The sequence below is a fragment of the Syngnathus scovelli genome, chromosome 20 (genome assembly GCF_024217435.2).
Source record: "Syngnathus scovelli strain Florida chromosome 20, RoL_Ssco_1.2, whole genome shotgun sequence".
In the NCBI taxonomy this organism is placed as follows: Eukaryota; Metazoa; Chordata; class Actinopteri; order Syngnathiformes; family Syngnathidae; genus Syngnathus; species Syngnathus scovelli.
In genome coordinates, this window is record NC_090866.1 from 8064804 (window position 1) to 8136892 (window position 72089).

At 37.2% G+C, this 72089-nt stretch overlaps 3 protein-coding genes and 1 long non-coding RNA gene across 13 annotated transcripts in view; 2 read left to right on the forward strand and 2 right to left on the reverse strand.

The window, feature by feature from the left end:
* The window catches only part of LOC125990151 (NF-kappa-B inhibitor alpha), a 2082-nt gene extending 2059 nt beyond the window's left edge, over positions 1–23 (forward strand). Inside the window, exon 6 of the mRNA XM_049756943.2 lies at positions 1–23. This exon is cut by the window's left edge and continues 376 nt beyond it. The gene's annotated coding sequence lies outside the window, so the exon portion shown is untranslated.
* A 1276-nt stretch (positions 24–1299) lies between these two features.
* Positions 1300–4079, reverse strand: LOC125990156 (proteasome subunit alpha type-6). The gene is made up of 7 exons (XM_049756951.2): positions 3903–4079; positions 3133–3227; positions 2968–3049; positions 2741–2896; positions 2043–2221; positions 1864–1958; positions 1300–1508 (listed from the first exon to the last, which is right to left on the reverse strand). Exons 1-7 carry the CDS (start codon positions 3976–3978, stop codon positions 1451–1453), a joined length of 741 nt encoding a protein of 246 aa, XP_049612908.1. The 5' UTR covers positions 3979–4079; the 3' UTR covers positions 1300–1450.
* A 7162-nt stretch (positions 4080–11241) lies between these two features.
* LOC125990157 (protein FAM177A1) lies at positions 11242–48624 on the reverse strand. Of its 8 annotated transcripts, XM_049756952.1 has the most exons (6): positions 48561–48621; positions 47252–47325; positions 13040–13240; positions 12200–12266; positions 12021–12118; positions 11242–11948 (listed from the first exon to the last, which is right to left on the reverse strand). In XM_049756952.1, the coding sequence occupies exons 1-6, from the start codon at positions 48604–48606 to the stop codon at positions 11823–11825; spliced, it is 612 nt and encodes a 203-aa protein (XP_049612909.1). In that variant the 5' UTR covers positions 48607–48621; the 3' UTR covers positions 11242–11822. The 8 variants fall into 8 exon arrangements, with proteins under 8 accessions (XP_049612909.1, XP_068505347.1, XP_068505346.1 ...); XM_068649246.1 differs by having other exon boundaries at positions 11242–12118; positions 13040–13231; positions 48561–48624; XM_068649245.1 differs by having other exon boundaries at positions 11242–12118; positions 48561–48623.
* LOC125990171 (uncharacterized) lies at positions 12273–48166 on the forward strand. Of its 3 annotated transcripts, none has more exons than XR_007488837.1 (3): positions 12273–12897; positions 29633–29721; positions 47276–48166. It is a non-coding gene; the product is annotated as an uncharacterized lncRNA (long non-coding RNA). The 3 variants fall into 3 exon arrangements; XR_007488840.1 differs by lacking the exon at positions 12273–12897 and adding an exon at positions 13378–13497; XR_007488839.2 differs by lacking the exons at positions 12273–12897; positions 47276–48166 and adding exons at positions 13378–13497; positions 36406–40523.
* Positions 48625–72089: the final 23465 nt, after the last annotated feature.

The window sequence follows — 72089 nt, forward strand, 5'->3', positions numbered from 1 at the left end:
AAAGAACCTTATGAAGAAATGAATTACAGATCCCTTCTGTGTGAGGCATTTTTTTTTTTTTTTTTTTTTACTGGAACACGACCACACTTAGTCACGACACATAAACTGACAGGGTTGAGAATTATGAGCCACACTTTGAAATTCAGACACACACGGACTAAAAATGATCCCAACCGACCCGGTGAAACAAGTCTGGGATTTTCTTGAATGGGGCGAGGTCACAGTGTGTGAGTCACACTTAAAAAAAAAAAAAAACTCCCATGGCGGCACACTTAGAACATAATGTGCTGAATATTCCAGTGAATCGATAGCGCAACACAAGGAACTGAAGGTACTTTTTTTTTTTTTAAGTGTTGCTTAGTCACAGTGAGCAGGAAGCTTTTCTGGAAAGTACAGTCCATCCCAATCCTAGTCATCAGATTTTTTTTTTTTTTTTAGAATGACCTTGATCAACCGGTACAACTACGAAAACCGCCGTTACCCAAGATCCCCGAACGATTAGCATGTAATTGTCCCCTGGGCTGTAAACATTTAGGACGCCATATAAAGACGCCCGGGGACTTGACGGGTTTTTCCAGGGACTCATCTGCTTCCTTTTAAAAGCACATTTCATTCCACATGACAGGGGAGCTCCGAAAAATGATTCCTTGATTTAGGAAAACATGACATCTGAGAGGGGATTTATAGTTTTGATTTGTGATTCACAGATAGGAGGGGCAGATGATAAATTATTTGATGACTGATAGAAACTGGACTGACTGAATGTGATGTCATTTTTGAGAGTGAATGATGACAGCTCACATGGTTGTTGTTCCCAAAATACATGATTGCACACAATGTAGCAAATTTCCACAAGCTAAAAAAAAATCTGCTGAAATAGCTTTTTTTTTTTTTTTTTTTTTTAAATAATCAATTTAGTGGTAGTTCTGAGCCCTTTTTTTTCTAGCAAAAATAATCAGTGATCACTAATGAACCATTTTTAAAATCTCTCTGGCTTATACAAATTAAAGCACATTGACAAAATAAGGTCAAATCTGCTCATGTAACCAAAAAAAAAAAAAAAAAAACCCACCCAAAAACGATTCTCGAGTACTTGAGTCATGTGATCTGGTGCTTTTCAAGTTCTACAACAGGAAGTGAAGTTGTGCGCCGCCTATTTTCCCCATATACAGCCGTCTACCGCTTCTAAATTTGACACATAAAAGCAGTTCTGATGAAACCGGATGCAGTCACATGAGCGTCTCTTTAGAAAACTTAGCATTTAAACAGCTTGCATGAAGTTAAAAACAAATGCAAAAGTTTTGTTTTTTTACTCCAAAACGTTTTTTTTTTATTGTTGAATGTATCAGAAGGGGGGAAATGTACAGCAAACCAATAGAACGGCAGTCTTTATGTAAGAACTGTATCATGCTCTAATTAAATTCTAACAGGGGTTAATTTGTTTTCTCGCTCAGTCTCGCTCGGCCAGGGCCATCAGGTGAATATCCACTTCGCCCTCTGTCAAAATCCTGGAAAGAACAAAATAGACTATTTTTTTGTTCCTGTCTTTTTTGCAGAAATTACTTTGGAGTTTTTGATCAAATGGCCTTAAATTCATTATGCCATGGCATTTGAGTTTCACCTTGAGGAAATAGTTTTCTTCTATGACGTCACCCCCTTATAAATTCACCCATGTAAATTCCACACATGCCGAAGGGATTAAATCACAAACAATGACCTTTCTTTATTACGCAATCTCACTACCTGTTTCAAGATCCACCCTCACCATCTACAAAAAAAATCTCCTTAACAAGGAATGATGCCCTTCAAAAATGTCTTTCCTTTTTTGGTTATTATTTGAGAAACATATTGAGCCACCTTTACCTGAATTTGTGATCTTGTGTTGTGACCACGCCCACCTCAAGCTCAGAGGGCTTGAAGTCAATGGAGAGCACAGTTGACAGACAGGAAATAGCCGTCTAGAAAAAAGGTATGAAGGGGATTTCTTTATTAATTTCCAATCACTTATAGGATAAGTGGTGGAAAGATTTTGCATTCTTTACCTCGATAGTTTGCTCAAAGGTCCAATCCAATTTCTTTTTCACCTTCTTCTCCAGGAAGCTGGTGGCTTCCGTTTGCTTCACCCCAGCCGCAGTGGCTTTGAAGCCACAATAGTAGCCAGCTGGGTCACATTTGTAGACCTGGGGACCGCATTCCGCGTCTACACCGATCACAATCATACCTGCGGGTACGACAACGCTCTTGAATTTGAAGTATCTAGCAACGAGTTCCAGGAAGAGAGCCCAAGGGGATCTTCTGCAATAAACTGGATCAATTACAAGCCCGATCTTTGTTGTGCTGGGTCGGGCTTTGTGCACTTAAGCCTTCTGCTGTGTAAAGCTGAACCTCTTTATTGAAAAGTGATCTTAAACAGCCTTTTTAAAAACAAAACAAAAAAATTGTAAACATTGCATCAAAAGTAACTAAAGCCATTAAGTAATTATAATAATTGTGATTATTTAATTACATAATTAACTTCTGTTATTTCCCAGTTACTGAGGAAGTTGCTCCATAGAAGTGCAACCTTTGACGATTTACCTCATCGGTTTGTTGTTCACGGATAACGTCAAGTTTCTCTTTTGTTTAATTTATTGGCAAGTTATCGCTGGCAAGTTGGTTAAGTGGAAGACACACCCAGTGGTTGTTTAAAGGCATAGCGTCAAACTATTTGAATTTCTGACTGATTTTTATATGTACTTACAGCAGCCCAGTGGTCGCATCTCAGCATTCTGAGTGTAGACTTGAGAGATGTCTGCAATTCTTTTACAAAGCATGTCCACTGGGATCTCATAGCCATACTTGTACTGCCAGTTGGCTGCCTCGTAGCGGGCGCGCTGGACTTGGGACTTGCTGTCAGCTATTTAGGAGGGAGGGGTGGGGGTAAATAAGGTGAAATGTGTTGTTGATCCTTTTGGTGTCATTGTTTACCTGTCATTCCGGACATTACACATCCAATGTTATCTGTTATTCTGAAAAGGTGGGTCACTGTGGCCGAATCCAGAAGCTTGTCCTGTTAATGGAAAAAATGTTTGTTATTGATGATCTTTAGAACTTTAACATCCAAGCTAGGCAAATGAACTGATACACACTCACCGGTACTTTTTTCTGTGTGACAACAACGGCACAGTCCTTCCCACGGACGGCGACAGATGTGAGTCCACCTTGATTGATAGCCTTGAATGCATATTCTGCAATTGGGAAACAGGTTGATGGTAATATTATGCTTGAGAGACAGTTGTTTTGAAAGGGTTTGTGTAACTAGCAGGGCAAAAGTCGACTGTGACAAATTTTTTAATTACACAAAGGGAGTACTGTATTCCTTCTTCCTTTAAGGATTATCTTTGTGATATGCATCAGCAACGATGAATAAGCTTTGGGCAGGGCTTTAGTATACTACATAACTTCTTATGGCTTCTTAGGAAAAAAAAAATACATTACATGCATGCAAAATTGTTACACTTTCACTTTCGAATTTCTTCAGTTTAGAAAAGCTTTGCCATTCACCCCAAATCTACACTAATCAATACAAATGTAGTTAATTTAATGATGATAGCAAAAATATGTAATAGTAGCCCTCTGTTACAGCAAAAGTACAACAACAATGAATTAGTCAGTGCACGCTAATGTTAGCTCATTGCTAAACTGCTGGTTCACGCTGATCCATTTAAAAATATTTAAGTTGCCAAAACATATCTCCGGCAACATAAACGAGTTACATGTGGACTAATATAATACATTTAGATTTTTTTCGCTGCAGTAATGCCTTATTTGCGAGCTATTAGAGGAGCTAACCAAACCATGACAGCGCATTTAGCAGACTGGCTAACACGCCGGCTATCGTTTAAAATAATACACATACTGACCGACTTGATAAAGCCTTCCTTCAGGAGAGAAGATGGTAATGTGGCGATCAAACCCTGCACTTGAGCCTCGGGACATTTTCCAAGGTAAACTTGGCCGAGGTGTTCGTCCTAAAAAAATATGCAAGCGGCTACGGTGTTTCAACCCGGAAGTTGTGCGGCTCGACTAAAAGTACATCCGGTGTGAAAGGTTACTGCCGTTTCCATGGAAACCTTGAGCTCTTTGCGTGTATAGATAATACTATAAGTATACTGATGTATTAAAATAAAAAGTATTTTTATGATAACTAAGTATAACAGAGAAAAAACACATTATCCAATATAAAAAATAATTCTGACATTCAAACATAACCCAAGTTTGTAATGAAGTTTAATTGGCCCAAATTGTGGGGTTCTTAAGAAACTTCATTTACAGATAACAAAATAAAATAGATAATAAATGACCATCGACATATTCCAGCGACATGTTTTACTTGATTAACAATTATTTATTATCTTTTACATAACTTTTGATCAGGGATGTATGGCATAAACACAAAACTATTAACAGTTTATGATTACAGTGAAAAGAGAGGTTTTTTTTTCTATTCCATCATTCAACCATGCATATAAAGACTGATTTTCAAGAATGTATTTTATTTCTACTCATGAATGGAATTTCATGACCTAAACAGTGAACCCCCTCCACCCATGCTTCTGCCACTATGTTGACTCTTTATTTTCCACACATGGTATCTCTTTGGCCTCCTTTACTTCTGACCTTACTCTCCGAAAGCATCTCTCATTCATGTTTATAAAGTGTTTCCACTTTGTGTGTGAAAGACCCCCCACCCCCGAGTCATCTTGTGTGGCCCTCAGTTTCGCTGTCACAGGTGCAATCCAGGCACAAAACCTCAAATGTTACAGCATATTTTGTTCCATTTACTGTATTTCCATACTATAAGTGCATTCACTGTTAAAAGCTTGAAATAATTCTTATGCAAATGAATACCAGAAAGTTTTTCAGAGCCACGCAAACTACACAGTAAGAAAGACTGCAAAAAAAAAAATAGCAGACATGCTGGAAAATATTCTATACTTGCTTCCTTTACCCTTGACACAAATAAGCTTCTTTTTTTTTTTTTTAACTCAGCTCGTGGTCTGTCATGTTGCAAGCACACATATGGCTGCAATGTCACTTCATGGTGTGTTGCAATGACTTGTTGTTCTCCTCCTGACATAAACAGGCTAGTGAAGATACTATATAAAATTGATAATAGATAAGATAAAATCAAATCTTTTACACGCTGTAGTAGAAATATGACAATTATGCAGTACTTACTGTTTTTTCCATGTAGTTGTATCCATTTGCGGCCATAATATTATGACTTTACTACTGTGACCTATATATTCGGATTGTGACCCCTGTGTACTTTTTTTTTTTTTTAAACTATTATGCAAAATTTACATAAGCCAAACATGAGAGACATTATTGAAATTAGGCATTTAGAATCTACCAAAGTTTAAATATCATCCAGAAAATGCATATTGTTTTCCTTGTTTTGTAATTGTGTGTGTGTGTGTGGAGGGGTGTGTGAACAATATCCATCCTTTATGTGACGTTAAAGCTTCAAATTAAAACCTTCATCAAGACTCTTCAAATGTATGTGAGCAAATCCTTTTGTTTTGTTTCCAACCGAAATGCTCCATTTGGCAATACTTGAGTCAAAATCCACGTAACTGTGCCTTTTTGCCTTTGCAAAAGACATAAATCACAACATTTCATTCAAAGGAATTTCCTTCATAAAATGGAGCATTTAAACTTTGGCGGTGTGACATAAACTGGGGAGTCAAACACATGCACTCGACACAAACAGCAGTCATGATGACTGAAGTTTCACAAAATGCCACACGTGCATTTAAAAGTGTTTGAGTCGTCCGGTTGTTTTGATTTCCCAGAATTAGAATCAGTCAAAGACTGAAATGTCAACTTTATTTCACTTTCATTTCATTTCAAAATAAAGGAAAAAATGATTGTCAGCAAAGGGCAACACTATCTATCATTGTCTTTTCAAACTTCAAATCTATTTAACATAAATTAAACTGGTGAGCTTAGTAAGCATGACCTCATTCTCTTTTCTCATTGTGGTACATGAGATGACCAAAACATGTGGTAGACTAATGCGAATCTTTTAGTCTTCGAATCATTGACATAGTGCAATCAAATTATTTTCACCAAGAAGTTTCTTAATCCCCCAAAAAAATGCTGTCTGGGAATTTTCCCCCTTGCATCGATGGGGATTTTCAACGAAAAAGCCCTTTTAATTAAAAGGCGTGAAATAAACTTGCCTTGATTTAATCATCTATCCTTGCTTCTCCAAGATCTAACCAGCAGACCACTCCAGTTCCCCGAAAGGGAACTTCGAGGCTTCAAAAACTTTATCCCAGCTCATAATTATAGGAGTCAGTATTTCCTGGTGTAACCAAATCGCAAAGTCTGTAATCCAATGGCTTTAAAAGAGAAGAAATATTGTCGCCATGCCAACTGTGACAAATCAACTGTACTTGTAATAAATAATCAAAGTGATGCATCAAACCAACATGATATAGTGTATCCCAAAAAGCACAATGATTCCACTGTATGACTAAATACAAGGCAAGCATGAATGGTGACTGCAATGAGACGTGCTTGTGGTACATAATGGCGACCGAAACAGAATGACTCATGTTTGACACACTACTGTACGCCTATAAAAATCCCCCCCCCCTTTTTCGTCAAACACTTTTTGCATTCATTAATCGCATGTTCGCACTGTCCCCGGATGGAAAAAATGTTCTCATGGATCGTGTTTGTTATGTCAATGTCAAAAAAAGGATAATAAATAAAGACTGACTTTGAGTGGTGATGTCATCGCAGAGAATGTTGGGGGAATTTGGAGTGACAAAACGTCTCAAGAATTCAACAGCTGATAAAGTTTTCTGGAAGGACTTCAATTTGATTTAAGGATTTAAAAGCAGTTAATGGGTGGGATTTTATTTTGTGTTAACACCTAAATTCCCTCGTTATTTCTACTTGTTCCTTCATGCTTACCATGTTTCCAAAGTGCTGTCAGGAAATTTAATCTTATTTTCAATATCCGCAAGGCAGGGGAGATTTATTGCTAGCTTGAGGGTACTTAAGACTTTGAAAAAGGCTTCATGGCAGTATATGTGACTTTCATTTCAGCAACGAGACGTTCTGAAAAACACAGGAATGTCCTCATGCTGCTCGGGCGGAATTTTTGTTGGGAATTTCCCGCTATTGTGTGTGTGTGCACGTTTGTGCACTTCTCGCCTGTGTGCAGCGCCTGAACGACTGCAAACAAGTCTGACCGATTTGCATGGGTGACTTATTATGGAAAGGTGAACAACAAGCAATCCAGGTGACACCCAGTAACACCCATGCTAATCTTGTTTTTGTCCTTGATAATATTTGGCTCGGTGTATTTTGCAAGTCAGATTTATAGTGTATGATAAGAAGAAACATACAAAAAAAGGGAAATTCTGACTTGATGCATTGCAATGAAAAGTACATTTGAACAAAAAAGTGCATTTGTGCATTATCATAAAGTATAGATAAATTAAAAAATAGCTTATTTTGAAGAGGCCTTTAGAAAAAGAACAGAATACAGTTCAGACCTTGGCCGAAATGTATTCACTGGAAACTAACCTCAGATTTATTTATTCATTCATTTATTTATTTATTTATTTATTTATGCATGGATTTGACATGAGATAAAGAAAAAAGTATAAAATAGGATATGCAAATTCAAATTTCTGCAAAAAATACTGCATTAGAAATAAAATGTACTTTAAATAAAATCAACTAAAATAAATCAGCTCCAATTAAAGACTACTATGCATAATGTATAGATTAGAATTGATACTGCTACTGATTATATTGAACAGCTATTGGCCCATGGAAGTCATTTCTTACAATATGCATTAAATTTGTTTACTTCTTTGAAACAGCAAAACTCTAACGGGAACATCAGAGAAAAACAAACCAAAAAATTGCATGGTCAAAAAGTCTCTCGACAGCAATAAAAAAAAAAAATAAAAAAAAAAAAAATAAAGTGTTTTATGGCGTGACCCAGCTGCACCACGGCCGTACAGTCACTCGGCCTTCAAACCAAGTGACATAATTTTTCGGCATACCCTAATCACTCAATTCAATCACATCTTCCTTTGTGCTTTGCACTTGTTGGAAGTAAAGTTGGAAACCAACTTCAAGAATATAGCCTGCAAAATAGCAGGATTTGTAGGCTCCATTCTGCAAGAGTAGTGGACTACCGCTGACCTCCAGTAGCACAGCTACTTGGAAGCTGTGAGTAAAAATCCCCCAAACTTTCCCTCAGCACAAATCTCTCCCTACTGCTGCCAAGATAATGGTCTTTTCAGGCTTCCTATTATTCTGCTGCGGATCCACTGCAGCTGACTGACGGGTCGGACCGCCTGACTGGCTTGTGCACAGTGGCCTGGAATTGCTTTTCCAGGGTAGAGCAGAGGGCAGTGTGACATAGAGAAGGCACGGTGGAGAGACGGCCATGGAAAGGTGGTGGTGGTGGTGGTGGGGGGGGGGGGGTTCCTCGGGATGCTTTCGCCAGATGTGCACAGTAGCGGTTGGCCAGGCGAACATCTGCAAACGTTTGAACATAGGGGAATTCCTCTCTCACTGTTTCTCTTTGTTAGACTAGATCCTCAGCGGCGCGGGACAATGAGCTGCTCGGCTGCCTCCCTCTACTCGTCCTTTCAAATTTCCCCCTTTGTGTCACGAGCTGTTTCCCCACACGGACAAACAGGCTGGTCGAGTTAGCAAGCTTGAGCAGCGTCTGATTTTGTTTTGAAGGAAATCAAAGGAAAGATAAAACCATCGCCCTGTTCTTAATCACTACGCCGAACCGGTTGGTCACAGTCAATCAGGGGATTTAATGAGGATTTATTTTTTCGTGGAAATGTCCCATGCAAAACACTTTTGAGTGGTGGTGGTCAAGAAGCTTTAAAAAAAAAAAAACAGCAATGCATTTTAAAAGACACTTAGTGAGTTAAATTGAGTGAAACGGCGAAAAATATCGATTGTTTTGCTTCTCTGTGGGGAGGGCAAGGAAGAACAAAAGCAGGGGGTTTCCTCTCCTGCAGGAAGTTGGGAGATTTCCTCATTGTAAAATTCCAAGATTTGGGAGAATGGGCCACTTTTACAACATATGGTTTGAAAAATAGTACTTCAATTTGTTCTTCTAAATTGTTAATTGTAGTCCTCTGCGAATTGTTAGGAGGAAATAATAAAATTAGGATATTCAATAACTGTAATTATTGTGATAATTATAAAGACATAATTCTCGTTTGGATTAAGAATATCGGTTGCTTTGACGTGTTAGACAACATAAAAAAAAACAAAAACATTTCAGGGTACTCACAAAAAATAATTATGAAATCTTTGTGGTGATGTCACAGCCTGGCTAAAATCGGTTTGCATAAACTGTCGTGTATTTTTCAGATTATAAAATGTTGGAAATATGTTAGGTAGATGGAAATTTCCCTTTTCATTGTGCGGCTTGTAGTCCAAAAAATACGGTCAATATATTTTCAGAAAATTTTCTAAATTTTACATTCAATGGCTGAAAATACACTACAGGGACCAGATTGGTGGCATAAAAGGTAAATTCACAATAAAATCTCCCCTTTTAAATCATTTATCGCAATGAGTCAGGAGTGGGAATTGTGTTTTTTTTGTAACCAACAGCCAACAATAAGCTGCTTTGACCCTTGGGTGGGATATGACACATTTCCTTTTTCCTTGTTCACACCTCTTGCTTTTCATGTCAGAGGCGGGCAGCTATTTATGGAGGAAAGTACCCAAAGTATCCGGACCTCAATATGAATTATCATACAAGATTGTGAAGGGGATGTTTTGACCGGCTGTTACATAAATTAATCTGAAAAAAAAAAAAAAAGGAAGCAGGCCTGCATTCACCCCTACAAATCACAACAGCTATTTTTGTTGTTGTGGGCAGCTCATTGTGTGTGGGAAGCCATCTTGCATGTTTACTTAAATGCTTGCTGGTACTGCAACGTCCAATCAAATTCTCCAAAACGTGCATGTTAGGATTATTAATTATTCATGTGTGAAGTGTGAATGTTTTAGTGCATAGGGACTCTGGTGTTTTTAGCGCCCACAGAGGATGCAAAGACTGAGGGGGTGATACAGGAGATCAGGCAGAGTTGGAAATCCCCTTCGCACAGCAGGTCTGCCTCATGTTGGGCCCCACAGAGGCCCACATCAAACGAACTTCTGCTGTCCGTATGTATTCTCTTCTTTTAGACATTTTTTTATGGCTCATTTTCCTTTTGTCTACCACTCCCCCAACCCGTGTTGCTATTTTCATTCAGGTATGTGCCACATGTACCGCAAAGGACGGAGGGAGGGTGATCGGGTACTGTACAATGTGGTGGAATCTTTTTTGTTTGTTTTACGTTGAGAGCAAAAATTAGCCAGCTTCAGATACGGACGTGACTGCTCGAGTTAATTGTTGGGGGAATTTAGCTCATGGAACAACTTTTTTTTTTTTTTTTTTTGTGTTAAGATAATTTGGAAAGCAAAAAGTCTTTTTGAGGTAGTCCTGTCTGTATCTATCTTAGAATTTATCTTAAATATTGTCTGGGAGATTAATAATGTAGCCTGATCTTCTGTGGAAGTTCCAAAATTCAGAACATTTAATGCTGGCATGCAGTTTTGGAAAAAAAAAAAAAAATCCCTGCAAGTTTAAATACGGATCAAGAGCACTGTGGCAGATTGCCAGATTGAAGGAATGTGCAGATAGAAAAGGTAGTAGGATATGCAAATTCTGGTAAGTTGGGTGTCAACATGTTGTGTGTCAGTCCTCCCATTTGCTGTTGGAATCCCACAAAAATGCCAAGTATGTTCAATATGACAACTGGTGGCCACCATATGCAAATACAGGCTTGGTGGTATTGCTAATAGAAACAAGAAGGTAGTTTGGAACTGTGCAAACATCCATGTATTTTGCACAACTGTGCCCTCTAGCGGACATATTTAGCAATCCCATTGGCGAGGTCACTGGATAATTACGAAATCCTCCATGAAGTGACCTCAGAATGATGACGCTATATGGAGAACAGTGGGGGGCTTTGAAAAACATAACAGAGGCTCTTTTGTTTCCAGACACACTCACTTTTTTACCCAAAATGTGTCAGCAGTTTGTCATTCATCAAGCAATAGAAAACAACCTTCTATAATAAGCGACTTTCATAAGTCGATGTACAACCTACATCGACTTATGAAAGTCAAACTGAAAACACGAGCTGGCTTTTATTATTAATTTTATTTCAATGTTCTGAAAATAATATAAAACTGCTAAATAAAGGGTTAGATTTGTAAAACACAGGTCTGGAAAAAAAAGAACAGACCAATTATATAGAACTTTTTATGGTATTTTGATCCTAGGTATAAATAGCTAATTGAAATATTTTGTTTTTTGTTTTCAGAGCGTGACTACAAATTTTACAATTCAAATATTCAAGCCACAAATCATAAATTTGGCACAATTATCAGTATGTGTGAGCACTTCTTAATGTATCGTTATTTATGATCACGTCGTTAAAATCTTGTCATGTCCTAAAAAACGGGTCCCAATTAAAAAGACAATTCAAGCAAACATCGGTTACCACAAAATGTAAAAACCATTTCACACAATCATAACCTGAAGACCGACGTCTCCAGAAAAGGCACAATAACGAGAATGGCAAGTTGAGAAAAATGAACAATGTTAGTCCTTTTTGAATGCAGCATTTCACAAAAAGTTTCTATGAATGCATGTGTGGGCAAATAAATAAAAATGTAGTAGTTTAAAAAAAAATAGTGATGGTTAGGTTGCTGTGATTAGACTACCATGCTTCCTGATTTTCATTTTGGATCTTGTAGGTCACATTAGGTGGTGTGGCAGGAAGCTCTGTCCTGGTGATGGAATGTTCTGCCTCTTCTGACAGTCGGCTTTCCTCCTCCTCCTCCCTCTGCCCAACGGGGACATGAGAGAACATTAAATCACGATAAAGTGTTTGGACAACTGCCCTTGAAAAACGGACCTCTTTCTTTATTTTGTAGTATTCATCAATGGCGTATTGATATTTGGCTGATGTTATCCCGAAGAAGGAGGCCATCCTCTCCCCTAGGTAATCGCATGCTGGAAGACAGCAGTGTGAAAATTATTATTCAAAAAGCAATTAAATTCAAACTATTTTTTTGGCCTGACTGAGAAACAAACCTGATATGGTTGATGTTGCAGCTTTCCACATGTGAAACCAGAAATATGGACCCCAAGTCATCTTTGACTGCAATGCAATGATATATACAGTATACAAGTGTACCGTATTTTCCAGACTATAAGGCGCACCTTCAATGAATGGCCCATTTTAAAACTTTGTCCTCATATAAGGTGCACCGGACTATATAGGCGCACCATTAATGCATCATGTCAGATGTTTAATCCAAATCAAATCATTCTCCATTTCATCTTTTTTTTATTTCAACTTCAGACGCAGCAAATTACTTTATAATCACAAAATAATGATCCATAGTCTTTTTGATTCATGACTCATAGTTTTCAGTGGGCCACTTATGATTGATTTCATGACACAATGCTTCGAGCCTGTTTAAATTTAGGAATTTGGTCCATATATAAGGCGCACTGGACTATAAGGCGCAATGTCGGCTTTTGAGAAAATTTGAGGTTTTTAAGTGCGTCTTATAGTCCGGAAAATGCGGTAAATATATAATACATTTAAGAAGATAACAATATTTTCCGTGTCATTTTCTTTGTTTACATGACATCACATTTAAGGGCCTGTTAGGAATATTGTTTCCATGGAAACAATGTCGCATTGTTGAAACAGTGTTGCATTGTTGGCTCACATTGACACGAGTGGAACTAGGATTTTTTTTTTTCCTTGGAGGAGTCATCAGGTAACCAAGGATATTTATACATCAGTTTGTCATCCCCTTGCCGTGATAATTAGATGCTGCCCCCCCCCACGCAGTAATAACAAATACACTTTCTAAATAGTACAGTATAAAAAGTAAATCTGTACTTCATGAGATTGCTCACCCTTTCCGCATCAATTGAGTTGAGCAGATCCTTTCTCTCTTGCACCTTCACTTCCTCCTCCTCCTCATCGGTACTATACTCCTCCATCGTCTCCCCATTGGAGAAATGGATGATCCTTCTTGGAGTCTTCTCCCTCTGCACATCGCCCAGCTTCACGTTTTCAGAATCCTTGATTGGTTTTGGGCTCGGAATCTGAGAAGACTCGGTGAACATGAATTGAATACATCACTTTGTGTGACGCGCACACGCACAATAAGTGACAACCACGTGACTGCAAGCGCAACACGAGAATAATAACAAATACGGAAATGAAGAATATGCTCACAAACCGGTTCCACGTCCACGTTCTGCCCCATGGACACGTTGATGTTCGTCAAATACAAAGGTACATCGCCCATTGTGAGGATGCTAAACGACGTCTCTCCTCCACCCGCTGGACCGGAAGTGCCGCACACGACGTACGTAACATACACTTGCTCTTGTCTCGGAAGATGCAAAATTCAACTTTCAAATTTGTTAAGACTTTGACTCTTGAGGTACTTGACAAGTAATCAGCATCCGGTTACACAATTTATAATTGTCTATTTAACACAGATGACGCGCATTGGTACTACAACACAACAGCCTCAATATTAATATTGATTGAAAGCCATTCATTTGCACGTTATGAGGTTTCGCTATTGATGTGTGACGTCACAACAAATTAGCCTGAGAATATTTTTTTAAAAACATATTTAATTTCAATGTAAGAGTTTACTGCGCTCACAACACAACTTTAATGTACAAATAGTAAAATAAACCAAATAGAAATAACAAATCTAAGTATGATACAAATTTACATTTAAGTATTAATAGTTGAACAATATAATGATGATAATAATATAATAGTAATAATAGCTACTTTTGTATTTGTTGCATCAAAATTGTATAGTAAAAGCTTACAAAAATGAGTAGAGAACGCTATAAAAAAACTAAACACCCTCTTAAAATACCGTATTTGCCATTACAATATCAGTTACCAAATAATAGTGAATCTTAAATTGAAATTACACATTTTGCTGTAACATTTACATGGGTGCCAATCAATAATTGTTTTACAATGTAAAATATTCATAATGACACCAAACCATATAACTTAAAAGTTCTATAAAAAATAATAAATGTGTGATTATTTACTGAACCTCTTTTTAAATAATCTGTTGTATATTTTCCTACCACAAGATGTCACTACAGTTTCATCTAATGACTTGACGCGCCCCTTCTCAACGTGTCTGTTGAGAGTATAAAAGATCATCCTTGTGATGTAAACTACAAAAACATGTGGAGACCGTATGGTTGGACTTTTTAAAAATCAATCAACCATTTCATCCTAGAGAGAAAATACTTTCAGGCTTACATTTATGCAAATAAGTATATCAGCCCAAAGCTTTGCCCGAGGTGTACTTTTGATGTTTTTAACAGCATGTTTTTGTGGGAAAATATTTTGTGCAACCATTCCAACTGCTCTCCATTGGAGTAGATGTTAATTGTACTCTTGCAGGATTTATAGCCTCATTTATCCCCCTAGTTTACTTAAATATAGTGGAATCAGAAAATAGGTTCTCGTTTGTCAATTGTCCCAGCGTTGTTTTCTATTACCAACTGACAACAGCATTTAAAGAGGCCATTAAGTAAAGCAGTCATAATTGCTTTTGTCAGCTGCTCATTAGGAAAAACTTTATTGATCATTTAACAGCCAAAAATAACAGCGGCCCATTTAAAATCTAAATCTTTCATGTCGTTGGTAGTAATAGATATTTTGCATATCTATCGTTTTGTAGTCTTTCCTCAGACACTATTTGTAAGCATTTGTCTCTAAAGAGCAGTTTGGAAGAGCAAGGAAATAAAAGTTGTTAGAATTTGGCAGTTATTGATCGCTTACTTGCTCTATAAAATCACCGTCCCTGAGGTATACGAAGAGGTTTAGGAGAATAACAGCTGCCAAAAGAATAAATAAGTCAAGTATATTACAAGTTTTGTAGGTGATTGTATTGTTTGATAGGATTCTAACGTTGAAAAAAACTTGCTCACTAGGTTTTCGCTTGAATTACTTCCACCAGGTCGACTTGGGGGAGCTATTGGATCGTGCAGATCATTGATTGGGCTATTCCGGCTTATTGAATGAATGGTTATAGTTTGTTAAAAAAAGTGAACTCTTAATTGCTTCAATCAAAGTTATGTATACCGTATTTTCCGCACTATAAGGCGCACCAAAGAACCTCCAATTTTCTCAAAAGCGTACAGTGCGCCTTATAATCCGGTGCGCCTTATATATGGACCAACATTGAGCCACTACAGCAGGCGTGTCCAAATATATGGATTTATATATAGACAAAGTTTTAAAATGGGCCATTCATTAAAGGTGTGCCTTATAATCCGGTACGCCTTATATATGAACAAAGTTTTAAAATGGGCCATTCATTCAAGGTGCGCCTTATAATCCGGTGCGCCTTATAGTGCAGAAAATACGGTAAATGGACTGTTCAAAAGAATTAGGATAATATTGTGTCAATAATAAGACTAATTAGTAAATACATGTGAAAGGAATTCCTTCACAATGTCTTTCCAAGGAATATCAAAGGATGGGAGTATTCAAGTACAAGAGCAGCAAATTGCAGAAATGATGTGTACATGGGAGATTACACGTATTTCCATTATCCTTGCTTCATGCCTTTGAGAACTCGTCCCCAGATTTCAATAATGCAGACACTCTTTGCTATATGTTCTCCTTCCAGGATGTCTCCTTTTTTTCTCCCTGCAGTCAATGTGAATCATTCCTTTTACTGGCCCATTGCTTCCAGATTGTTCTAGGTCTCCGCTCATACCTTCCACTGAGGCTATAGGAGACTTACTCACTACTCTGCACAAGAACAAAAAAGGGAGGGTTCTTGATGAGGTGAGACAACAAAAACATCCTAAATACTGAGGACATTGGCATTTATTTACTCAAGTTCAGAGTGTACCAAGGTTTATATTAGGGCAAAGACATTTATTAACACAGAGGCCGTTATTTGTACAAATATTGGAGTTGTTTCCGTCCGAGCCTGGAGGCTGCCGACAAACATTCGAGAATGTTCAGCAGTAAAAGATCCAAAACGACAAGATATAAACTGAATGTCTTTATTGTCATTGTATTAAAACACAGCAAAATTGGGGTGATGCTCCACGAGGCCGCGTGAATAATAAAAAGATAACAGCATTAAAAATCACTCCTCATATAATCAAATACACATGGAAATTATGTTTCATTCTTTCGCTCAAGGCATGACGATGAGTTTGTGAGTACTGATTTTACTTGTAAGGGCTTTTTACTCATCTTAGCCGCTGCAACATTATTCATGACAATTCAAACTTACAGTGACTGCAATGAGAGTTGCCTTCAGACATTGAAAATTAATGTTCCAGTGACTGTGGCCAGAAAATGTAAAAATCTGTGGCAAAGCTAGCACTTGAGATATTTATTTTTCAATCTTTTCTGACACTAAATGAGGTCTCATTTCTATTTCTATTCGACATAAGTAGCCTTAATTAGCAGAATGCACAAGTTAAAGGTTATCTAGTTTTCTAATTATTTTGAAGTTAGCTCAATGTGCTGGTCACAAATTCGCCCCCAGGGTCACTTCTACAGGTTCCAGCTGATTAATTAGAAAAGTGCGAAGTAATCAAAAGCTGCATGATGTTAAACTCTAAAATTAGAACACGCCATCGAATAATAGTTGATGTAGTCTTTTCGGCACGGCGCATGAAAAGAATACCAAACAGCTACAAGCTATTGTGTTATCATGGAACGTAGCTTCGTTTGAAAACATAACTCCACAAAAAATGTTCGGAACGAAATGGGAAGTCATTGGCGACCATGCAAAAATGCTAATTACATCTCAAATCCATACCGTAGTTGCAGAAACACGCGGCTTGGCATCAGGGAGGAATTCAAATCCGGGATGTCATAGTATGGAATTTTTAAGAATGAGATGTTATGTTGAAATTTGTTAGATTTTTTAAAAACCATTTATTACCAGTATTTGCTATTTCATAAAAAAATAAAAATTAAATTGAATGCATCAGTGTGAAGGTCTATCATTAATTAAGATGGCCGACAGCCAAAATTGGCTCTAAGTCACTGCTGTCATTCTTGCAGGTGGTCACCTCAGTGTTCTTCTCACACACTAATAGCATAGCCGAGACACATCTCGCACAACGAGATGCAAACGACCTTCTTCACACTCTCATGCCACATGTCCTATTTCTCACCCTGTCATCCAGCTGTCAAATCATAGATGTATAACATGCTATTTTGGAGCTAGATAACTCAACTCTGGCAGTAATGCTCATTAACAGCGGCTGCCGTGCACTTCAGGAACGTTTTCTGCTTGACAGATTTACTTCCAACATACCAACAATGAAAATATAGGAATACATCCATTTGAAAACAATTTAGGATGATAAGATTAAAATTGTGGCAACAGTGAGTGGGTGATCACGAATGTGGCTTGGATGGGGTCTTCATAAACACCACTAGGGGTAGCATAACCTAGAAAATGTGATTATGTTTCACACACATGGACACAATTATTCGGATTAAAAGCCGGATTGGAATAACTCAACGTAACAGCGAAAACGGGAAAAATAAGCAAAATAATGCCAACGTTTAAAGTAGGAATGGACGGAGTGATTTTTTGCTGATATAGAAGTCGCTACGTCTTCTTCTTCTACTATCTATTTGGTCAATCTGCACATGTCAAAATCAATTATTCCGATCAAAAGTGTGTAGTATGAACATGCAAGTCCTAACCGGATCAATATTTAAGCCGACAAAGTTATGTTCCTCAACAATTGAGCATAATATAATTCAGACTACCGTATTTTCCGCACTATAAGGCGCACCGGATTATAAGGCGCACCTTCAGTGAATGGCCCATTTAAAAGCTTTGTCCATATATAAGGCGCACCGGATTATAAGGCGCACCTTCAATGAATGGCCCATTTTAAAACTTTGTCCATATATAAGATATATACATTTGGCCCGCGGGCCGGACTTTGGACACGCCTGCTGAAGTGGCTCAATATTGGTCCATATATAAGGCGCGCCTGATTATAAGGTGCACTGTCGGCTTTTGAGGAAATTGGAGGCTTTTAGGTGCACCTTATAGTGTGGAAAATACGGTAGCCTAATTTCACCTCAACCACTTTTACAGTTGCCCCAATGTATAGTAAATTCCAAACATAAAGCTTGACGGCTCACCTCACCTGACCCACGGTTGGCTTTAATGCCCCACGATTGCAAACAGGCACAGTAGCACTTGCCATACATGAGCGCTAATACCACATGACCTGCACAAATGATCATTACATATTTTAGCAGTCCCATAGCTGTCAAGTTTCACACCTGTCACACATCATCCAACTCAGGCCGTCAAATTAGTGTCAAACCATGGTCATATTACGCTTTATTTAAGGGTAAGTAATTCATGGATTTTAGTCCGGCATCATATGTGTCAAAACTGGTTTCCGTCTGCCATGAGGCAGAAATAAAATAGAATGGAAATTCATGGCTGATGCAGGTGAGAAGTGAGGAACAGGATTCTTCAGCTTTGGCTCTCTGTGACTTTGGAAATGAAACAATGAGGGTTTAATTTCAATGTAAATGCATTTATTTATTTTAAAAAATGTGGTAATGTTGTATCTCCAGAGGAAAATTTTTTGGCCAACATATTAGAATAAAGTTGCTGGATAAGAACATCAATGTAGCAGCACAGAAGCAAATTTTATTCTCTAGTTAAACAATTGTAATCAAATTGACCTGAGAGCCAATCTGTGGGATGCCGAACTTGACAAACAAACATATCATTTCAGCAAGGCCATTTTATAGTGGACATGATCGGCCATTTATCTGACAAATGTAGTGCTATCAACAGATGTTTCTGCGTTAAAGCTTTTCGTAATGATTTTTCATGGTGAGATTTCATGATGATAGTAGGACAAACCTTTCAGAGCTCAAAATAAGCTTGACATTTACCAAATAAATGTCAACGACATGATCAAGGCAACAACCATCTGCGGCTAAATCAAGATGACTTTCTTTTTTTTTTCATTTTCTTTCCTGGTTTTTTTTTTTGTTCTATTTCTGCCAGTCATAAAATTCATCCTGTAATGTTGCCGCATACAAATACAGTACATGCAATTAGATTGTTCTCAAACTTACCATTATCAAGTACCATAAAAAAACAAATAAATAAAAAAATTAATTAAAATTGTTGTACGACTGTAATGACAAAATAGCTTACTTAATAAAGCGTTATAAATTTTGACTATTTATTTGGATTCAATTCACAACAGAGTGATGTTTTGTATTTCATTGCTTCCAAGTATATTTTTCCAACACTTAAAGAAATTCAGATGTTATTCAAGACGCGGTTAAATGTTAAGTAGGTATGTCAAAGGAGTAGCACATTCCGACTTCTGCATTCAGTCAAACATCAATTTGCACCCAGACCGATTTGTTGTCCTTCGCCGCTGCAGGAGTGTTTTTTTTCTTTTTTTTTTTTTTTTTAATTGAATATACCTGTATTTTCATAGTCACTATACATATACAATTCAAAGGAGTGAAAAGTAACTTGCCATTTTTCCTCAGTTGCCATGGTGATTTGACATATTGAGGCTCTGCTGATGCCTTTTTGTTGTGGTTGTGTATGTGCCGAGCTGAATGAGTTGAACTTTGGTCAAAGTAATTGAGATCAGCTATTTGTGAAACGAATATTTAAATTTTCCCGTTTTAGAGGTCACAAATATTTTTTACCGTCTTTTTGTGTTTACTGTTAAAGTCTGCTGTATTATTTTACGGTTTATTTTATTTAGGTAGGCCTACTGCTAATGAAACTTTCTTATTTAGCTCCTCCATAACAATGAAAGCTTTCACAAAACAATAATGGGGACTTAAATTGTGAACAAGTAAAATTAACTGAAGGAAATTATTATTTTTTTTTTTATCGTCCTGCAATTGAATTGCAGTTCCAGGGTTCACCCTGCCACTAAACAAAAAAGTTAAAAAAGTTAAAAGCTCATTGGCATAAGCAGTAGAAAAAAATTAAAAAAAAAAAAAAATGTAAATAAAAAAAAAATATATATTATATATATATATATATATATATATATAAATGAATAATATATATAAAATTGATGTATATATATATATATATAAAATATATATAAAATTAAAGTTCAATGATGCCAAATAGGAGTCAAAGAACAAATTCTGTCACAAGCAAACCACAGCCATCATCTTTTTTTTTTTAATATCCTGCCAATGTGATTGATGGATAGTGAATATTTATATTTTTGCACTCCCCCTTTTACATTAACGCCTTGTGGTTGTCTCACTGCATACGTGTTCCAAAACGAATGTGTGGGCACGTTGTGTTACTCAGGAGACAGGATGCTGTTTTCACATCCTTGTCTGCCTATAATTAGCCGTCCTGATAAAACAGCAGTTTGCTGGCACTGGCAGATTCAAACAGTGATGAGCAGGCAGCTCTCTGCAGATGCCAGGTGGCTGTCCTTGAGATGAGAGCCAGCCTATAAGCAGCGCACATCTGGAGGGCATTTAATAAGTAAGGTGATTGCGATACTACTCTGTTATGTTAATTGTGCAATCAAAAATCACAACAAGTACAACACCTAATGGTTTGATGTTCTGACTTTTTGATGTTCAAGGGGATTTAGATGAGAGTTGTTTTGCTTTTCAAGCATCATAGGTGCAAGACTTTTAATTATGGACTTGCCTAATTTATCACATTTGTAGACTACCTGCTTAATTTGGATGGATTTGCTTTGCTCGGTTTTCAACGCTGAGACAATAACACCTCAGAAGTAGCGGGAAGAAGCTCTGATGTTACTTTGAAGCAACAAAGTCTAGACCGCAGGTGTCAAACTCAAGGCCCGGGGGCCAAATCCGGCCCGCCATATCATTCTATATGGCCCGCGAGATCACCATCCCATCATTTTTAATTTCAAAGTTGAGATTTTATGATTTTTAAAATCATTTTTACAGTAATTTGAAAAATAACTGAAGGAAATATTTAATACAAAATACGGCCCTCTATTGTAACGACGAAGTGGCCCACGATAAAAATGAGTTTAACACCCCTGAATTATAACTCTACTATTCGAACTTGTCAGCTTTTAGTGCCCCTCTTTCTGTCACCTACTACCTCAGAGACTCAAGAGGTGCGGGATAATGTTCCAGTAAAAGTGGGTCACCTGTAAAAACCTGGACGGACTGTGTCCCTTGATTACATTTTGTGCGGATATAAATGACACACACACATGAGCAAAGCTCCAGGGTCAACATGTTCTGAGATATTTTTTGCTGAGAGTGATAGTTAACAACTCCGAAATGAGGAACAAGGCACTTTGCTCTTAAAAGACACACACACCTTTAAAAAAAACGGTTACTTTGTCTTTTCGTAACAATACTGTGACATGCTTTTGTCATAAGACCCCGAAATTGACTTTTTGGGCTTTGTGTGATGGAAGCTTTTATGATCACGATAATCACTCACTGTAAACTGTTATTAAAGAGGCTAAGCTTCATTTATACTTTGAAATCCTGTCATTTCTTGTCAATACACATTCACAGTGGAAAAGACGTTATAATTGGCCAAAACGTGATTGTAATGGCCATCATGGCAGCTCCTCACAATAGACTCATTCTCTTCCTTGTCCTTTTGACTCCCTAACAGTTTTGTTTTCTTTCTTAGGAAATTACTGAGACGTTGAGATGTTGACAAATGAACAAGGAGAATAAAAAAAAAAAAAAAAAAAGGGGTGCTGTACAGAACAATACTTGCAAGTAAACTGAAATTTTAGATTCCACCATGTTGTATAGTTTTGTTCACGTCACCGCAGAAGAGTTGGATTAGTCGACCTGGATATAATTTCATTTCAGGTGACTCAATTCTTCAGTTCATGATACGAGCAAATTTGGCATGTAAAATAAAAGGTAAAGGTGGTAGAAAATCTTAAGGGTGCATTTAAGTTCATTCAAAGCTTGATGAGCACATTCCCAAGCCAAAAATCTTTCCTTGACTCTTCTCATTACTTGACTCGTTGAACTTAATAGGGGGCTAATTCACAAATTGTTTCAGCTCAGTGACAGGAAATCATGAATCACCCCAATTAATTTCAAAATGATGGTGTGGAGCAATTTAATCCCATGTCCACTCATATTTTTTGATATTAGACAATCGGGTGTTATGCTAATGTTCACTTACATATCACCTCAATTCATTTGTGAGGAATCGTAGCAACCTTAAAAAATGAAGAAGCAGATAATATCAAAATCTAGTAAAGTTGTTCAACCCATAAATCATTTTTCTTTCATTATGTTTTTATGATCGTGACAAGCCTAAATTGAAATCACAATTAAATTTTAATTAATGACCCATTCCTACCATGTAAATCATTGAATGTGTGTCTTGTTTAACTGTCAGCTTCCATTTATGATCCTTTTTTTTTTTTTGATTTAATGAAACCATGACTGTGACCTTCTAGTCAGTTATGCTCTTTAGCCGCCAACTAAAGACAGGCAATTATGATCTTAGTGACTTACCATTTAGTTAAGATGCTGTCATGTCCCTCTTAACGTGCTGTATGAATTTTTTTTTATTACGTGGCAAGCTAATAAAATGTCCTTTATCCTTAGGAGACTCATTTCACGTCACACTTTATGTACTATACTTGTTCATACATTCCTCAGTCATTGATGTATCAGTGTTCAATTTATTTTCTCTGATCCCCTAAATCTCTTGAAGTGCAAAAACCAAAACAAATTACCGTATTTTCCGCACTATAAGGCGCACCGGATTATAAGGCGCACCTTCAACGAATGGCCCATTTTAAAACTTTGTCCATATATAAAATATATTCATTTGGCCCGCGGGCCGGACTTTGGACTATAGTGGCTCAATATTGGTTCATATATAAGTCGCACCTGATTATAAGGCGCACTGTCGGCTTTTGAGAAAATTGGAGGTTTTTAGGTGCGCCTTATAGTGCGGAAAATACGGTACATCATATCAATATTTTCTTGAAGAAAAAACGTATTTACTCACAGTCTGTAGTTAATTTGAAAAGTCTTAAAGATCCATCGCGTGTAAATGTCTCATTCAGTGGCATGAAAACTTGGATCTAGCTTTTATTACGCAACCGTATGAGTCATATGAAAGTCTGATGTCGCTCCACAATTACAAGAATAAAGCATTCCATACACCTGAGTCACCAAAGGCTATTTAGAGCAACTCACAGTGAAATAATTACCCTCCATTTTCAATACCACTTCCTGAAAAATATTTATTTTTAGACAGTATTATAAGAAAGCTACACTCCTGCTGTGTGATAACTAAAGTGAGTCTAAAAGTAAACCACATGACCCCATTTTATTTTTACTATTTTGTTTTCCACAATATATCCTTACCATATGCTCTGCCGAACGAGTGACTGTGTTTTATGTGAAGTTCCCAAGGGGTGTGACAAACTTGTAAGCCCTTTGACCTTCAGTTAGAATGAGGACTTTCCATCTCAAGACAAGTTGCCCTTGGAAGCGCTCTGCTGTCACTTAAACAGCTAATGACTTCCATTCCCTGGGCGCAAGAAAATTACCGGGGCCTAATACTGCAAAGTGGCCCAGCTTTTGGTGTTTTAGGGATAACAGATTGTTTCCAAAGTAGTGGAAGGGAGCACGCTTATTGCGAGGACGCCTCATCAATCATTATTTAATGGTCCTTAAATGGGTGTGTGCTGCCCTCAGGGGGTTTGAAATTAAACTGCCAAACATATAAAGGGCAAGACTACTGTATATTTGTTTCTGAAGAAAGTCTGGAACTGTAGTGAAATTAACAACAGCAGTTTGATAAAGTCAGGATTTCATCTTGTTGAGAGAAGGCAAGGCTCTGGATGATCATACTGATTAAATAGCGTTTTTATCAGAACGGCCTTCATTTAATTCTAGGCCTTTATATGTTTGAAATAAAATAAAATAATTAAATCAGAGGTCAGATCAGGTCATTTCTACAGTTTATTACGAAACATCCTGTTCAGAATTATTGTCTATTCCCACTTCAATATAAGATGGGTAAAAAAAATCACATCTAGCTTTAATACACCATTGGGCTTCAGTAAATCAGCAAAACCAAAATAATATATTTTATTTTTCAGACTATAAGGTACGCTACAAATTCTTTAATTTTATCTAAATCAACAGATGTGCCTTATGTATGAATGTCAAATTGAAGTTGAATATGAATGTATTTAATCATTAATATATTGAATGAAGCCTGATTAATATTTGTAATAATCACGACTGTCATGTGGACGGATGAACGTTTGCGTTACGTTTGCTATGACAGACATGCACACTTGATAATGTTTGCATGAAGACTGACATTGACATCATGACATTTCACTGCCGCTGCGTAACTGACATTTAGCCTGCACAATGATTGCATGAGCAGTGACGATAAATCATCCAGTGAGCCCAGAACAGGCTGAGAAAACAAATACACAACAGACACATTTTCATCTGTTACTAACAGCGTACGCAACCTGTTAGGAGTGAGTAAACACAATTTAGCACCCGCTATTTGGAAACTTAGTAAATAGCACCCCCGACTGTTTACAAGCTGACCTGCTCGTAATAAATGCGACAGACCGCAAGTTTGACTTCCAATGCTTACCCGTATCCAAACATTTTTTGTCAGCTATTCCCCGGATGGATTTTGAAACAATCTATGTTGTGATAAAAACCATCTGGTGTGTCAAGTTTGCTAAATGCTCCAAGGTATTACCAACTTGCCACTGACATTGATGACCGTGTGAAAGTGAGCCAAAACGTTGGAAGCTTAACACCAATTGAAATTATCTTGAAACTGATCGTTATATTTAAAATGTACTCATTGGTAGCACATACCGTATTGGCCCGAATATAAGACGACCCTGATTATAAGACTGAAGTTTGAAAAAAAGAGTTTTTGAACACCAAATTAAATTTTTATACAGAAAATAATTACAGTACATCTGAAACAAATGATTGTAACAATATATTCGGGAGAATTTTGCCTCATTCAAAGCATGCAAAAACTGTCTATCACATCTTAATATCTGAACATTTAAATATGTAAACTAAAGTGCAATCACATTTGTAAATGAATGGCTTCTGTTTTTTCCATTTTCTGTTATCTCTTCTCTTATTTTCTTTCTTATCGCTATTTTTTATTTTTCTTCCTCATGCTACTGCTATTTTAATTCTTCGTGACAGGGGTTCGCTTTGGCCTGGGGAGTTAAGTTCAGCTTTAAAGATACCTGGCGCCATCTAGCGTTGTAAATGGGCATAATGTCTAGCCCCCGAATGTAAGACGACCCCCACTTTTTCAGTCTTATTTTAATGCAAAAAACACCGTCTTATATGCGGGCCAATACGGTAAATTATAAACCATATCATTTGACTTTATACGCTTATAAAAAAAAAGCTTTTTGATAGACAGAAATATTTTTTTTTACTTAAATAGTTCTGTTGACCTTAAGATCACACTTGAATGCTAAAAGGATATTTCAGTAATGACCAATTTGTGTAATGACTGTATAATTGCGGCTCCATTTTATTTTTCACCTGCGAAAAGACCAATTTTCCGCCATTTATTATGTTTGTTTTGTACTTCACACTTCCACACTTAAACAGTTAAAGACCATTACCCACTTATCTTCATTTAAAAGCATAAAGGCAGATTTATAAAGTTTGGTTATTATCCAACCTCTTAGAGATACAACGCTGGAACGGTAATCATTTCCAGCAAGCTTTATTTTTAAGTGACAGCTTGAGGTGTGCCTCTGAACACACAATGGGCGATTAAAAAAGAAAAACTAAAAGAATCCAACATTTTTTCCTCTCACTATTGTCATTCATGTGCTGCATTTCATCACCCTCCTAAAGGCACCTTCTCCAACTTGTCAACTGAACTTTTTGAAAGGAAAAAAAAAAAAAAATCCCACCCCCCCCACTTCAATTTGTACTGCCACTGGCAATTTTATAGAGGAATGAGTTCTTTTATGAACCTAAAAAGCAATCATCTTTTCATTTGTTTTGAAATTCTCAGCAAGCCTGTTCATGTAGGGTTTATTATAAGGGGCTATGGTTAGGCATGTGCTGGCAGTTTTGTATTGAATTTTACTTTTTGTCAAATGGATTAAATGACGAGCTATCAAACACACGTCGACGTTTATTTACCGCAGTAATGATGAACGGCTGCTCCGACACTTTCTGGTGTCAGTCAGTTTGGTGCTTCAGAAGTATTTGGACAGTTTATTCGCGTTACTGCTATGAACAATTAAAATAGATCCGTCCGTCCGAGTCAGAATTATACACTGCTCTTCTCGAACTGAATTATTTATTTTCCTTCAGCCTCCACCATATGCTTCGAGCTCTGTGCCGTTCCTATTTTGTAATTGCGATCAAAATGGGATGAGAGGCTAATGTGTCATTTGAACTCATTTTCAAACAAACAAACAAAAAAAATCTGAAAATTCTCCTGCTCTGATTTCTCCATTGCTTAACTCATAAAAAAAAAAAACACTTGTGTTTCTTTGTTTTTGAACAGCATGAGGGAGAATGATAGTTGAGCGTAAACTCAAAGTATGTGCCAGCTTTTTTTTTTTTTTTTGTCTCACAGCCTGCCTTGACAAATAGAATGCACTGGCAATCTCATAGACAGACAAGAAGAGGAAAGTGGGCCACTGCCAACCCAAGGCTATGCAAATCCACCCGTAGCCAACTGAGTTTCGGAATCTAATAATCACACCGAACACTTTTCCATCCAATCTTTAACTCTTCCTTCCGCTCTCCATTTCTCATTCCTGACTTCCATTTTCTCCTAGTGCTGTTACTGGCACGGCCATCTGGTACCGATACCCCAGAGATGGACTCGGCTCTGGTTTGCAATCAGGCGAGGGCTTAGAGTGGAAGCCTGGCACCACGGCAGCTGATTCCACAATAATATATGCCGCGCTGTTGCGGCTCATTTTGTTTCTGATGGGCACCGTGACCACTCAAGCATGTGCTGGCAATTAAGTGCTGTGTTAAGTAAAAACTGCAATTTGCAAGGCAAGCATGAAAGTGCACTTTAGTGGAACAAAGCAAACTGAGGCCGAGTAGTGATGAAGCCGGCTCTTGTCTTGTGGAGAAATCAATCGGTGACAAAGATTTGATTCGGTCGTTTATTGAGGAGCATGCTGGGAAACTTCTTAAATGTTCTCAGATCAATGCAAAAATTTCAAAGGTGTTATGCGTGTGGGATTTATGAAACATGTTTGAGAAGAAAAAACAAGCGTGATTAGATTTCGCAAGAGGCTGCTCAAATTCTTACTGATTAAAAAAAAAAGAATCCACTTCTAACTCATCCAAGCTTGTCTTTCCTGACCTTGCTTTGTACGCAGCCGACCCAAACTGTCCCCACTGAACTGGAAATATACTGCCCCAAATTACTTTATTGATGAAGAAGGAAGATTCAGAGAGACACTTGACTATGGACCTTTACTATTTAGAACAGATCACACTTTCTGAGCAGGAAAAGAATTTGTCGAACAAATCATTTTCTCTCCTAAAGTAAAACCAAGGTCAAAGAAGTTTACAAAAACACTTTTGGGTGGAATTGTATCTGCTTTTTTGGCATTGCACCAGAATCCAAGGCACACAAAATTCCAATACCTACCAGCCAAGCAAACAGCTGTTAAATAAATTGATTTAAAGTGGAATTTTGTGTAAAGGTATATTTGGTGATTTCAGCTAAATGTGATTGGCAAGATTAAACAAATTAGAAGGACCTCACAGTATGGTGTCCCTATGGGGTGCAAAGAAATTGATTGGGATGACTCAAGTTGCTGGTGATGAAAATTACATCTCCAAATGTTAGCGGTATGGCTTGAAGATCCAAAGGATTCTAAAACATGAGCCAATATATGCATAAGCATACTGTATATTTAGAGCACTATAATATTCATGGTTTTGAGACTTGGCAGAAGAATGTGTTCTCTGTAACGCTCCCTCCACATTTCAGTGCTGCATGATGCAAAGATTGCTGAATGGAATAGATTTCTATGCGACCACCCTACAAACCTTTTATTTTCTTACAATATATTGAATTATAAAAACATTGAAGGGGGTTAGACAGACGTGGAAGATGGTTAGTAATTTTTCCATCATTTTTTCACAGTGTGATAAAGATGACAACACGTTCGACTGTCCTCGATTAGAAGGATCAGTACAGAATTACTAAGAATTAAAACAAAGACTTAGACGATGATTAGCTGTGGGATTCTGAACTCCAGCACAGATGGTGCGTCACGTGAATCTCACCTAACACAGTTTATTCGTCTTTTAAAGGCAAAAATATTCTTAAAAAAATGTTGATTTAAAAAAAAAAAGGATTGATTTTCTACAAAAAACAAAAAAAATGCAAAAGAAAATCCCCAAATATTCAAATTATATTAATAATTAATTATATTAATAAATAATATTCAGGTACTAAAAGGCAAATATGCAGGAGTTGACTATGACTGCTGAATTTCTTAATGTCGGCTATTCTTAAACTCACTTCCAGAAGACTGCTTACTATATCTCCACAGTTTTAATGATGCCAGCGAGATCAACACTAACTTATTCACTCCCACGTATAGCCGAAACAATATGTTGGTATTTTACCATGTGTGATTCCTTGGTATAAGTACGAAAAGGGTGCGAATAAGAAAAGCAAGGCAAATGAAAAGGTCACAACAATAAAACAGTCAAGCCTGACTCTAAACGTGATCTCCACCATTTTTACATCTGTTGACAAAAAGCACGTGCGATCTGTTCGACCGCATACAATTTAAAAACTGCTATTGAGGATCTTAAATGAGTTTTCAATCTGCCTCCTCCATATGGATTTACAAATAAAAAGAAAGAAAGAGTCCTGCCTTTGACGTCAAATCAGACTTGTGTATGTGGCACCGAATTATTTGGTGTTTGCATTCACAGCCTTTTTGTCTACCAATTTTTTATCCCGTCCAAATTGTCCATACTTTGATGTAGCTAAAATTGCAAGAAGATTGGCGCCAAACAACCTTGACGAGTCCGCCGTTGCTTTTAGTTCCATTACTGGCAATATGATAAAATGGATTTTCTCAAATAGTGGACATTTTTTACTTATGATGAGACAAATTTTAACAATAGCCACGGTTATAGAAATTGGCATGCGGCCCCGTAGTCTTTTATACAAAGGCAGGACATTCAATGGAGGGATAATTTGATCAAATGTGATTACATCTTTAACCTTATGCTCCATCATGTTAATGTAATTGGATTTGGGGGGCTATTTCTGAGTTGAGCCAGTCAATGAAATGCTCAGGGAATGGGCTTGATGATGATGCCAATATCTGATGGCAGCCCACAAGCAAAATCTATATTATTTGATATGTGGCATGCGACTTCAATATGTGGGTAATTATTGTTTCATCTTTGGGTTGCCGTAGATGTGCAGGATGACAGACGAGGAAGATTCCGGAGCCTCTAGAGGGAGAGAGTGAAATGGATGGAGGACTTTGGAATTTTACAATCATTTGTAGGTATCGTCTTCAAACATACGAAAAGATTTTATTGTATTTTAGCAAATCAGGCTAGCAGCTAGCAAAACTTTATGAGCACCTCATATTATATACAGTAAAAGCTACAAAACAAACTGACAAATAACTCGTTTTCAAATCAGATGAGAAAAACTGGTCAAATATTTTAAAAAAATGATATTAAAAGTGAAGACAATTTGCAATTCTAGTAATGACACACGAATTTGATACACAATTTGTCTTGGCGGACCACATAAAATGATGTGGCGGGTCGTATTTGGCTCCCGGGCCTTGAGTTTGACACCTATGCTGTACATTATCATTGCGGCTTGAGGTCACGACAAAGTTTTCACCTAGATTTTTTTCCTAAAATGGATGAAATCCGAGAAATGCTAACACTTTATTGACTATATTCTGTATATACAAGTACAACTTGTTATCAAATAGTTTGAAAAGACTTGATGCATGTAATGTCCTCTATTTCTTGGAAGGAATAGTAATAAAGTTTATTCCCTACACTCCAATGTAAAATAAATGCGGCACAAAAACTTTGCAGACATTATTATCCTCAGCTGCTCCAGTATTGGCAGCAGCAAACCTGGAATAAACAATACCCGAGAGTCTTCTTTTTACAACTACACTATCATAATATAAGCAGTACGTGACAACATTGTCACAAGTGCGAGTGAATGAAGACACATGCTAAATAAAAACACACATTTAACTTCAGTTATTAGCCACTGCGGGCAACATTGGCGCACCACAGACTTTAAAATGCAACAAATCCAGAAGGTCTCAGCTATTGTGGGATAAGAGATGAGCTAGTCATGTGATGCAAAGCGAACTACATTGTGATAATTTTTTTATGTTGGATTTTTGCACTATTTTAATTCTCAGATGCGACATGCAAAGTCAAAAATAGTAAATTGTGTTTACATCCCGATTGTCAAAAATATTCTCTTTATGCTATGTTTTATTATTCATGTTGGGACATCTCACACGCTTCCCTGTGTTATGAGTTGGTCATCATTCTGGATTAGATAGTATTTTCCATGGATATATTAATAAAAAAAAAAATTGTGATGTGCAGGGGGTTTATAAAATGACATGTAGATTTGAAGCCTTGGAGCTACTGAACAGATGTTTGAAAGCTGAAAATGAATATGCTGACAATAATAATATGACACACTGATTGACTTAAAAGATGAAAGTGTCAAATTTGCTGATGAAAAGACAGGTGAGAGATTCGGGAACTTTTTATACCGTGTTTTCCGCACTATAAGGCACACCTAAAAACCTCCAATTTTCTCAAAAGCCGACAGTGCGCCTTATAATCAGGTGCGCCTTATATATGGACCAATATTGAGCCACTACAGCAGGTGTGTCCAAAGTCCGGCCCGCGGGCCAAATGTATATATCTTATATATGGACAAAGTTTTAAAATGGGCCATTCATTGAAGGTGCGCCTTATAATCCGGTGCGCCTTATAGTGCGGAAAATACGGTAGTCTGCTTTTAAAGTGGAAACGAGCAAATAATTCAGTATATGGTGTATTTGCGGGTCTTATTCATGTCTTTGCTTCTCACACAAGATAAAACTGTCTCACCCAAACGCAAGAAAATCATTTGCTGTTTATATAGCGCCAAGCAACACCGCTGAGGTCTTGCACTCGACTTCCACGAGTGAAGCACAAACTTTCAATTATTGTTGCTAAAGGTTACCGAATGCAACGCAAGGCAATTAGCACATTTGATGATGTTTGTCATTGTGTCGTCATTCTTGTGTAAAATGTCAGATGTCAGTTGCACACCTGGTTGCTTCAATTCTCTGTTCACTCATGGAGTTGATTTGAACACAGCACTGTTAAAAATCAAAGATCCAGTCAGCTAAGATTCATTCTTTTGCAAATCACACAAACTTAACTTGATTAAATGTGTTTGGTTGAGTGAATACACTTCTGTCTGTCAAATCCATGGATTTATCCAACTGAGAAAAAATATGCTATCACATTGGTACGGGTTAGTACACTTTGGAATTCTACATTTAAGTACATATACCGTATTTACCGGACTATAAGGCGCACCGGACTATAAGGCGCACCTTCAATGAATGGCCCATTTTAAACCTTTGTCCTTATATAAAGCGCACTGAACTATAAGGCGCGCCATTAATGCATCATGTCAGATTTTTAATCCAAATCAAATCATTCTCCATTTTATCTTTTTTTATTTCAACTTCAGATGCAACAAATTACTTTATAATCACAAAATAATGATCATAGTCTTTTTGATTCATGATTCATAGTCTTCAGCGGGCCACTTATGATTGATTTTATGACACAATGCTTCGGGCCAGTTTAAATTTAGAAATTTGGTCCATATATAAGGCGCACTGGACTATAAGGCGCACTGTCGGCTTTTGAGAAAATTTTAGGTTTTTAGGTGCGCCTTATAGTCCGGAAAATACGGTAATCTAATATAATATACATCTATATACACCCCCCCACACACACGTATGTATACATACACACACATATATACATATACACACAAGTGTATATACACACACAACCAACAACAACAAAAATTTGCAAATATGAAGTGAATTTCAGTGGTATGCCTCTGAGTTATGGAGCCATACACAAACGTTTACTGCGTATATATGCATAATTAGGAGCAGCAGTCTCTGGAAGAGTATGTCAAAATGACAAATGAAGTCTTTACAGAACAAGAAATGCTTGCTCTGTCACCATGTCACCAAGAATCTAGGTGTTCCTTCATGGGGGTGAGACAGGGTACATCAGAGAGACGCTCATCACTGCCCATCTCTCTGTGCACCCCTCTGCTCCACAGTCAAGCTCGCCGTTTCTCTGTGGCCATCCATCTGCACCACTGATCAGAAGCTTTCAAACCACAGCTTTGATAAGCAGGTGTGGCTTCTTTAAAAGGATTTTTTTCGGTGTAATGTGTGAGATGGGGACATGGGGTCGAAGGGAGAACATGAAATGTGTTTGCGCATCAGGGAATATCGAGGTTACCTTTGACTTTCCCTCGAGCGCTTTGGGTGCAGTCGGTCTACTGTGGCTCAAGCGTGTTGGTAGTCAACCAGCTGTCTCTAGTAAGGTCACGTTTTGAGGCGGACTAGAATTGACAGATATGCAGCTTCTCTGAATTGACAATGAGTCTGAAAAGATACTTCAACTGGGATCTGGGATTGAAATGTCCTGAGGCATTTACCAAATTCACATGAATCTGGTGGGCTCAAAGAAAAGCGACCTATTGCATTCTCTTGCACATAAATGAATAAAAAAAGTATATATATTTTAAATATATATATATATATATATATATATATATATATATATATATATATATATATATTTTATATATATATATTTTTTTTTAGAGAGAGATTTTTTTATTTTTATATATATATATATATATATATATATATATATAACGGATTTTTTTATTTTTATATATATATATATATATATATATATATATAACGGATGACGTGCTCAGTGAATGTCTCAGACAATGGGCATCAAAGGAAGATGAGGTGCTGGAGGGACCATCATGGGAGGACAAGCCCCTACATGGTATGTACCACCGAAACATAGCTGAAGTAGCTGATATCCAGAAATCCTACCAATGGCTAGAAAGAGCTGGTCTGAAGGAGAGCACAGAGGCACTGATCCTGGCTGCACAAGAACAGGCCTTGAGCACCAGAGCAATAGAGGCCCAAATCTACCACACCAGACAAGACCCCAGGTGTAGATTGTGCAAAGAAGGTCCTGAGACAATCCAGCACATAACTGCAGGGTGTAAGATGCTGGCAGGTAAAGCATACATGGAGCGCCATAACCAAGTAGCTGGAATAGTGTACAGGAACATCTGTGCAGAGTATGGACTGGAAGTCCCAAGATCCAAGTGGGAAACACCTCCAAAGGTGGTAGAGAATGACCAAGCCAAGATCCTCTGGGACTTCCAGATCCAGACAGACAGAATGGTAATGGCGAACCAACCGGACATTGTGGTGGTGGACAAAGAGCAGAGGAAAGCCGTTGTGGTTGACATAGCCATCCCAAATGATGGTAACATTAGGAAAAAGGAACATGAGAAACTTGAGAAATATCAAGGGCTCAGAGAAGAGCTGGAGAAGACCTGGAGAGTTAAGACTTCAGTGGTACCTGTGGTCATTGGAGCACTAGGGGCAGTAACCCCCAAACTGGAGGAGTGGCTGAAACAGATCCCAGGAAAAACATCTGACATCTCAGTCCAGAAAAGTGCAGTACTAGGAACAGCAAAGATACTGCGTAGAACCCTCAAGCTCCCAGGCCTCTGGTAGAGGACCCGAGCTTGAAGGGAAAAAGAGACCACCCACGGGGGGTGAGGAAAAGTTTTTTTTTTTTTTTTATATATATATATATATATATATATATTTTTTTTTTAGAGAGAGATTTTTTTTTAATGTATTCCTGGAATGCAAAACGCTTTGTTCTGTGTCACTTCTCTTCACACTTGTTACCTTACCCTTTTCCTGTGCCGGAATGATTGGGGGTGTATCGTTCACAGATGGTCGGAGCCGGTGCCAGTGTCTGCCTCGGTATGAGGTGGTGTACAAGTGAGAGACAAACCCCACACGGCTAAAACTGGCACATGGTTCAACCTCTTGGCAACTATCCGAGGGTAACAATTACCGAAGCGTGGTACTCTTGAGGGACATCCCGCCTCCCCGTGGCTACTTAATTCAAATGATTTTCCGTAAGCAATCAAACTCAAATGATGACATGTCTGATGTTATTGTTCAAATGTGCTTATTGTCTCTGCTGATACATTTGTGAGGATTTAAATACTGGCAGGCCGATTACAGGTTAAAAAAAAATAGCTCTTGCTGATCAATGCTATGTCAAACATGTAAACAAAGAAATCCATGGACGTCTTGAGCAAAAAATAGTCCTCCCGCAGTTAAAAGAAGAAATAAGATGACACTCTGACAGCCTACACACTAAACCGAAGATGTTTGCAGCCATAGCTTCTTAAGACCTTTAGTTACTTCACCATCACTTGATTCCTTGGAACAGATCAAAGTCTGACTTCTTTCTCAGCAAAACTATCTCAGACTAAGTTTGAACCGGTAGATTTAGTCACAGTCGGATTAGTGTTCACACCTGACCCAACAACGCTCACCAAGGGAATAAAAAGGTTGTTGGATGAAAAACAGACTGAAGGGTGTTGGGGTGATTGCAGACTGCTTTCTTCAAAAGTCTCCCTTAAACCTTGATAGGTACTTTTGGATGAAGAGCTGTCGGAAAGACCGTCTGTTGAGAAAGAAAAAAAAAAAAACATGGGCGAAAAACGTCCATTTGGCGGACAGGCAAGGCTGACCGTAATGAGTCGCAGAGGGGCTCTGTCAGAGTAGAGACAAAAGACCCCATCGGAGTCCTTCAACACTCGCTGGGGAGAAGTGCCAGTTCTGTCCTCCCCCTCCAGGTTGGAAAGTCTTAGGTGGCTCTGTTCCACTCTTAGCTACTGATCAATATGTCCTGTTCTGGTCAGCTTGTCATGATGCCCCCTGAGGGGGGCTGTGAAAAAATAACCGTGTTCCATAAACCAGCTGCGGCCTCACCATCAGCTGCCAGGTGCTGCCACCAAACTGTGTCTGTGATTTGGGACATGTTATTGCCCATGAGGAGATGTGACTGAAATCGATGAGTGTGACTCCCTACCGACAAAAAAATCAGCGTCTTTATATTTGTTTACATACGGTAATATTCCAAATAGTCACAGTCAGCAGTTAAGCTACTAAAATATCTTTATGTACATATTGCAAACACTGCATTCCATATGATAAAAGCAAATCTTACATCAGACCTTTGGGATGCTTTTTAATTCAAGGTGTGAAGAGAAAATAATCCAACACCATCTGCATACACAACACCTGTGAAACAAACCACTAAGGCAAAACATTTTTTTTTACATTCTAGGTCAGCTCTTTGCAATGTATCATCATATAAATCAATTCCAGCCACCTGATGTAATTACTTTACAGTAAGGGCAACGCAGAGGTGTGATATTTCATTTTCAGATGTTTATCAGATGGTGTGACTTTGTCATTGTCAGCATTATACTTTTATTTTTCCCCGCTGCTGCATACTGAGTGTTTCTCTTAATATTCATTTGGCACAATTTAATTGTCGCGGATGTTTTTGTTGTACAATATAATTTGATTCTAAATATACTGTTTTGACATTTGGAATATTGTTTTTTTTTTATGATGCGTCATTTCATTATATCATTTGAGATTAGCATGTCTTCAAAAAGTGATAACGTCAATTCTTCGAACTAATGAATCATTTGACATTTTCTTCGTATACATCACTTGGTTTTTTTTTTTCGAAAGCTGTTCTTTTCCCTTCAAGGAAGATAAAAATAATTCTTTGCGCAAAAGCCCCTCAGGGTTATACACACCAAGTGTGACACTGTATAAATTGAACAGAACAAGCTGTATCCTGTTAAGGTTATTTTTGCAACTTTAATACTGAAATCTGACAGACAGTTTTGCTTCATTTAAAGTGCTAAACTGCAAACTGAGGTACAAGTCGAGGGAATATAAAAAAAAAAAAAAAAAAGGAATTTGGTAGGATGCGGCGTTATAAATAATCCCGTACCCTCCCACAGCTGCATTCAGATGGTGAGAAGAGACACGGGAAGAAGACGGAAGACCTGAAATAGCCTTCTGAAACAGCCCGGAGCATGATGGGAGAGCAGCCTGCCTTAATTCCCACCTCTTGTCCTTAAACGTGTGAGCACGCGCAAAAAAAAACCAGATGTCTGTTTACTTTCTCCTCCCTTCTCATTGGATTTAAATAAAAGCCACCCAGTTCAATTGACATGTCAGAGAGAAAATCAGAGTGAAGCAGGAATTTATGAGTAAACATTTCATTTATGCACCCCTCTCATGTTTATTCATTCATGACAAGGGCTATAGTGATGTAAAGTAATGTTTCCGTTTTGGCTATTCATTAGCTTGTGTATTGCCTGAGGTGTAGCCGCTTATAATGGTTGAAGAGATGTTTTGGCAGCGAGAACCATGCGGATTTTCAGTTTATATTCATTTACTGTAGCAACAGAGAAAAAGCCATGTTGCCGCGTTTTTGTGTAGAGGGAACGGCGTTGTGTGTGTTTGTGCCCCAATTCCTTCCTATATATTTCAGCGAGAAATTGTTTTAGTGACAGCACTGTTTCCCGATGTGCTCATCACTCAAGCCGGCCAAGGTCTCAGGTGTGAGATGTTACGATGCATCAAGGCATCGCTGATCAATATTGATTGATCCGTGCAACTTCTGTGTATACTTGCGGCCATTTTGTGTGATTCTATTTATGTCATTAATATGGAAGACTTGCTGTCAGCTGTTAACCTTGCAGAGAACTTGAGTAGAAATGAATGGAGTTGGTGGTTAATGCATTCTTTGAGTAGGACGGATGAGGAAGAGTGTTTGTGTTATATAACGTGACACCAGATGGTTTAAAAAGCGCCCTTATATGAATTTGTGGGATTGGATGTGTGAAGGAATGCAATGAAATCTGCTTTTTTTGGTTTGAGGTTGTGTTGACTTTTTTTTTTTGAAACCACTTAAAATGCTAGTTAAATGCAAAAGCACGAAATCGACTTGAATTATTTTAGTCCAAACATTTTTTTTTGGGGGGTAATTTAATCCTGAAAATAATCCAGAATACATTACACTATGGATGAATGAAAGGTCAAATACCTCACTTGAATTATCTTGTGTTATGTTTAACAATATGGAATTTGTCTGCGGTCTGTTCAGTGGCTGCAACCACAATTTTTTTTCACTGCTGTCTTGAAGGCACATTTCTAGAAACTAGTCACCTTGTGGAGACAGATGTTGGAGAGTCTGACAAATGATGGTAGCCTGTAGAGCAAAATAGACCTGAATAACACAGTAAGAATTGAAAATAACAGAGAAAGGTGAAGCCAAATGCAACAAAAGAAAAGCAACAAAACTGACAGTGATCCAAATGGAAAGAGCAGCAGAAGAAATTGTGGGCGGAGCTAATTAGACAATAAAACAAAAGTGAGACTGATTAGCTAACAATGACGCAAGAGCGTGGCTAATAAAATCCGGAGACATAATTAATGGAAAAGGTTGAAAAAAACACCCCAGCATAATAAAACATGCTAACTCCACAGATGAAGACCAGAACCCGAGCAAATATTTCCAGAATGACCTCATCAATGGTACCTGATGGCAGCCGACCACAAGCTGCCAAAATAACAAGTCAGTCTATCTGTCGGCATCTGTTAGCACACATTTCCAAGGAGGTATTTTTCCAACCATATGTTATTTATCTCTTTACATGCAGTTTGATACGCTTCGAGCATTGTCAGATGTAATCATTTATTTGCGGTGAATCATTTCACAAGAGCCTTGATTAGAACTGTAATGTTTTATATTGATAACAGTTGTAATGTTGTCGATTTCCTGCAGGCAGGATGATAATCGGACGTCTAATGCAACACATCCGTGGCAGGATGATGCTAAATATAAATCGAATCTGTCTGACTTCATTTCGGCAACACCTGTTCAGCATTCATTGCTTCAGTATGCATTACAAACTAATTCCATGACAGTCTTTCCTGCCAAATAAATATAACAAAATGGGGAGCTCGGATCTATTGAGAACAAATAGCGATGAGGGAAAATGTTTTCCGAATGGGATATAACGGCTGTTTGCTCTTCACATGTGCCACCTATCCACAAAATGTCACGGAAATTGTCGGTGTAGCGTTTGGGTAATCATGCCAGCTAACAACAACAAACAATCTGGTGAAAACAATAACGATCAGTCTGATACTTGGCAGCGATAAATGCTGTTTGTGTTTTTACACAACAATATCTAAATTTCCATTATTCATCTTAAAAAAAAAAAAAAAAAATTCAGATGACAAACTGTGTACTGCCATTGCCATCTGGCATATGCAGGCAGGAATGTTGACATCAACCTTTGTCAAATAAAATCCAATGTTTTTCACTCATAAATGTGTTTTTATGTAGTAGCAAAACATGTTATCTTAAATGTAACGCCAGATTCAAAATACAACACAGCCAAGTTTGGTCCACTGGAATAAATGATTCATGAACACACACAAAAAAAAAAACATCCATTGCCCTCCACCGAGACATTAGCATTCATGAAGAGTAGAATTGGTTTATGTTATCTATTGATGTGTAGAGGAGGGGAATTACATCAAATAAAGGCTTTTGCATGAATCAGCGCATCACTAGATTCAATTCATCCTCAGTACAAATTCTTGGAGCTACTTTTAGCTCACGAACAAACAACGTGCCGTTCAGAATAAAAGTTATGTAAAGTATTGTTTAATAAATGATCTCATTATCTGAAACCGTAGATAAGGAAAATTCTCAATTGTTGTTTCCACTCTCGCCAAGCGCGACATGTTGTCACCTAGCAACGTTGACAACTGCAATCGGACAGAGATGGTAGAAATGGAGCCAGAGATTTTAATTGAGTTGATGAAGCCCATCCAGCTCTGGCAGCAATACCACAGATTAGCTACTCATTGCTAGCTAAATAAAAACATTTTCAAACAATTATGATAGCATCTTGGTCTGACACCCTGTTTGTGTGTGATAACCCCCCGAAATTGAAAGTTTTTAGGCCGAACTAAAAACAACATTATAGGTCAAAATAATGATGCCATCCAAAAACTGCTTTGCATCGTATCCGGGATTATTACAATCGTCTGTGATGCATTAACCAACATAATCATCCATTAATGCCTGTTTTTGGTACGACACCACAGAAGAAATTTCTTTGATTAAAGCAATCTGTGTAATGATGATCCTGATTATGGTAAGCTATATGAGAAAGTTTAGATTCAAACAAACAGTTTGATAAAGAAACAAATATCTGTGCAATCATGGTCATCCATCACTAACACTGCATGGCGTGATAAGAGGCACTAGGGAAATCTAGAATTGATTACTTTGGGTTCGTACCTCCCAGATCTGATTATAAGATATTATTTAGGTAATTTTGGTAGTTTTTGTTTTTACATCACAAAAAGAAAGTTTCAAATGCAGCATCATTTCCTTTGTCTTATTCTGGGCCCAAATAAAAACTGAAATGTAAAACAGCATTAGAATATCGATTTCCGTCTTCCTTCTTACGGTATGTTAATTCTCGCTTGTTGTGCAGAATAATGGCGGGATTTGCATTAGCAAGAAGATGTGACAATCAAAAAAGAAAGCCCTAGAATAAGCAAATCAACATCCAGGCATTTGCCACGAATCAATGCGGCGCCCACTCGGCTCTTCATGAACTGATGAGCTCGCTGAGGTACACGATGAAGTTCCTCGTGTCCTGCAGCCACCGCGGCGAATCCAAAACAACATTTGCATTTATGGATTTTCTCTGAGCGCTCGCGTTTTGTGTCGTGCTCTTGCTCGCGGGGATTGGGATCCCTATTCATAGTCTTTATCCATTTCATCTACTGTACTGTTAAATGCAAGCTTTTGGAATAACCCTGCAAATGCAGTTTTCAGTCAGTGAGAGGCAAGGAGCATGGAGGCTTTACATCAGTTACCTCAGGGCACTTATTTTTATTTTGTAAAAAGCAGCTACGGGGTTATGTTTCCCTTGTACCGTGTATATTTATACAATACGACGTATTCAAGTGTGTTTTATTTTGAGACAGAAATGCAAATATTGTATATCATATCGTCTATCTAGCTATGCTTCCTCCTACTCTTTTTCGAGCATTCTTTGAGTTATTTATTTATGTTTATATATATATATATATATATATATATATATATATATATATATATATATATATATATATATATATTTTTTTTTTATTTTTTATTTTATTTTATTATTATTTTTTCTCAGTTTGTTGGTTTATTGTTTGTCGTGCGGACTTATATATGGAATTTTAAAGTGTTTATTTATTTTTATCTCTTTTTTTGTTTTGGATGTGTTCGAAAATAAAGGTATCAATCAATCAAATCAAATCTCTATAGTCCATGAAACATCACCCTGGTTCTTTTGTGATATTACTCGACTATCGCTTCGGTATCCTCCTCCGTCGTTGCAATGCAGCCATCCCGGTTGCCCTCTACTGCACTTCATGATTCACAGCTGGCACTACTTCCTTTCTCCTTGTCAGTTTTGCCCTCAGGCCGTCCACCTGAGATTCCTCGCATGGTCACCCTCAAGGTCTCAAATATCCGCTTGGGATATTCCACCAGGCTGTCACCTCCAACCCCGAGGCCGTCCGCCTGAGGTCTCCTTGCTTTGTCCAACTCCTAGGAAGCCTGTTAAAGCTCCCCGATGCCATTTTGCTCCCCGGATATTTGGCCCTAAATCAACCTTCAAGTAGATCTCTCAGTTGTCTTCAACATCAGTAACACCAGCTAATGCATAATATACAATGTAAATATTAAACAGCCTAGCTGTGCCATTAATGGCAAATAACTGACGTACATAATTGCCTATACATGCCAGAAAATGGCGGCAAAGCACTAATTAACATTCCATTCCTCACTTGATGCAAGATGGTGGTAAATAGATACATGAAGCTTCTCAACTCAAGAAAGATAGTGCCAAAATTGATTGGATTAAAAATCTGACATGATGCCTTAATGGTGCGCCTTATAGTCTGGTGCGCCTTATATAAGGACACAGTTTTAAAATGGGCCGTTCACTGAAGGTGCGCCTTATAGTCCGGAAAATACGGTACTTATAGATGAGCCCACCTTCGCCTTGATTCTACATAGAGAAATTCTTTTTCCAAATTGATGTCAGGTGCTGATTTCACGTTCCGCTTACTTTTAAGTTGCAGGTGTGCTGAATGTTCCAAACAATTTAGCAATCCCGGCGCACACAGATGACTATTACACCTCCGCTACTATTTCACTTCAATCCGAACGCTTCTTGCATGATTATCTTCAAGTGTAAGTGTTTGTGTTGAAGGGAGGCGACGAGTTGCATCTCAATGCAAATCATTCCCCGCCTGCCTATCAGCCGTAGCTGAGGTGATGCTCTGGCGTATTGGCAAGTGAGACGGGCAGGTCGATAAGGATTTTAACTGCATTTTAAAACGGGTAATGGTGGCCTTTATGCGTGTCATTGTCACTTACCCAAAAGTCACGGTTCCTAAGCGTCGCCATCCATCACCTGCTAGCCTGCCACATGCCTCCCTTTGCCAAACTGATTCACTTAAGTTCTGTTTGTTTGTTTGCTCTCAAAGTCACTTTCAGTTATGATTGAGTTGGACATTTGTTTTAAATTTATAAAGCTATTGTCTTACTTTTTTTTTTCCCTGCAAACAAATCTCTGCTAAATCGTTAGCCCTTGAAACAAAAACAGCCTGTACGGACATTTACGACAACAGCAAAACACTTCCCTTGATAAACTATGACACTAAAACTTTAATTAAAAAAAGAAAACCCATGAGAGATAATGTAAAATTTATGAGTGAATCACTGCCCTCTGTTTTGCTTAGGGCACTTTTCACCATACGGTTTTTAATGATCAGAATGGTAAGTGTGATGGAAGTGTGTTGTTTAGTTTCAATAATTGAAAGACTGCCGTCTAAAGCTCTTCCAATCACAGTCCCACATGGCTCACACACACACGTGCACACACACACCGCTTTTAGATTAGCCCTGGATCAGGTGCTTATTTATGTAAATGGGAAGTCTCACCAAAATAACATTTCAGTCATTATAATTACCCAAAGAAAGATGATCAATAATTCATCCATACTACTTTGCAAATAAGGATTGGTTCAAAATATGATAAGCAAAGAGGTAATGGCTCAAATGGTAATTATTTGAATATATTACAATTAGATACGCTAAAAGACTCATAAATAATTTACCATTTGGTTTTTTTCTGTCTCCTCAATGTACTCAAGCTCTTCATTTTCTTTGTACTGCCTTTTTTTTTTTTGACTGGGTCTAGTTAAAAATGATCCCTCGCTAATCGGACAAAAATCGAAGCTTGTTTACTACAATGCTACTAAATTAAAATGGGTTTATTTTATACGTATAAAATAGTCAGCAGGTAATTTTTTTAACTTGATGTGAAAAAGTCGGCTTTCCTTTTCTGTGATTTCCTGTAAGTTCCTAAAGACCTGATGCAAGCTGGCACAAACGTTTTACAAAGAATTCCATTGTACGCCTGCAGTGTCTGAATACTTTTTTCCAGACCCAATTATTTTGTTATAAGGAGACATTTTTTTAATGAGTCTCTGGCAAGCCGGAAAAGTCTACCACACATGCTGAGCAGCTGTTGCAGCATTACAACAACCCAATGGTTCTATTAAAAAACTATTTTACCATCAGAATGCGTCATTAAAGTTTACTTCTCAGTGTATCAGTGGAAAAGGAATGAAGCCATTTGATCTTTGCGGTAAAGGTGTTTAGTCGCCCTAAGCAATTGTGAGGAGTCGTCCTGATTATCCAACATACCACAATCAGGAAAATGGCTTAAGTGTGCGGTTACGATTTGTTATATTTATACAATTAATCCACTCAGGTGGAATGGTTAGCATGTCAAATACTTAAAAGACTCAAATGTCAAACCATCATCCTGCTTTTCAACATTTTGGAGGATTGCATGACCTCCACCAAGTGCTCATCTAAATGATTACCGCCACGAGTGTGTTTTACTTTTGGCTCCAAATGACAAACCAAGGATAATAAATAAATAAATAAATAAATAAATAAATAAATAAATAAAATATTTTCAGATTATTTTATTTTGGGCAAGCACACAAAATAAATAAATACATAAATAGCAAAAACAAAAACTGAATGAGGCATAAAAAGCTAGAGAGTAAATTTACTATTTACTGGAGTTTCATTATCTCTGGCAAAAGAAAGCTACCTTCAGCTCTCAGCTCCAAAGAATACAAGGTCAATGTTCTTTCTTTAAATCCGAGTATTGGAAGTAAGAATAAAAAAAAGGCTGCTATAAACAAGCACAAACAAAGAAAAGCTTTGCACTTTCAAATGACCCGTTGCCGGATAGTAGCAGTGAGAGTGTTTACGCAATTGTTGAGTGGAGATAAAGAAAAAGAAACGTGCAGCCATCATAATGGATTCAAATTGAGTTCTTTGTTTTGATCTGCACGACACTCCGACGTTGTATGATTCCATGCATGTTATGCCTGTGCGTGAGGAAGAACTAAGAATTCGTGCGTGTGCATAGTGAATATACTAGTTCCAAGGTAGCCTCATTTACATATAAAGCACTGAGCCCACAGGTCGTAAGTGGACTTTAACAGTGAGCGCTGCCATTTATTGCTTTTCATGCTGCAGTGGATACTTGAGAGCTGCAACTTCTCAAATGTAGCAGTGAAATCCATATACAAATGACCAACAGTCATCATTGTCCTGCAGTAAGAGCACATTCACACTGAGAACAAAAAATAAAAAACCCACAAAGCCTCACAATCGTCTTTTTAAAGGCAGCGGGATGCACAACTATTCTGTGACGTACCAAAGTGGAGGGGAAACAACGTATTTTACACTTATTGCACCAAACTATTTATGTCAAATTGTTCCCCAGACATTTTGCATTTTCACAGAATAATCCATCAATGTCAACGTAATCTGAATTGGAAATTTTTTACAAACCCAAAATGAACAGTTTTTGTCTCGTACAGTCAGCAGCGTGGGAGATTTATAGCGATGGCATTATTCAAAAACATAATCTTAGTTTTGCCCGTGTTATTTATTAGTGATTTATAGTCATCCCATTTACCTGAAAACCAAACTGTCAGGAAAGGACAGCGCAATATGCTAACAGCTGATATGAAAATATACCCGGGAAGATTTCAGCTGCACACATATGTCAACGAGAACTGCCGTTTTGTCAACACTACTCAGCACAGAAATATACTGATGACATGGAAACATTTACATCACTGCACAGCAAACCATGAAGAAGCCATTAGCTTAATCACCTCTCATGACATTGTTTTTTTCCAAATTCCAATGATTATGCTATTCTATTACAATCGTCATTATTATGATAATCAAGGCCATGAGGGACTACAGTGAAGTCGCGCTGATTGGCAGAGTGCTTTCTCTCAGAACTGAGTAAATTGACCTTAAATCATATTGAGTGATGGCATGCATTGTAGAATTGTGGCTGGTTGGATGCTGATTATTTTTATATATAAAATTTTACTATATACTACTATACTACTATATTACTATATATAATAATTTATTTATTTATATTATTTTATAGATATTATTTATATAATTTATATATATATCTAAATAAATTGACTATATATATATATATATATATATATATATAATTATATAATTTATATATATATATAAATAAATTGACTATATATATATATATATATATATATATATATATAATAAAATCAATAATATTTAAGGAGTATCTCACTGTTACATTTACGGGCTTATGAAAAAAAATGGAAAACATTTATATATATATATATATATATATATATATATATATATATATATATATATATATATATATACACACACACATAATTTATTTTATTATGTATAAATAATAAAATAAATAATATAGAAGGAGTATCTCACTGTTACCTTGACATTTTCTTTACGGGCTTATGGAAATATGAAATTGTAAAAATAAAATAAATAATACATAAGGAGTATCTCACTGTTACCTTGACATTTTCTTTACGGGCTTATAAAAAGATGAAATCCTGCAAACAAACATAACTTCTACAAGGCATGTGCTGGAAACTTTTAAATCACTATAAGCAACCATTCAGACACCAAGGATATCAAGTCAAGTCAAAAAATAGAGCCAGCAGCTTTTCCAGCAACTGATGACAATGTTGGAAGTGTACAAGTGTGGCTGTTCCACAGTCAAGACGACTAATCAAAACACAGCATAGAAAGTGTATTTGTTTAAGACTTGAATGACATGCACATAAATACAGACTGCAGCAATTTACACGTTCCTTCCTAAAATTATCGGATCTAATTGCTGCATTAGACACAAAATACTATTCATCTAACTAAACGGGGATTTCTGGTGCCTTCAAGAACTTTATTTTCCGATTTAAAGAGCTGAGACTGCTTGATGTCTGTTCCTTAAAAAATACGAAAATAAAGTAGAATGTCTTTCCCTTTCTACAGTAGCATTTTGCATCTTGACAAATTCTTTTCGTTAGCGCTGCTGTGGTTCCAGCCCAAAACACACTTGTGATCTGATTTTGATTATGAAAATTCCACAGATCATCTGGGGCAGGTTATCTTCCTGTAGAAGGCGTCAAAACAAAACTTGCTGTCTTTTAACTTTTTATGCTCCACATATCTGGAAATAACTACCGGCAAGCTTGAGGTTTGCTGCCATAATTTCTTTACTTGTTCCTCTTCCAAGTGCTTTTCACTGGAAACAGGTTTGTGACAAATAATTCATATTTATTACTCCACCCTAAACTTCACTCACCTTTAAATGAATTCCATCTTATTTTCTCATTTCTATTTTATGCGTCCTCTCAAATTTACCGTATTTTCCGCACTATAAGGCGCACCTAAGAACCTCCAATTTTCTCAAGTGCGCCTTATAATCTGGTGTGCCTTATATATGGACAACATTTTAAAATGGGCCATTCATTGAAGGTGCGCCTTATAATCCGGTGCGCCTTATAGTGCGGAAAATACGGTAATGTAAAGTGCCTTTTCGCAAATTACAGTGCTATTGAACAGTCACATTCACCAGCAGTTACCTTTAAAATAGCATCAGTTAAATGAAAATGACCTTGGATCTGGTAACCATATTGAGTCCAGTCTTCAGAGACCCGTTCCTTTTATTAAAGCCGGACTTTGGGGAATCATGCTTGCCGTTGACTAAGGGGAAGTCACTCACCCAGATTACCCTTTAGCCATGGAAGAATACGCCCCTGTGCCTTTGACTACTTATTGCTTCCTGCCGCACAGATCGTGCATCTATTCTATCGATCGGCCTTGCCTGTTCCAGAACTCTAATTGTACTGCCGGCCTGGAATTTCACCTACAGTAATAGGTTACACAGAAGAATAAAGATGCATTCACTAGATATCGATCAAAAGGAATCCACACCTCCAGGAAAATTAACGAGACAATGCATATGGATCGATATTGCTTTCCTCACACTACCATCCATCCTGCTTCCTCTCATGCTGCTTGTTTGTAATCCAATTGATAGTGACGGTCCGGATTTGCAAAATCTATATTAGGTTGTCAAATATAAAATTGACACAATTTTCATTTTGGGGGGATATCTTCTGTGCTTACTGTGCTGTCGACCAACAGAAGAAAAATTGGTTTCATTTAGATCAAGATTAATAATAAGTTAACATTTTGTGCAGGACCACATCAATAATTGTTGCTTTTTGGATAATAGTGGAATTTTAAATTGTAATGTTTTGAGTTTTTCTGTTGCTTGAGTTGGCTCATACCTGTGATTCTTCTGTTTCTCCAAGGAAATGTGTTGAGCTGGATGGAGAGAACACGGAGGGTGTACACCCGGGAGCTGTTGGTGATCAGAGCCTCGTCTTAATTGTCAGGGTTTCAAATTGATTGCTTCTCAACAGAAGAAGTCTAGATTGGGTGGCTCTAGCTTGAATGCTACAAAAAGTAAAATTATATTTGTCAAGTTAGAATCTAAATCACAGGTGTCAAACTCAAGGCCCGGGGGCCAGATACGGCCCGCCACATCATTTTATGTGGCCCGCAAAGACAAATTGTGCATCAAATTCGTGTGTCATTACTAGAATTGCAAATTGTCTTCACTTTTATTATCTTTTTTAAATATTTGACCAGTTTTTACTCATCTGATTTGAAAATGAGTTATTTGTCAGTTTGTTTTGTAGCTTTTACTGTATATAATATGAGTTGCTCATACATTTATTTGGGTTTACAGTCATAATGACCCTCCGAAAGAAGCTGACTACAATGTGGCCCGTGAAAAAAATGAGTTTGACACCCCTGATTTAAGCTAACTCTTGAACTGAAGCTTTAGGCTAACACTCAGGCTAGAGCTGTCCAACCTAGGATATGTGCATGGACTGATGAAATCTGCTCATCTGTGAGGTAAAAATAAGCACTTCTGTAATGTTGTTTTGTGATGCCTTTGGATATTCTCATTCATCCAGGTCACCGTATTCACAGGGCATTCAATCGATCGCTACTGGACTGATATGGTTGTCTTAACGGAAAATAAACCTTTAAACACTTCTTGTATCGACGAGCTGGAAACAAAGTGAGGTAACAAGAGTTATGGCGACAAGCAAAATCGCAATACTGGCAATTTCCTTCCCCTTGTGAATTTTGGGGAGTTTGTTAACCATTAAATGGGGCATTTCTGCAACATATTGGCTAGGAATGTAAACTACAATATCAAATAAAGTTATAAATCAATTTGTTTGTTGTCCAATTTATATTTTTCCTTTAAACTGTAAAGCACTTCGAGTTGCAATTTGTATGAAAAGTTGCAATACAAATAAAGTTTAATTGAATTACTCAAGTTTGCAGAAGTTATATTTACACAGGAAGTAAATAAAATTGCAATTCAAACACTTTATTTTGAATTATTCTCTAAAGGGTTTAACTTTGATACATTTTCTCTACAGAGGTCACAAATTAGCTCTCATTTTTCTCTCGCAGGTCTTACATTGCTTCATAACATCCTGTACTGTTTCTTCTTGTTCACAATTATCACCATTCTAACTAGAATGTTGTTAAACCCAGTCTATAAAACCAGCTTACCCCGTTCGCCCGCCGACTGCTTGTGCCACCTTCCTTTTAATCTCATTTTCACATTCTTTCCAACTTCCTTTCCCTGGAGCTGCACTTAAATACCACCCACGCTTTACTGCAGACAGGTGTAACTCATAGTCTCCGCCCACCAATTAACCAGGTAAAACTGTGGGTAGAGAGAAAACTAACTAGCAGGGAGAACACAGAATATTATGAAGGACTGAAACCGCCCAAAATAAATAAATAAATAAATAAATAAATAAATGAATGTAAAGTTAAAAAAACAATATAAAAAAAATCTAATAGAAAAATGACATTAATATATATATATATATATATAAATATAATATATAATAAAAAATATATAAAAAAATGGATATTTAATTGGATTTATATTTATTTCCACATTTATTTATTTTTTATTTTTAAATCTTTTTTGTATTGACCTATTTTTGTACTTATACATACAGGACTGTCTCAGAAAATTTGAATATTGTGATCAAGTTTTTTATTTTCTGTAATGCAATTAAAAAAACAAACAAATCAACTGAAATATTGCAAGCCTTTTATTAATTTAATTTTTGTTATTTTATTGCATTACAGAAAATAAAGAACTTTATCACAATATTCTAATTTTCTGAGACAGTCCTGTATATTTGGTTTTTATTTTTTTATATATTTGTTTTTTATTTCCATATAAGCACACTAGCAGGAACATTAACAGCATGCCGAGTACAAAAAGTAAACAATGTACTAGACAAATAAACAACAGGAAGATTGCAAAGGACAAAACCAATAACGAAACAGGAATCATGAATATTGCAACCAGCATCAATCCCGATGTTCATATCAATGCTGCGTTCTTATCATTTTATCATATCTGATGTTTGGCTTAAAACAATATGAATACGGTTAAGTCTAAGACGATTATTACGAAGTGGATTCTTCGAAACCACAAGGCAGAAAAGCACTCAAACACTCAATTAGTCACAGTTGATGCGTTGCCCTCCCATGGCGAGACCCAGTACAGAGGTTTCGGGTGTCAAGCATCCTGCTGCCTGTTTTTTCTCAGTGAGCTTAGCAACAAGAACATTTCATCATTAGCTCTTCTGATATACCATACACACATACAGTATAGTCGCTGACCATGTTATTCGCTAGCTCAACCGTTTTCACCACCCCCAAGAGTGCAGGGTTCTTTTAATTGAAGGCTGGAGAAGGTGAACTTTCACAGTTGGTAATTAGGGTTGTTAAGCGTCAAATGTTACCCGTAAAATGCACTTCTCGCTGGGTCAATTTGTTCCTGCACCTGAAGGGAGCACTCTGAATGAAACACAACTGATCAGGGTGATCATTATGAGATCCACACTGGCATTTTAGCACTTTGACACATCCGTCCTACTGGGAACGACATTGTGGAAGTGTTGTACCATTTGTGTTTCACGTGTTCGAATGAAGTGAGATAAAAAACCTTTTGTGGTTGGCTATTCGGTATTGGTACCTCCAAAGCATTCCATTATGAGCATAGTATATACCGATTAAAATGGCATGTATTGGATTTAGGAAAATGAAAGTGAATGCAAAAAAACTCCTTTAAAGTAACGAGTACAAAGCCAAGGAATTATAATATAATATAATATAATATAATATAATATAATATAATATAATATAATATAGTACAGTACAGTACAGTACAGTACAGTAATATAATATAATATAATATAATATAATATAATATAATATAATATAATATAATGAATAGGAAAAACAAAAACACTTGGGAAAAGGTCATTTTGTTTTGAATACAACAGTATTGTCACAAAAAATATGTATAATATAATATAATATAATATATAGAAAAACAAAAACACTTGGGAAAAGGTCATTTTGTTTTGAATACAACAGTATTGTCACAAAAAATAAGTAGTGTTTTTTTGAAAAAGAAACACATTTTTAAAAAAACATCAAGCTTTTAGAATTGTAGCGTAATAATAATAACTTTTCGAACAGTGATATATATTGTTTGTTGTTTGTTTTTTATTGTTTTTATTCTTTAAATCATGTTCGAAATAAAGATTCATTCATTCATAATAATAATAATGATAATAATAATAGTAATAATAATAATAAGAAATATAATTATTATTTTTAATATGGACCCTGAATGTTCGTAGTGCAGCAGTGTCTATGAGCAGCGTGTATCTTGGGTCCATGTTTCATCTCATCTGGTCTTTTTACGAGCCCCCCGGGCACTTAATGGAAAGATGAAAAATGATCACCAACAAGGTGGCTTTATAGATGGCGCTGACATTTGCGGTTACACCTATCAAGCACTATGGGAATATCAGTTTTCTATCCACTGTACTCTTCTCCTCCTTTCCCCGTCGTCATCTTTAACCTTTGCCTTGAATTACTCCACGTCTATTTCTTTCTGCATCACGTTGACTGACAAGAGTAATTCCAAATTCCTCTTCTGCTCGCCATTATTTACCTCTCGCTCTGCATGCATTACAACATCTATCTGCACCGAGAAAGGGCCAGCTCTATTAATTAGGAGCATGGTAGCGTTAAAAGGATCCACAGGGAGAAGTGGTGGAACAGTTTCTCTCAACCTGCCGAGCGTGTCCTCCCACAGTGCTGGTGATTAATGATGTCGGCCATATCAGGGGGCTCTTATCAGACACGGACGCTCTAACCAAACAAAGCCAGGGTTAGAAACTCGCTGTTTAACTGATGAAGTGGGACCGATGGCGAGAAGAAGCCGAGAGCGAGCATGCATCCTAATGAGCTCGGGTGTCGATTGTTAAGAGAGCACGCGGGAACATTAACTGGTCGTCTCCATAGTTTCAGGCGAGTGGCATTTGTGTTATTATCATTGTGTGACTACTCAGCATTGTTTGTTGGCAGGCATATCTTGAGGACTACTCCATCATTACCGTAAATGAAATCGTTTTCTTTGTTCATTCTAGTGAAATGAAATTTCCTCTAAAAAGATCTTTTTAACAGGAACTGCCTTCTTCTTTCACGAAGAACCAAAATAGATTCTTCTATCTACTCGATTTTTATAAATATGCGAGGGAGCGAGAGTCACCCCTCCCCAAACGTTCACGGAGAATCAGTCCTCCTGAATCTTGCAAATACTGATCAGCTAAAAACAATTTTCTAGGTAATCAATAATTATCGAGCAAACCTAATATAATTTTGTAAATTAAAAGAGTCAGATTTAAGAAATAAGCAGAATTAATATGAAGAAACTGATTTTATAATTTATCAGGCAAACTATTTACAACCAGTTTCGAACACAACACGTTCAAATTATAAAATACGAACAGAAATTGAATCCCAATTAAAAATACAACAGCTTAATGGGCCGTGAGTAACATGCTGAGTGTGCCTTTTTTGCAAGGTTACGTCTCGTAATGGGGCCCTCTTCGAATTAGTGATCTTATCAGATGTGACGGAAGCAGCGAGATCAATAAAACAATCTCTGCGTCTAATCTGCTTGAATCATCGCCACGAGTTATGTCAGTTATCCTCTTGGTTATGTGATATGTTCACTTTCAACTCATGCGGTTATGCTCGCTGCATATTCCGCAAGTGAAGTTAGTGAAGCTTTCCCCGTGCCATACATCAGTTCTATCTGTCCCCAGCTGAGAGAAATGGAGAGCGGAGGAGAAAGATTGGATTTCGCCTCACTGACGATGTGCCACTACAAAGGCGATATCTCTCCTCCGTGCTTCGATTGCTATCTCTTATGGGACAGACGTGGAATACTGTATGAGACACCTTGCGACCATTCTTGGCTTTATTATTATTCCAGTTGAGAATGTTGGAAAGACGCTGTATACTCATTTGCTCATTAAGAGTTTCATTGATGGGAATCCGATTACAATCTTGACAGGAGATTTTATTCGTTTTTGATTGGAGAAACAATTGACGGCAAATCGGTTTTGGCACGATGGTGGACGAAATGTTATCGTCGACGGAAGGAATGGGCAGAGGTGGACGGTAGGAGAAGGTAAGGGTGGAGAGCGGCAGTCACATGCTGAAAACTATTCTTTGAGGACAGTGGATGGGTTGGGGGGGGGGGTTGACTGGCCTGGAAAACAAGCAACTCCCAAAATTCACAATGTCCACCACGCCCCTGCTCCAAGGTCCGGATGTCATCCATTAGGCCACGCCCTTTAAGGCAGTCCATCTGTTTACATTCACTTGTATAATGCTTAATTTAATATCACAAAATTTAAAATGTCTTATTTTTCTTCTTCTATAAAATCAATAATAAATATTTACATTGATTCTACTTAATATATTATATATTTCTATTTTTTATTATATATAATACATTTTAAATTTATAATATATGATAAATATTTAAATTATATATATTTCATATACATTATTTATTGTATATTTATAATATAAATATTACTAACCATTTTTTCTATTAAAACATAACAAATAACTAGTTTTCTGAAATGCTGCAAACCTGTTGCCACCTTCTATGTAAATCCTTTCAAATGATGTTTATCGATTTAGCTAGTTTTGGACCAACGATAATCGATTTTTGCTTGGTGAAACACATTACAGTGGGATTACACCTCTAATCCAGTTGCCTCCTAAAATTGCCATCCTGCTTTCTATTTTGATCCCGTGTCGACTGCATCGTCTTGTATTTGCCAATCAAGAATGCCATTCAACAATCAATGCACGGCTGATAAAGAACAACAGAGATAAGTAGCAGTCCATTATTGTCATGACATTCATGTCGAAACCTCTGACCACAAGTACGTCAAAACAAGCTCTGATACTCTTGGCAACATCCGCAAGCTTCAGTTGAACCTGTGTCGGAGTGGTCGGCGAGACTCATTATCTCCCGCCTCTGTGGTTCATACTGTGTTTCCCCGAAGGCATTTCCAGCACCATTGACTCAGTGCGATTTCAAAATGCCTATGCAGACTGATGCCTTCCAAACTAAAGTATGCTCCTTTCTTAATTAGCACTTTCAAACAAATTTCCCTCTAGCCTCACAGGACCAAAACGCTGCCGAATTAATTATTAACGTCCTTGCTGTCTCCCGCTTTCATTTTCTCTCTCTTTTGAAAGCTGCGATAGTTTCCAAGTTTCTACCTCATTGGATTTGAATGCAGGTAGAACATTCAGTGACAGTTCTTGCCTCAGGTGGGCTTTGACAGCAAATGTTTTGTGTGCACAATAATTAATTTGGACCCTAATCAAGCAAATTAATTCATACCCACAAATATTTGGAGGATTTGAAACCCACTAGTACCGTATTTTCCGCACTATAAGGCGCACCTAAAAACCTCAAATTTTCTCAAAAGTACGCCTTATATATGGACCAATATGGATTCGTGGATGAGGACTAATTTATTAAAGTAAGCTTTACGTGTTTATTTTGTGTGATATTAACGTTTGAGCAACGTTGAGTTATTGATATATTATTGTTTTCACTATTTCGAGAGTTACTATATTGTGATTGCATTAACGTTTGAGCAACGTAGAGTTATTTATTCTATGCGCCTTATAATCCAGTGCGCCTTATATATGAACAGTTTTAAAATGGGCCATTCATTGAAGGTGCGCCTTATAATCCGGTGCGCCTTATAGTGCGGAAAATACGGTAATTTGTTTTTCTTTAGCATTCTCGGTAATTTCTTTCATTTGTGGTTAAATATATAGTGGAAACTGAATGAGTCCTTCCAGGATAATTCCTTCAGGTGTGGAGTATAATGTGTCATATCTCTTTGTATCTGTCAATGACAGACTGTCATAAAAAGAAGCTAAAGTGAGGCCACCGACTTGAAAGGGAATGGATTCGAGGCACAATACGGTTGAAGAGATAAACTTGAAAGGGGGAGAAATGAACCTTTTTCCTCCTTTAGCCTTGGCTAGCCCCCCATGACAGACGTGAGGGAATAACAAAGGCTCACTATGACCACTGCTTTCACATGAGCGTATGTCAAACACACCACCTCTTGAATCCATTATCATGTACATGGGCATAATCTCATCACCCGTTGTGCATGAGGCCTTTTTTAATTTAGGTGTAAAGTTTGACAAAGTGAGTATCTCCAAAGAAAACAACGGGATCCCATAGAGTAATAAAAGCAGGGTTGAATTATAACATTTTATTGGCTTTTTTTCGAATTCTTGGAATATTACCATCAGTCAACGTGGCACTGATTTAATTTTATGTGTCTGTTAATCCTAAAAACATAATTATGCCGAACGTAAGCGGTGAATTGCTTTAAGTGATCACATTAAATAAAAAAAAGTCTTTGATATGCTAATAATGTTTCTCATTAAAACTCACTTCTCACGTCCTTTGCGCATCCTAATTGGTTTATTGTTCATTTGTGTTAAAAAATGCCCCCTGTTGAGGTTATCTTTTTTTTGTGATTGTGTTTGAAAGCAATTAGAAGTGATATTATAATTTTAGAGGCTAAATTTTATATTTCAAACCAGTTTTGTTATTCACATAAAACATAAGTATACAATTGTAAATAAATCAGATGTTTTTTTTTAAATATTCTAAAAATAAATATGAAGGTTCAAATATTCCATATAAAAATAAGTATTGATATCAACTGAGACATGATGAGGTATTTGCATATGTATTTAATTTGCAGAGGCTTGAAGTCATTCCAGCAGGGAGTGAACTCTTATTCCTTTTAGCCTCAAAGCTCAATAAAGATTCATCATTCAAATCATCCCCTTGGAGAAAAACTCACAAGAATGAGTCAGATTAAATTCACTCTAATTTTACATTTACCCAAAATTGACCTTAACTGGAATTACTTGACAAAGATTGTGAATAGTGTAAAAGTATCTTTTCTTAGCAATGCTGTCCTGTTCTGGAAAAAAAAAGATTATTACTGCAACAAATCTGCTTATTAAGAGATGACAATTGTTTAAAAGACAATTGAATGCCCAAAAACTAAGAACAATGCTGCCATTTAAAAAAAAAAAAAAACTTTTCTCTATTCAACAAATTTACTCAGCCACAGATGGAAAATTAAATAAATTATGTAGGATCAATTTTGATCTACACAAAGTTTTAAATGTACATTTGGCTTGACATAAAATGATAATTGAGAGTCCAACTCCACTTATAAAAACCATCTGTAACGTCATTAGTTTTCTTATTTGTTGAGTCTTTTTTTTCCACAGGTGCTCCGGCTGTCTTGAGCACTTTTGACATTTGTCTTGGATTGTCAAACCATCTGTGAATTTGATTAGATTATCTCTTGGAATTCAAATTCAGCCTCCAAGGTAGGGAGATTATTTACCATTGAGCTTTAGCGGCGTTCTACCCATTTTTTTCCTCTAGTTTGGCACATAAAAACATAAAAATACACATAAAAACTCACTTTCATACGCTGAGCTGGTCTTTGATGCTAACTTAAATTGGACATGGCAGTAGAAAGTAATCGATTATTTCTTGGGTTGATAAAGGTGTAGCTTGAATGTGAAGAGAAAATGGACTTTGCCCGCTAATCTCTGTTATATCACCATTTTGATGATTTACTCTGAAAGATGTGAGCGTAATCTGCTGGTGGAGCCGTGCTGCTCTCCGTCAGGCGAGATGTTCTCTTTGATGCCGTACCAATGAGGAACTTTTTGACTCACAGGCTTTTTTTGCTCAGCACAGAATGTGTCATATTTCCAACCCCCCCAAAGATGTGAAAATAATGTAATTGCTTACTCCATCCATGCTGCTGGCTACATGTGGATGTGAAGAATGTGCTTTTGGTTTGACGATGGAGGTCAAGAGTCTTTGCCTGCCAAATGTGGTTCTTGGGACATGACCAGGATGCCTCCCTGGCCAGGTGTTCTGTGCATGTCAAACCAGGAAGAGTCCCGAGAGCAGACCTGGAACAGACTGGAGCTAATATGTCTGACAGCTGGCCTGGGCCTTAGGTGGGACTGGGGAGCTGGCCGAAGACGGGGCAGTCTGTCCATCCGGCCTCCATAGCCACTTATTTTGTTAATTTTATGTTTGATGTTAGACCGCATAAAATATTTCGGACATTAAATTTTTTAATCTGTGACTTCGTGCATTAGGTCTGCTGACAAAAATCAGAGCAATCCTTTCATTTAGCACCATCATCCATGACATAATCATAAAACTGCTCCATGTTTCATGTGAAGCGCAATATGCACTCTACTTAATTAAATGAATTGCAAGGCTGACCACTTGGATGCTTGCTTTTCAGCCTTTTTATTACAGGCTTCAGTAAATTAATTGGGTGAATCCCCTCATTCCACTCGGTTGGCTTCAGTGACAGTCAAAGGGAGATAAAAAAAAAATCATTGGATCTTGTCTGATGCAGATACGCTTTTATCAAACATCTTGCGTTGTGATCTGTTCGTGAAAATAACTCAACCTTATACTGTTATAGCCATCAAACATATTTGTCAATCAGATGCCTCTTTTAAACATCAAATCAGGATTTTCATTAGCCTGCTACAAGTCACGACGAGGGGCAAGTCTTGTCTTTCAAGGGTGTTTTTATTCTTTTCCAACTTCCCTCACATACAGAGCCGTCTCCTCTACATTCACTTCCCTGCTTTCCTCTTCCCGAACGCACTACTCCTCGCTGTGGTGCCTTTAAGGGAAGTAGGAGGAATCAACGCTAACAAAAAAATACATCCAACCTAGTTAAGAAATGACCAGAAAAATCACCATGACGACGATTGTGAACATATAGATAATAAATAAATGGAACATCACTGATATATCTGTGAGTCCGTTGAAACTCTCATGCTTTTTTATCTTTTATGCACATTAAGCCCCTTTTAGTTTCACTCAGTTCAGACTTTTAGACAAGGGCACCTTGAAAATAGGCCAAGATAGGTTAAAATCAAGAGAAGCCATCTTTCCGTTTGAGTAATAGCGGCTTTTCTCCATAAACAAACGGCAGAGTTAGAGGTGACTGGCTGATCGCTGCCCCTTGAAATGTATTGTACAATCAGTGAAGCTTGGTGTTGAAAGATCAACCTGCAATATTTCAGGCCAGCTTATACAGGCAAGGACATCATATCAAGCTTCAGATCAGAGGGTTCAATAATGGCTTCACCTCATCCTCTCAGAATGATGTGGCAGAGATGGAAAGAAAATCTTGGCCTTTAAACTTTGAGGATACACATGGCCAAGAAGATTTTTTTATTTTTATTGAAAGACCACAGAAATAGAAGGTAAGAACTCTCACGTTGCATTGATGTCATTTGAGTCATTTCTTACTCAAGTCTTGTCTTTCAAGGGTGGTTTCATTATTTTCCAACTCCCCTCACATACAGAGCCGTCTCCTCTATACAGAGTCAAATCTCATTTATTTCTGACATTTTAAAATGCTACAGCATGGAGGGAAATGGGGAAAAATACAAAATCTCTTTTTAGGTCTGCTTCCTAAGCAAAAAAAAAAAAAGTAGTCCCCACTACTTCATGATTAATAGTCTGAAAATGACTTGAAAGTAAAATTCATTTTCATACCGCTGTAAGAAGAAAATTGGTTAACAAGACTGGCCCTCTATAAACTAACATGCTGTCTTGTAGGACATTGCAAGATATAAAAGTGCACAGGCAGGCAAAGACGCATTGATGTACAACACAATCAATGTCCAGTCAACATACTCCAACACCCATTGATGCAATGTGCTTCAATTTGTAGGACTTTAATTGCTTTTCCTTTTCTACCCTTGTGCTATCTACTGATGACGTCCTTCCCTTGTGTATGTTTTTGTTTTATCATTCACTTATGTTCCTGGAAATTTCCCTCGGGATTAATTAATCTATTTATCTATCTACTGTATGTTTGTGATTAAGTGTTTGTGCGTGTCTTGCTGGTTGCAGATTATTGGCTGCTGCTTCAGGTTTACAAATGCAACTAAATGTTGGCTCAATTTTAATCAGCCAAATGTCTATCCTTGTAGTAAGTATGAAAACAAACGAAAATATATTTGCTGATTTATTTTTGGAGTTTGTTCTTCAGAAATAAAGCATGACTAGATGATTAAAATGAATCGATAAATCGACGACAAATGGATTATTAAATTAATTGCCCAATACGGTGAACATCAATCTTGTTTGAATTTGCATAATTGTTGTCTAGTTTAAAAAGTTCAACAATAATTTTTTATGCACTTTAATGCAATTAAAATTGTATCAAATTATCCGATTAATTGATGGAATAATCGATTCTAAAAAGATTCACACCTAAGCATAACCCATATTTGCCATTTTATTTTTTAACAATAAGAGTCAATTGTGTTTTTACCTCTATTGTTAATGTTACATTCGACATCTATATAGTAAATTTGTTCTTCCTATTTTCTTCTGCAATGTGAGATGGAATTTCTCGACCATGTTTCTGTTTAACATTCTGCAGTATACTCAATGCTTGAACCCATATCTGACTTTGAGCTTGTATAAGGCGATGCAGAGTCATTTCAACTCAATTTATGTGCGACTTTGTCTGATTCCTGACTTTGTATACCTCAGACATTTTTTTTCCGGGTAGGTTAGAAACCTGTCATAAGCCTAAAGAGAAATTATAGAGTTTCCTTCAGACTCCTACACGTTGCTTCGAAAGGTAGAGCAACAGAGAGCATGTGAGACAGATGGAATGTGTTTGATGGTGCAAACTGTTGAAATTCAAGTTATCTGTCTCGACTTATCCAGGCTAGTGGAAAAGAGCCAGGTGACTAAATGTGAGAGATCAAAGTTCTCGTCACGCATGTGCTGAGTGGAAGCCTGAGCGGGTAGTTACCAAGACTCAGGATTTGTGTCCATCAACATAAGCCTTCAGCTGCTTTTGTAGCTCATAGCCGACTTCTGTAAACAGACATTTGCTTTTTCTATAGTTACGATACTATTTGAATCTAAAATTTATTGCTTTATGGATGATGACCTTTGAGGTCAACTTGTCCAGGAGACCCAAATTGTTATTTTAGCAGAAAAGTTGCTGTCCATATTATAATGGATGGAAGAGATTACGGAAGGATCTTACTTTAGAAGTGGAAATGAAAAAAATAAAAAGTAAGACAATCATTCTATGGGCTTCAGAACAAACAACAACCAATTCTCCTCATTCTCAAAGTGCATAAAAATGATATCCCCCACCTCCAAAAACTATACACATGGATTCAACTCTCTGCTAAGCTCAGGGAATTTGAGCCCACTGTGTGAGAAGGAGGAATAGGCTAGAAAGAAAGACGAAAAAAAAAAAAAACCTCCCCATAGCCTGCCTGACTAAATGATGGTGTTGGGATTATTGGGGGCCACCAGTTCACTGAAGCAGAAAATGGGAATATGCTTGTGAGGGCACACCCCGTTTACTCCATCGGGCTCCCGGAGAGACAGATGAGGCAACCTCAGCAAAACATTCCTGCCGAATAAAAACTACGCCTGAGCTGCGAAGGAACGTGCTAAAGCTAATTACAATTCATCACCGCCATTTATGCATTGCAACACCTTACTGAATCCTGATTTATTACCCCCCCCCCCCCTCAAATATGTTTAAAAGGAATGAATTGACAAGAATGAAAACTAATCACATGTATTATAGGGCAGTAATTATTTTCCTCACTCCGTCTTGGATGTGTGCCTGCTCCTGTCTCTGTTCTCCAACAGAACACCAATAATTGTCTTTAGTTTGTACAATAGAAGTTATAATTAGCTTCCCTCAAACTGCCAACCATCTCACAAAGGGAGAATATAATAATTCACTAATTTCATTATAACATTTCTTTTTTTTTTTAGCCCCTGAGTTACTCGTATTCTAAAAAGTTTTATCCCAGGTTGCTTTAAAACGATTAGAGTGAAGTACAAAGACGCTAATGTGTTCCCGGTTAGCTAACATGGAAAATAAACAACTGTTTGCATTCATCCATGAAAATGTGTTGTTTGAAAATAAATATTGTCTACATATCCAAAAATGGCTGGTTGTCATCCAGGTGTCTATCATCTTTGGCAGAGGCGAATTCCCTCAGGATGAGGCACACGAGTTCAAACGCCCGCAGCAACAAAAGAATAAAAGAACCTAAAGCGATTTGGGTTGCCGCAGAGGAAAACCACGTTCCCCAGCTTCATTAGTTTACTGTTCTAATGATAAAAGGTGTTAAGTCCTCATCATCCTCCCCGCTGATGCCTCCGGGCAGTCTCGGCATGACTATTTTATTTCCATCAGCTTCAAAATCCTGTCTGCCTCACCCTTAAGCTCCTATCCAGGGTATGAAACCTGAAAGAGCAATCTGCAATTATCGATTTTCACGTGTTTACATTCATCACTGATTCAGAGCACATGTAGCCTGCATCATCTTTTCACTCGAAATGACCGAGAGCAGACGAGGAAGGAGGAAAATTTTGCAATATGTAAGAATAAAGACTTTGCATCAGATATTTAAGCAGATTGTCAGTTTGGTTCTTGGTGAAAAAAAAAAATTGCGAAACATTTCTGCACCGTTTTGAACTGAACACATTTTATTTGCTATTGTGGAGCAGGAAGACAAAGACCATCACAATTAGTTCTCTAGTCCAAATTGCCATGTAGGTAATTTGTTCCGAGTTTCTGATATAACTCATTAGGTTTCTCCTAATTTAACACTCCAACTAATGGTAAGAGAAACGACAACTAAAGTGCTGTTGAACGCTTCGACAAATCACTGCGTGTGTATAAGTGTGTGTGTTGTATTTTAACCTTGCATGGGCTATTGTATAGACAAACAGCTATTACAAGCAGATTTTATTTTAGATTGTAAAATGTACAAATACAGTTTGTGCATTCAATTTAATAATGTTGTGCCCAATCTTGCATAATTCCGATAATTCTTATTTTCACTTCTGGTCGTTACTTCCAGTTTGCACCCACCAGATCCAGCAGATATAGCGGCAATGAAAAAGCCTTATTCCTATTGTTATCACTTCTATATCAAGGTTTATATTCCACTGAGACTCTTTCGATATAGCCTTATTTTCTCAAAAGGCGCTTCTTTGTATTGCACACTAACCAAGAACTCAAATGACCTATCCAACCTTTTTTTATTTTATATTGCTGCAATCATTTCTATTTGAAATAGCCGAGAAACTCGGTCCTGTGATTTGATGCACCAGAATTTTCTTCTTATTGACTACAAATCAGATCATGTAATCTTTCCTTATGGTGTTCCCCAGGGATCCATTCCTGGTCCTCTTCTGTTTCATATAAGCCCATTTCAAGATCTCTTCCAGTGTATTAGCAATGTCCAGCACTGGCTGACTGAGATCAATCTCATGCATTTTAGTAAAGTAACATCGAAATAACTTTGATTTCTGAAAAAATAGGTTCATGCATTCAACTTGTTTAGATTACTGAAATGCTTTTTTTCTTATATCAAGCGCTGCAAAAACATCAACTTATTCAAAATGCTGCAGCTGTAATTGTATCAAAAGGTACGAGCCCAGTTTAAAAGTCTCAGAATTAGCTTCCGGCTAAGAACAGAATAGTTTCTCTCTTCTCACTTAGTTGCCGTTGACATTACCCAGTTTGAAACCACGATTGGTATGATTCTGCCGCTCAAGATTAGGATAACAAACAATGATGGCGGATGTTTCTGCAAAAACAAAACTCAAGTGGTAAAATGTACTTTCCATTAACCGTAATTTTCCACACCTACACTGCAGCTTCGTTTGGAATTGCACAGTAAACACCGTAACTGTTCTTTGCGGACTCGGTAAGTATGGCCAGGGGGATTCACGAGACGTACACATATCTGCCCCCTCCCTCTCCAGATACACATTTCCCATCCCAGTTCGCATCCTTTTATACACCGTCGGGAGCGGATAGGTCCATGACGTCAAAAACAATGGATGGAATCAGGATTTAGAACTACCTGGGGAAATGTTCTTGTGTGGGCGCGACAATAATGTGTGATCATGGACATAGCCTCACTACTGCTATTTGTTATTCAACTCGCTACTTTCTAACTAAAATTAAGGTAGGCGTATGAACTTTTTACGATAACTGAACTGTGGATCTATTTACCGTATTTTCCGCACTATAAGGCGCACCTGATTATAAGGCGCACTGTCGGCTTTTGAGAAAATTGGAGGTTTTTAGGTGTGCCTTATAGTGCGGAAAATACGGTAATCAATCTGTGGTTTAGAAACATTTGTTGTAATGTAGTTAGTTTTTCTGCGTTTCACAAAATGCATTATATATAGCACAGTGTCCTTTTCGACTTTGTTCAGGAGTCACGTGCTTTAATTCTCATAAGTTCTGGTCTCCTCCAGGTGTTGGAAAATCCTGCTCAAACAGAGGATTACAAACATAAATCAAATCCACTGATACTTTTTCTTGATTTCTTTGAGTGACAGATACACTAAATCTTAGTGAGGGTAAAAAAAAACTATACGAGATCATTGTTGAATCTAGAATGGCTGTGCCGCAGTGGTCCCTATACATCATAGTAAATAATTCACAGAAGTAAAGCTAGCTTCCCCAGGCAAGCACACGCTTGGGACAATATGTGCTTCATCATCCTCAGTGTGAAGGTCCCCTTAAAAGGTATAACATTGACCTATGGCGGCCATTTTGGGCACACATTGTTACAGGATGCCCATTACTCCAAATCCTCTACACGTCGTGTTGTATTGGGTGACAAAAGTGACAGCAAAATGCGATTATGTACGTTAGCCATCCCTCTGTTGTAAATTTGTAAAAGTGTCAGGTGATTTAAAGGTCTACCCAGTGAAATCCTATCATGTACTTACTATTACTTTTATCACAACCTTCCATCGAGGAAGAGGTGATTCCAGAGTAAGATGGATTCTCAAGGCTGTCGGAATCAAGATGAAACATCCTAAGTGTGTGCACATCGACTTTTGACCCAGATTAGATGAAACTGGAACATATTTTAAATACCGTATTTTTTGGACTATAAGTTGCTACACATTATAATCATTTTGCATATGAAACAACTTTTCTGTATGTTTTGGAGCTGCTAAGCATGAATAATCAGAAATGTGACAGTGTTTTTGTTTTTGCTTGTGCAAACAGACTCTAAAAGCGTCAAAGAGTGTGAACCCGTTGCCTTTCTGTTCGCAATGAAATGAAAGCCAGCCATGTGCACATCACTGCTTCTTTCGGTGATGAGGCCAGAAGTGTTTTTATGACATTTTTGTTTGGTAGTGTGCTGTGATATTTTGCCTAAGTTGCTGTGTAGCACTCAGAGGATGGTTATTGACTTGTTCAATCAGGCATATTGGAAGTGGTTGGTGAGCAATCGCATCATGACCCGAGTTTGCCCTATGGTTTCTTAGTTATGTGGTTTTTGGTTGTTATGGCAACCGTAAAAGGAAAAATGTCAAGTTTGGAATTGAATGCATCGAACGGGCAAAAGTCTGCACTTACATTTTAGTAAGAAAACAATAACATAAGGACTAAAGCAACATAGTTCTGCTTTTTTTGGGGTTTAGAACAAATTGACGCTATGGATAAAACTTTTGGACTTCTTTAAACATGATAATTCAAAGAAAGATGGCAGAAGATCAGAAATAAAGTCACCATCAGTCACATACGAGCTCATGACACTTGAGCTCAGGGTGTTGATCTTTATTATGTTTTTGTTTTTATAATGCCGCCACGGGAGGATATTATTGATGGGTCTAAAAATGATTGATTGATTGACAACAATCAAACTCCCACGAAGCTTCATTCATATTCTGATGTTACCTGCTGTCGGGCGAAATAAATGTGTCAATTTATTATCCTAATAATAAATAAAATTTTAATCTCTTAGGGGAAATTTCATTTTCACTCTCCTATATACAGTATACACATTTCATCACATTTTGAAAAAAAATCTTAAATAGATATATCTGCTATGATGACAAATTACAGATGGCAAATATTAATAAAAATAAATAATTAGAAGTTTGGCACAGTTTTGGTGGGACTCCACACTTTTGCACCCTTTTTCATCTTATCATTGTATTCCAGATGCCAAAATGACAATGGAAGCTCGAGAAAGTCTCAGGGCCAAAGTTGATTTCATTTGGGTTGGATGCGTACTCATGAAGGATGATCTTTTCTCAATCACATTACCGGAAGGAAGAGGACGCTGCGAGGGGTTGTCATGGGGGCAGTTTCAATAGTGAAGCATCATTTTTAATTCAGGTGCCCTAGACTTATTTTATAAGCTCTCGGGCTTGCTGCTGAGTAAACATTTTTAAAATTGAAGTTGAGAAAAGCCCCTCTGGTTTTGGACATAAAAAATGCATCAGCTGTGAGAATGGAAAGCCGTATATCACTCCTTAAAACCCTTTTAACACTCCACATAACATACCGATTCTTGGCGGGGGTAAAACCGATTCAATCTGTACATCAAATTTATGATTCACACCTTTGCCTACATAAATAACTGGATTTCTTTTGTGTTATTTACCTCACCATTTGCAAGGTGAAATAACTTTATGCTTTACTCCTTCGATCTTTTCACAGACATAAACTGCTTGACTTCTATTGATTTGTCCAATAGCAACCTGCGCTGTGGCCTCGCACCAAAGCCCACATGCTGCTTGAGTGATGACACCCTCGGCCGACTGCCCCGATATCAAACATAGTGGATGTGCTCAGCCGTAAAATGCCACCTTTTGTGTTTTAGTCCAAACATTGGAGACCACACGCTCACACACAAATACATGGTGGGTGAGAATTTGTTGTCAAAGGGTGATGTGCTGTGAGCTACTTGTCTCCATTTCTTGTTTGGTTGAAGTCAGGGCAAGTCAATGTGTTTGGACTGGGGGCATAACGATACATCTATTTAATCGATGTATTGTGTGGCTGCCCCAGATGCATCGGACGGCGCCGGACAACATCGTTGTGAGAAGTTAGCGATGGATTGTATGGATATAATTAACAAATTGATTTAAAATTCCTCAGGTGCTCATTTTCAAATTCATCTTTGAATATTATTTTCAATCATTTTTTTTCTTTTCAGATGAATTTGATTAAAAAGGGTAGATATTGAAAGTATCAAATGTTACAGTATATCACAGTAAGTTCCTCTGCAAAATATTAAAAAAAAATACAAATTAAAATGTACAATATTTTTATCAAATGTACAAAACAAAAGAAAATAGAACAAAATTGAAAGAAAGAAAGATCATTATAAGTTAGCGATCAAGATGGATATAATTAACAAATTGATTTTCATCTCAAAATTCCTCAAGCGCTCATTTTCAAATTCATGTTTGAATATTATTTTCAATCTTTTTTTTCTTTTCAGATCAATTTGATAAAAAGGGTAGATATTGAAAGTATCAAATGTTACAGTATATCACAGAAAGTTCCTCTGCAAATATTTAAAAAAAATAAAATTTACAATATTTTTATCAAATGTACAAAACAAAAGAAAATAGAACAAAATTGAAATAAATAAATAAATAAATAAATAAATAAATAAATAGTTACAAAATCCCTGTAAGACTCTCGTTGTTTGTTCACTACCTCCCAGTAGTATTCCAATATTCCCATCCACTTATTCATTGTTTACCTGGGGGAGAACACCATTTATTTTTGGTGTCAGAACCACTACAAGGTTAGTGTTCCCCGAGGGGAGGCTCACCGTCCCACATTTTGAAAATCCTGTATTAGTGCATTTTCCTATAACAAATGCCCGTATTAGGTATTACTCATAAAACCAATAGAAATCTGATTTGCTATGACATCATCTCTTTCCCTTCCCTATATCTCTATTTTTCTGATTATTTCTGAATTGTAAAAAAAAACACATTATAGTGCACAGGCCCAGTGTAATCTCAAAGCGGCCAGTGAGTGATATTTTAACTTTACAACAACCATAAAGGTTAAGCTAGACTTGATTTTGCTGGAACATCCAGCAAAGCCAAGGACACGCTCTCCTTTTGGAGCTTAGCTTTGAGCTGACTTTCAGCTGACACCAGCGTGCCAGTGATCCATGGCAGTGATAACTTGTGGCTGTTTTGACAGGAGGGGACCAAGATTGTTCTGCGTGTGAGGGTGTGAGGGCCAGTCGGTCATTGGAGCTGGGGGGATTTATCACTGCATGCTGGCTATTGATTTACAGCCAAGTGCAGATCCATCCCCCCCCTCTACCTCCTCGCCCGAGCTTTGTGGCCTCTGTTTGATTCCTCGAAGTGGCATTGGGCTCCGTAGGACCTTCTAATCCCCACAGCTCATTTACTATAACCCTCTGTTGTTGTAAAACGGTGATTGCTTTGTAATAACAAGTGTGCTAGCCCAATGCGTATTTGCAGCAGCAACAATTAATTTTCTTTTTTCCCCCTACCCGTTTTATTCCTTTGACGACTTTGAATTATGACACGATAACTCAGCTCAGTGCCATGCAAAAGTATGTTCTGCCTCGGGGGAAATGTTTCTAGATAGTGTTGGAAAAGAAACTTCAATGTGCGTGGTGTTGTGTGTTGATATCGGAACAGACACACAATACCACCAAAACTGGGAAATGCCAAATTTTTTTGTTGTCTTCATATCACAGATAATGTGTTATATTTTGTTGCATACCCTTCGCAATATTAATAAAATATAAATACATTTCCATATTAATAAATCATAATAACAGTACATTCTAATCAAGAAAAGTCATTACTCATGTCTTCTTTCTTGTGGAAAAAATGAGTAGGGGGCTATTAATGATTAATAGAACCCACATGAGGCCTCTTATACTTGACTGACCAAAAATCTGTCAGTTTATGCCACCAGCAGTTTGGAAGTAGACCTTGAGGGATGAAAAAAAATCCATCCATTATTTTTCATGGCACTTCAATATGGTGGAGTACTGCGAACAGTGCTCATGGGCTATTTGGCTGTCATTTAATTGACGATCTGAATTAGTTTGATCTGCGAGTGATTTTTCCATTTTGCGGCATCCTAGTCATATATTGGAACTTTGTGTTCTGACACTGTGACCCCTGGAAATGTCAATATTTATATTTTTAATCATATATTTAGTGGCTGAATGGTTTGTGGCCTGTAAACCTTATTGTCTGTCGATGGCGTCTCATTTGTCCAATTGTATTGATTTATAATAGCAAGCCAAGGCTGGACTTAACATGAAGTGCTTTTTGAAAGAATAGCAATAAAATTGCTGAGGAAAAAAAAAAAGCAACACTAATGGAATTGTTATCTCAAGCATTCTTTCTTTAAACTAACATTTTCAATAATAATAATCTGGAAATACAGTGGTGGATAAGATACAGGCTTTTTATTGAGGCTCGTCTGGGTATTTTAAAAAGGAAAACTATATAAATGAGACCTTGAGCCTTTTTTGTGCATTTTGTTATGATAAGCAATGATGACACATAGGTCATTTCTAACTCAACCATTTAGCACTTTAAAACAACCATTGCATACAATTTGCTGTACATGGAATCAAATTTAATCATACAATAATAACAGACTGTTCGAAAAAATACCAGTTAGTGAAATTCAAGATATTCAAGCCATCCAGGCCTTGATTTCCTAAAAACAAAACAGTGGAACATAGATCTCACTGTCATCTACATAGCAGTGGAAGGATATACCATGTTTTCTTAAGATGGAACCAACAAGCAGCAAATAGAATAAAAACAGCAGGGGCCCCAATATTGAACCCTGTGGAACACCAGATGACAGTGAGGCATAGCGGGACTCTAAGGCTGACACAAAAAGTATTTTCTGATTATGGTTCATGGTCTAGACCCATAAAATACAAAAACTGGTGAGTTTTTAAGCATGTTAAGACCCCCTTCAATGAGAATCACAATAAATACACCAGTTCCAAAAGGGCTTTCGCACAACCTGGTACTCAGGCCCTAAATATTGGTAGGACATGTAGTTCATGTCTGAAAACATGGTTGGATGGCCCAACTTTGGTTACAAACCAAAGCTTTGTTCCGTCACCTGTCAAATGGAATTACTGCATTATCAGTTGCCCAGTAAGGTGACTGCGGGGGACCTGGGCCGCGTAGGCGCCAAGTACCTAGCCACGACGTCTTGTGGAAACGTCAGGGGGCCGAGTAAACCTGCTGTTAGGTCTTGTAGAGACACTTATACAGGTCCATGATCACACTCATGTTATGGCTATAATCCAGGATGACACTTTAAAAAGAACACATTGGCTCTATTAGTGGGGTCCTATGGCCTGCTGATGGTGAGCCCTCATAGGCTTGGCAGTGAGGAAAACAACTTTAATCAGTGTCTCACAGGTACTCTAGTTGCCAGGGATACTTCACTAAAGAAAGCGTACCAAAGGACTAATGGTATCCCGTTGCGCTAGTTGGCCTCTTCGATTCGTTTCACTTCCAATATTCTGATTTATCGAGTTGAAAGAGAGAAAAAAATAAAATCAAAATAGGTTACAACATGTTTTGGAGGGAGATGGTGTCAGGTTGGAACAATTTTTGGATTTGTTTTGTCATGTATAACAATTGCTGTGATTTGTAGTTTTAAACTTTGGAAACTTGTTCCAACTACTAAAAAGAAATGATATGAAGAACATTTCAGTTTTTGTGTTTTTTCTTTTTTTAAATGTGAAATAGTTACTGTAAGGGTTGCCAGATTTAAAAAAGAAAACAATTTTACACAGGCTCGCACATTTTTTTTAGGCCTCACCGTTTGTGGCGGAACATAATTATATATTTATCTTAAAAAATTATTATTTTCATATTGTTAAAATAAATTCAGATAATTTATTAGTTTATTAAATTACCAATATCATTTTCAAACATTTGCTTTATGAATAAATGACAGAAAATAATTTGATGCTCAGAATCTCGACTGCCTGGCTAATTTTTAACAAAATGGGAATGCTGTTTAATTTTATTTCTATCGTTATTATCATTATTATTATTGTGAAATTATTATTATTATTATCTATGTCAAAGCTTTTTTTAATACTAATTTAAAAGCTTTTAGTCCTATAAAATCTCATGATAGATTTTGTAAAAACCTTTTTACAAAATCTTTGTTTTCTGCTATTTTTTCGCTTGTAGTACAAAAAATAGTCAGCTCCAAATCCCTAACCAGAATAATATGAATGTACTCAATTATGCTTTTACAGCAATCATTTAAACTACACAATATATTGAAAAAAACTCAATCAAGGATTCTTCTCGGCACTAAAGTGTGGAAGCTCTCGTTTTATTTTGGTGAGAATTACAACTTGACATGCGCATCTTCACTGAAAAGAAAAGAAAGAAAACTATACCTCTCTTTTCTGACATCCTATTAAACTTAATCCACATTTAAATGACATTCGAAAAATCTCATCCAACACTCAATTATTCCTTCATTCAAAGTAACATTTAAACAAAGCATCGGAAGGTCTTTTTTTTTTTTTTTTTCCTTCTCCTGCGGTTGTAATAGATTCCATTTAATCAGCCTGTAAAAGCTTGCCGAACCTCAGTTTCTTATCTGACGATTTTATAAGATAGAATTATCTTTTATTGGATGTTGATGATGTTAGCTGTCCGGGGCAGGGCAACGAAAGGTAGACGGCGGGAGGGGAAGTAATGCGGAGAGAAAATGAGAAAGATTTAAATGAGAAAGGGTGAAATGAAGAGCAGCGGAGTATTAAATCTGGAGATCAGGACTCTGTGTGGACAGTTATGTGAAATCGACGTTTTAGCTGGAAAGCACAGAGAGGTGCTTTGTGCTCCGCTGGGCTTGGGGCTCTCAAATGTTCAGGGTCATTGCTGCCTGGTATGACTCAGCATTTCCTGTGGTCTTGACTTGGGGGCTTTAGAAGGCCATTTCTCTGTCTTGAGAAGCCTGGACAACAACCACAGAGCTTCCAAAAAACAAAAAACACATATTGAGTTTAGGTCTAGTCAATCATAGTTCACAAGTTTAGGAAAAGCTTAAAAATAAGTTTTTTTTTTTGCTTATTGCTTTTAAAAAATATACACATAATTAAATATAATAGAGATAATTTTCAAACTAATTTATATCTTGATGAAGAGTCTTGTTTGCATTTTTTTCCCCATTATACTGGATTTTATTATATTGAGTTAAGGTCTAGTCAATCATAGTTCACAAGTTTAGGAAATGGCTAAAAATAATTTTTTTTTCACTTATTGCTGTTAAAAAATATACACATAATTAAATATAATAAAGATAATTTTCAAACTAATTTATATCTTGATAAAGAGTCTCGTTTGCATTTTTTTTCCCATTATACTGGATTTTATTCATCTCAATATTTATTGATTAGGTAATCAAAACTAAAAATGAAACATAATAATCATGAAATAATCAAATTAATAATAAAATAGAATTTATTAGAAATTAATTATAAAATAGAATTACATGTTATATAAATATGTTGTATTAAAAAATACAGCCAAAAGCTGACAGTGGAGCCAAAACAAAGTCTGAGAGGGTTGGAGTGAATTTGCACGGACTCCGCAACCGCAGTTGTGATGAAGAAATGGAGGACAGGTCTTGAGTTTCACAATGTTCAATTGACAGCAGAATAGCAGCAGCAGAGAGAGCAAGCATTTTTAGATGGGACCGTTTGAGTGATCGGTCAAGTGTGTCATCTAGTGATTGAAGGAAGCAAATGGGAAATGGAAAACACCTTTGAGAAAATTCTACGGGATATATTCCGTGAAAGATTTTCTAAAATGATGCACATCATGATAGATAAAGGCAATATTATTCACTTTATTCTAAATAGTGAAGTAAAAGCACAGGTACTTTTTCAACAAACCATCAGACACTTGTAATTAAAAAGTACTCCCTAAAAAAAAAAAAGACGCCTGAAGCCAACCTATCTGTTTAAGCATTCTATTCTGATCTTTCCCTCTAGATTGGTAATTGGAGATGACTTCTTTTTTTTCCAGGTTCCTTTATTTGCATGCATTACTTTGCCCCTCCTTGAACCTCAAACTAGAACGTCATGATTAAAGAAGCCACAAGTCAGAGGAAAAGTGAGGACACGTACACAGAAAATGCACACAATGGTTTTCACTGAGCTTTAAGTACCGTATTTTCCGCACTATAAGGCACACCTTCAATGAATGGCCCATTTTAAAACTTTGTCCATATATAAGTCTTTATATTTGGACACGCCTGCCGTAGTGGCTCAATATTGGTCCATATATAAGGTGCACCTTCTGCTGAGCGTTCTCCACCGCCGAAACGCACGCACTCTGCCTACATGTGCACACAATTTCAAAGAGAATACAGTACTTGGTTATTGTAATAATGTTGATTTTATAGTACTAGAGTATTATCCACTTAAGAGATTTTTTTTCGATACATTCGAGCCATCAATTCGAGCTGCATAATGTTTAAGTTTTAAAGGTAGCTTTACCCTCCTCAGAAGCTGCTTATAATAGCATCATCTCCAAATGATGCCGCTTGACTTTTGCACAGTGCTGTACATGCACAACTTTGAATGTATAGTTATGAATGTGTGACTTTGAATAAATGACAATAGAAACTCCCAAGTATGTTTCAGACTCACCTACTGGATTATAAGGCGCCCTGTCGGCTT

Bases quoted from the DNA above. Each gene is read 5' to 3' on its own strand.
- LOC125990156 (XM_049756951.2), bottom strand. From the start codon at position 3,978: ATGTCCCGAGGCTCAAGTGCAGGGTTTGATCGCCACATTACCATCTTC. The intron at 3,228-3,902 runs GTCAGTATGTGT...TCCCAATTGCAG, and splicing joins AGGAAGGCTTTATCAAGTCG to AATATGCATTCAAGGCTATC. The intron at 1,959-2,042 runs GTAAAGAATGCA...CCTTTTTTCTAG, and splicing joins CCTTTGAGCAAACTATCGAG to ACGGCTATTTCCTGTCTGTC.
- LOC125990157 (XM_068649245.1), bottom strand. From the start codon at position 48,606: ATGAGATTAAAAGGAAGGTGGCACAAGCAGTCGGCGGGCGAACGGG. The intron at 12,267-13,039 runs GTGAGCAATCTC...ATTGCATTGCAG, and splicing joins ACTCAATTGATGCGGAAAGG to TCAAAGATGACTTGGGGTCC. The intron at 12,119-12,199 runs GTTTGTTTCTCA...GCTGTCTTCCAG, and splicing joins TGCAACATCAACCATATCAG to CATGCGATTACCTAGGGGAG.